Source organism: Leptodactylus fuscus, chromosome 2, assembly GCF_031893055.1.
Source record: "Leptodactylus fuscus isolate aLepFus1 chromosome 2, aLepFus1.hap2, whole genome shotgun sequence".
In the NCBI taxonomy this organism is placed as follows: domain Eukaryota; kingdom Metazoa; phylum Chordata; class Amphibia; order Anura; family Leptodactylidae; genus Leptodactylus; species Leptodactylus fuscus.
In genome coordinates, this window is record NC_134266.1 from 172,052,072 (window position 1) to 172,124,160 (window position 72,089).

Sequence of the window (72,089 nt, forward strand, 5' to 3'; positions counted from 1 at the left end):
AATCATAGGTCTTATCATCCAACTTACAGCTCCCAGTTTAGGTGATTGAAGAGCATGTGCGGCTGTAATAATACAGATACATTATGGCTCTGTGGTTTCAGCCTAAGTGTGATTTCACATGATCTGTGTTTGGAAATTGAAACCAGGAGTGGGGGAAAAACATGGTGGTGGTACCTATCTTTCCACTATATTTATTCTCTATATAGGATCCATACAGAATTCAATTGGACACCACTAAATTATTGATATCCACCGCTACTAAAAGTATGGTGAATGAACAGAATAGTGCTCGGCATGTAAACAATATCATAAGCTGGTTGTTCCTGGAAACACCTGCCAAAGTTCCAACAGTCAGTGGTCAATTATCTAAAACTGACGACGTACTGTATTTTAAAGGGGCTCTATCATTGGGAAAAGTCAGTTTTAACTAAGCACATCCTTGCACAGCCTTTAGAAAGGCTATTTCACACATACCTTTTGTATGTAAATTGTCTCAATAGTTTTTGAATAAGTCTGTTTTTATTCATATGCTAATTAGCCTTCTCCATGCACTGAAAGTGTCTGTGAGTACTGTCTGCTCTATGTGTATGAGAGCAGTGAGATGAGTTAGCAGCAGCAGCCTCTCTGCTCTCATACACAGAGAATATCAGAAGGTGCACACAGACACTTCTAGAGTACACAGAAAAGGCCAATTAGCATATGAATAAAAATGGCCTTATTGAAAAACTACTGAGGCAATTTACATACAAAAGGTATGTGTGAAATAGCCTTTCTAAAGGCTATGCAAGTATGTGCTTAGCTAAGAATGACTTTTCCCAATGATGGAGCCCTTTTAAGATAGGACATCAATTTTAAAAGTCAAATAACCCCTTTAACAAACACCATGGTATATGGACTTACAAAGGTTCCCTAAAATGTATACTTTAATGACCTATGTATACAATAGACCATCAATATTTGATCGGTGGGTTCTGATCTTCTGGAGTGGATGGAAGTTTATTAATTTATCATCTTATATTGTAAGCTACCACCATCCACAAAATGGTTATAGTTGAGTGATGTTCTTAGGTCTTTACCAAACATTAACTGTCTGTTTTATGGCACAGTTGAGTCAGCAGATTACTCAGTAAGAGAGCAAGGAACTTCGTCTGGCGAGCTAGCAGAGGAGGTAATGCAGTGTCCCTAAAGTTTGGGTGGTGAGGTTTACTGAGAGCTGTGGAAATTCAAGATAAGTCTGTACTGTCACCCAACCCAGAACACATGGGATACAATTAATGCAGCCCATACGAAAACTGGACAGAACAATAAGAGACTGGGCCACAGTGTGGAGTTTCTGCTTGGTGACATAAGGGCAGAAGTGCAGTGTGAAGACAAAGGAGCACAGTATGGTTTCCTCTATCTCCAGTATTGCTAGAGTACTAAGTGGTGGATGACAGAGGGGTTGGATGCGTCACCCTTGAGGGGACCTTCTGGCAGAAGAAAGCACAGCTGTTTGATCATTGACTTACTACAGAGAAAGCTTACCAGCCCATGGAAGTGACTGTGATTCTGCTTTGGCCATTAACAACTGTGCAGCCAGTGTTAGAGACAAGCTGGGAATGATGGTGCCATGTAGAGGGCAATGGCCAGGAGATCAGCTCTTCTATGCAGGAAGGGGATGAGGAGTTACAGCAGGACTTCTATGAAGACTAAAGACACTGCTCCTGAGAGGTTATTCACAGTTAAATGTTTGTTTCTCTTGCACGTGTTCTCTTTGCACCTGCTGGAGCTGAAGTAGTCTGATCAGATCCAACCAATGAACCAGAAGCCTGGATGTTAGATATCAGTAGTAAAGAGTCATACTAGTGTCACGTAAATGAGTTAGTGGCAAGTGCCACAATGGTATTACATTTTGGGCTGCCTGCGGCAGGTATGGTTACGGTACCCCTGTAGTGTGGTGGGAACTAACCTCCACCTGTGACTAGTGACTCTTAGGTCCAGATGACTGTACTGTTGGGAGTAAATGACCATGTGGCATGTTGAGTGGAGAGTGTCTGGGATGACAGTTGTTAATAGTAGGAATTTGTAAAGTGCTGGAATTCTCTACCTTCCACCAAAATGGCTTTCGGTGAGTGACATTCTTAGACAAGATCAGCCTGTAAAACTTCTTTGTATGTTTACTTGTGCCAGTACATCTTATTATGAATTTTATGATATGTATTGCACTGAATATAATGAGAATTTACTGCACAGTCACTGCAACACTATCACTTTAATTGCAAATAACTGGGTCTGGTACTTTTCTAGACTCCAGTCGGCCTTTAGTTGTTTTGTTTGGTGCTCTGATCGCAGCACACTACGCTTCTATACACTAATGCGCTGGCCTCCCTGACCGTCACTTGTACTATAGTTCAGTGGTCCTTTTGCGTTTATTTGGCAGGCGCTATTATGGCTCTGACAAATAATAAGTTTTCAAGGACAATGCAGCTAGAGGTACTGTTAACAATTTCAAGAGTTACACTGTTCACTTGCCATACAGAGTGCATCAGTGGGGTTAGGTAGTACAATGGTGCACATTGTATGGCGGGTGGGCAGCACGGCTCCAGACATGTTATTACCTGTAGCTGCAATGTCTCAGTACAGCTGATCTGTAGGGGTCCTGGCTGTAGATCCCTAGATTTCAATTCCACTGGAGGACCCTACACATCACAGTCCAATAATGAATGTGGTACTAGCATGATACAACATCTGTTTGTTTTTTATAGCAGAAACAGTGTATAATATGGTAGATGTGATTTTCTCTTAGCCTACTAACTGGATAATCATTGGAGGGATGTTTCCTCCTCCTTACCTTCAACTCAGACTCTTACCTCTACCACCACCTGTATCCATGTACAGTCAAATACAGAAGTCTATGGAGAGGGAATGTACGAGGAGAAGGTCCCTACCAGACAGTAATTGATACATTGTCTCATTTTGTAGTGGTATAGCATTATTTTACCAGGTATAGCAGTCAAAAGGAGCTATCAAGTTTTAGATACAGTTTTAGAAGTTAGAAAGTTTGTTTGCACAAGAAAAGCAAAAGTAGATTATTGTTCTTATTTTATTAAAATAGCATAATCAACCACCATAAACTGATAATACTTTATTTTCTTTATCCAAGAGTACACGTGACAACACAATAGTGATTCAAAATATTCTTATTTAGAATAGCTGCTTTTAAATCCAAATTTACAGCCTCGTGAACATTGAGGAGAACAAAGATCAAAGTAAAAACAAAAACAAAAAAATCCAACAAAACAAAAACAAAGAAAAAGAAAAAACAACAAAAACACAAAGCTTTCGCACATATTTCTCACTCTTCAACCCCTTTAACCTGTCAAGGGGAATATCTACATTGGCAGTATGTAAGAGTGAACTCTCTGACAAGACTGCCACCAAGTAATGCATAGAATACATACTATATTTAAAAGTACCCACCATATTTTTTGTTTAAACATATATAAATAAAATTGGCATTTCTTTCCAAGTTAGCTTCAAAAAGAAACCAGTAATTTAAACCCGTTGTACTCGGTAGAGTCTGAAAAAGAACTAAACTGTGTTTCTTAGCTGGCCCCACCACCAGCAATAGGGCTGACCTGTCCTGAGACAGTAGTCAAAAACAGTCACAGCAAGATATATAAAATGTGGAGTTTTCAATGTATTTCCTACACTACTGTACATAGAAAGACAAATTTAAAAAGTGCAAGGCAATGTTTGCAGTTCTCAATGTTATTAGGCACATCCATTCCTTTAAAGCAAGCTTCATAGGGAAATTCCAGTTTTATTCTTCATGATACCCCCTCAGAAGTCTCTCTTTTCTTGTAAAAGAAACAAAGGGGAGAGGGAGAACAAAAATTACATCCTGTAAACCATCAAGATAGCCTCTTCTTTATGGAGTGTTCAGTTATGTCGCGTTCTACCTTTTTTTATTCTCGCCGGTTTTGGCTTGGGTATATATTGGTTGTTTGCTTGGTATTCAAGTTCTTTGCTAAAGTAATGAATTGTTTTATTCAAGCCTTCCTCTAGTGGAACCTGAGACGGAGAAAAGCAAGACAGACAAAGTTACCGTAGCTTTCTGAACTCACAGCAAAGAGTCAACCAGAAGGACAACCAGCAGAAAGAAAGTTACAAGGCCTGGACTTGAAAAACTCATTCGCTATAACTTTGTGTTGAGAGATTGTCAGAAATTCCTTCACGTACAAATTTGCTGTTAGTATCAGCAGTGAAACTAACAGTGATATTTTACCAGGTATGATGTAGAAAGTATATATACAGTACATCGAAATGACAAGATGGATTTTTATCCCACTTTACATACCACAGGTTCCCATCCAAGCAAAAGCTTGGCTTTCCTGATATCTGGTTTTCGCCTTTGTGGATCATCTTGAGCTTCAGAAAGAAACTGTATTTCTCCACCACTCCCTATGAAGAAACACACACTTTAGTTGATATTTCCTGAATCCTACTATCATAAAGGGGTTGGCCGCTTTCAGACAAATATTGAGAGACAAATGTTATTGTTTGCATAATAAGTTGCACAATTTTCCAAAATACTTTCTGGATCAGTTCCTCTCAGTTTTCTAGATCTCTGCTTGTTGTCATTCATTCTGCTTACCTTTAGTGGATGAAATCCCGACCATGGTCATGTGATGTTATAGTCACAGCACAGTAATCAGACATATGCATGGTAAGGAGCTGTGCACTTGTGTGCTTATCACATGACCATGGTCAGAATTGTATCCACTAGAAGTAACAAAATGGAGGACAGCGGGCAGAGATCTAGAAAACCATGAGGAATTGATATACAAAGTATATGGTGGAAAATTGTATATCTTTTTATCATACAAACATAACATTTGTCTCTCAATATTGTTACGAAAGTGGCCAACCCCTTTAAGTATTTTTCAGATAATGAGCAAGAGCAATTTCTGTTCTGTGAACTGGGGTTTACTTATGAATACATTAATATGGAGTTCTGGTACATTTTTAAATTTTGTGCGTTTTTTGATCATTTTTTGATTTGCAAGATTTTTATTATAACGTAGTGTTCCTCTGCCGTCAAAAAACAAACAAACACTTTGCAAGTACTATTCAATTTAAATAGGAAGAAAGAAGAGTACAAGATCAACTCTTTAGTGGAATTCCGTTTCATTGTATTTGCTAACAAAAATATGTCAGCAGTAATACTTAAGGGGTTTTCCTGGGTTGAGCGAGAAGATTAAAAGGGGTTTTCCAGGCTAAGGGTGCATTCACACTGAGTAAACGCTAGCTTATTCTGAACGTAAAACACGTTCAGAATAAGCGGCGTCTAAAGCAGCTCCATTCATTTCTATGGGAGCCGGCATACGAGCGCTCCCCATAGAAATGAATGGCCTGCTTCTTTCACTCCGAGCAGTCCCATTGAAGTGAATGGGGAGTGCTGGCGTATACGGCAAGCTCTGCTCATGCCGGAGCGTACACGCCGGCACTCCCCATTCACTTCAATGGGACTGCTCGGAGTGAAAGAAGCAGGCCATTCATTTCTATGGGGAGCGCTCGTATGCCGGCTCCCATAGAGATGAATGGAGCTGCTTTAGACGCCGCTTATTCTGAACGTGTTTTACGTTCAGAATAAGCTAGCGTTTACTCAGTGTGAATGCACCCTAAGTTTAAAATACATCGGGGGCACTGAAAAAAACAAATAAAAAATACAAACTCACCTGTCCCAGTTGTCGTCTCACAAATCCCGGTTCGTTTACTCTCCTAGGTGTCTTTTGGTATTGTTCTGAAGGCGCTGATTGGCCTCAGTGGTCATGTGACCACTGAGGCCAATCAGTGCCTTCAGCACAACGCCAGTAGACACCACAGGATCAGATGACACTGGAGGTGCGGGAGGACCATGGAGCAATAAGGACAGATGAGTATATATTTTAATTATATTTTTTTTCACTGCCCACAGCTTAAACCTTAAAGGGGTTGTCCATTTTTGCCTGGACAACCCCATTAAAGGGAAATGTCTTACAAGCCAGCATGCCTGTGGGAATATGCACTGAAATGCAGGATGAAATTTCACTTTAATACACATCTTCAAATGATTATTTGATGCTAGGAAATTTGATCAAAAGAAACCTTCTATGAAATATACTTTTAAGGTGGTTAATGCACTGACTATAATTTGCTCAGTTTAGTTGTACCTTTTTGTAGAAATACCATCAAAAAACGGTATAAGCAATTCAAATAATAGTAAGGTCTGCCTTTTAGCATGCACTGAAGAGTACAGTAGCGAGCAGCAAGTCCCCGCGGTGTGCGCGTAATTATCCACCCCCTGATTACACATCTAATCAACAATTGGCAGGAGCTCTCTGGAGGCCCAAAACTCACCAACAAGGTGTTTAATTAACCTGGCAAATTCCAGGATGGTGTGCTCTTCTGGGTTCCCCTGTGGAGCAGATGAAAGTAGATTACTATTTTAATTGCAAACCGTAATTATTAACTTCACTGCTGAACTGAATTTATGATTAACCTCAAACTTTATTTTCCAGGTGAAATGGAGGCAAAATAACTAACTGAATGAATTGTATGCAAAATAATGACCCTGCAGATTATTCGTTTCACCCCTCAGTGAGTCTGATGCTATTCCATTCATTGCTCTGCTTGCCTACCTTACTAATGTGATCCACACTGCCCTAGATTTGCAAATGCCTTTAAAGAGGACCTTTCACCGATTTGGGCATAGGCAGTTCTATATACTGCTGGAAAGCTGAGTGCACTGAATTCAGCACACTGACGGCTTTCCTGATCTGTGTCCCGGGTAAAGAGCTATCGGTCACTGTACAGCGCGATAGACGCTGCTGTGGAGAAGGACGTACCTGACTGACTGTCAAATGCCCTTCTGACTGTAAAGAGCTACGGGAGCGGCACCGATAGCGCTTTACCCAGGGCACAGATGGGGAAAGTCGACAGTGCGCTGAATTCAGCACACTGTCAGCTTTCCAGCAGTATATAGAACTGCCTGTGCCCAAATCGGAGAAAGGTCCTCTAAGGGCCCACATTGTGGAAACATTGTGCGTTTCAATAAATAGATACATCCATACATTTCTTACATCCACTTAAAGGGAGTTTGTCAGCAGAACCTAGCATATCAACCAGATCTGGCAGATAGGGTCACCGACAAGCATCTAACACCCTAAATCTGTGCCTTTGCTACATAGATATCACTTTTTCTTCAGTATGCAAATTAGGTCTTTGGATGCTCAACTCTTTGGAGCAATGAGTGTTTTGCCTTTGCTCCCAACAGCTCATTTGCACCTCAGCATCAGGTGTACCAATTCACAAGGGGAAAACAATATTTGATTCAGGTAAACCCTAAGCTACCGTATATACTCGAGTATAAGCCGACCCGAATATAAGCCGACCCCCCTAATTTTACCATAACAAAATGGGAAAACTTATTGACTCGAGTATAAGCCTAGGGGGGGAAACGCAGCAGCTACTGGAAAATTTCAAAAATTAAAATGGTCGGAGTTTTTGGGTGCAGTAGTTGCTGGGTGCTGGGAAAGAGTAGGGGGTGTTTTGGTTGTCTGTCTGCCCCTTCCCTGAGATTGAGGACTGCTGTTTTTTTCCCCCACTTGGAATTCAGCCTGGCTGAGTATAGGGGCTCTGCAGTGCTCCTATTAACCCCTTTCCGATGGAAGAGGAGCACTGCAGATACCCTATATTCAGTAGACCGGGCATTGTCAGACACAGGGATACCTAATGTGTTTGTGTTTCACAGTCATTTTCTACTTTTTTGTCTATTCTAGGGAAAGGAGTGATTTAGAACTTTTAATTTTTGTTATTTTTTTTAAAGCTTCTTTTTTTCTCCCCACTATTTTATGGGAGATTCTATACAGTGATATTGCTGCTGGTCATAGATCTCTCCCCCTAAAAAAAATAAATAAATAAATAAGTAAAAAAAAATTTTTTTGCTGACTCGAGTATAAGCCGAGGGGGGCTTTTTCAGCACAAAAACTGTGCTGAAAAATTCGGCTTATACTCGAGTATATACGGTAACTATTTTCATGGCTGGGATGTGATAACAGACTTCCTTTAACCCCTTGAGACACTTTCCCATTTTTCAAGTAGACTCATATATAACTTTAGATGGTGACAACTGGATTTTTAACTGGAAAAAATTTTGAAATATTATACTTCTTGTCAGTGGTGACCAATAATGGTGATATTTTTTGCATTTACTTATGAACATCTGCATTATTTGTGATTCACAATTTTCAACGTGGGAAATGCTCCGCTTTTCAGACAGATAGTCATACAGCCCAAATCCCAAATATATTAATAAATATTAACTACTATATCTCTGCTTTACATTACCATCTTCTAAATCATACTTGAATTTATTTTAGAAATTTCACGGTTTACAAATCCAATATCAATTTCTCAAATTTACAAGAAAATATCCCAATCCCAGTGCTTAGGGATCATTTCAGTTCTGAAGGGGATTTTAAAGCTTTATAAGTTAGAAAGACCTAGAAATCGTCCCATTTTCAAAAGTCAACCCCTCAAATAATTCAAAACTGCATTTGGGAAGATTGTTAAGCTTCAGACATTTCATTGGAAATTAAAACATCTCAATTTTTCAATAATACGTTCATTTAAACCTAAAATTTACACATTTACAAGGGGAACAAATGCATCACCATCACACAATTTGTTATGCAATTTCCCCCCTGATTCCAGTAATACCACATAAATGGTTGTAAACTGCTGTTTGGGACATGAAAGTGCACTCACGGGCGGACACTGACTGACGGGTTTCCATTTCCTGTCCAGTTTCTTGGGCAGAAGACGGAAATCCTAAAAGCGGAGACCGGGCGCAGGTGTGAATCCGCTCTAAGAGGTTAAAGTAGCCCTCCCTCAAAATAGTTTATTCTGCAGTCTTTTAAAAGGGTCTATTATGTAAATTATAGTGAAGGTAATCTTCTTACTGGTGACTTTTTTTTTTTTTAAATGTAGATTGTGAGCCCCACATAGAGCTCACAATGTACATTTTTTCCCTATCAGTATGTCTTTGCAATATGGGATGGAAATCCATGCAAACACGGGGAGAACATACAAACTCCTTGCAGATGGTTTTTTGCCCTTGGCGGGATTTGAACACCAGGACTCCAGCACTGCAAGGCTGCAGTGCTAACCACTGAGCCACCGTGTGGCCCCTACTGGTGACTGTATTTGTAAGTTATCCACACCCTGCGGGATCTCAGGAGATTGACTCTCCAACTGACACAACATCTTGTAGACAGGAAGTCCAGTCCTCTATTTATTCCTATGTGAGCTTTGATGAGAGTCGGTTATGAACGCTTAGAGTAACTGTCAATCTGTCCACATAATGCTATGTCACGAGAGTGTCATTCACTTTCTTCTGGTCCTCAGCTGGGTCATGTGACTAATAGAAGCACAGCAGTGCAGTGGCTGGCATTGTAGTCTTGCAGTGGACCACATCTGCAAATAGTTTGTATATTCTCGCAGTGATTGCATGGTTTCGCCCCGTACAAACCACAGACATACTGATAGGGAATTTAGAATGCGAGCCCTGTACAGGATAATGACCAACAACGTCTGTAAAGTGCTGCGGAATATGTTGGCGCTATAAAGGCAAGTAAAATAAACAAATAACTCACAAATATGGCTATTGGCAAGAAGACTAGCTTCATGTACCTTTATAAAAGACACAGGATAAAACATTTGAGGGAGTACTATAATTTACTGTTCAGTCTGAGGCTACAGAGACACATTCTGAATATACACTAATAGGCGTTTGGGTCTTACATATATTTCCTTATGTAGGGCAGTATTTTCAGATATCTGCTTATGCTAGCTAAATAGGTGCCAAGTCTAAAAAGCAGCCATGTTTACCATCATAAACCAAGCATACCAGAGAAAACAATCCTTTATTCATTTTCCTGTTGTATGCTAAAGTACTAGTGAGGTGAAGGTTGCCGAGTTGTAATTCGGCAAACACACCGTAGGCAGGTGTGATGCAGTTTTAGGAAGAAAGTTATTATGGGTTCCTAAACTTGAAGAATCCTTTCAAGTGTCTGCAGCACATTCTATCATCTCTGAAGTGTTTTGTGTCGTCAGCAGCAATCCTTATTCTCAGATCTTGCCTGCTATCTTCAGCTTCATGAAACTTCCTTTCCAGACGTTGACAACACAGAAGACTTCAGAGAGGAAAGAGCGCCCAGGTTACACTTGAGATTTTAGTCACTTACCTGATGTGTGCTAATGAATCATTTTCTCTGGTATGCTTGGTTTATGACAGCAAGAACATGAATCCTTCAGCTTCTTTCCCTAGCACCTACTTAGCAGTGTATCAATTTATGTGGGTCACACTCCCTTTATGCGGAAAAATAAGAAAGAAGAAGGAGGAAATAAGAAAAAGGAGTTAAAATTAACTGGATTTTAGAAGTATTTTCCCTATTATTTATCTTCATTATAGGAACCAGTTGTGTGTTAAATTATTACAGTAAAATGTAATGTCAGAAAGGGAAACTTACCAGATTTACAGGACTGCTGACATTGCTATTCATTAAAGCCACAAGACCATTCACCAAGTCACTGGAAGCAGAAGAACCAATACATCATTAAGTGCAAGGTTTCATCGTATAGTCTTCTGTTTACAAAAAACAACCTGGTTACGTGATCTCATTACTTTATACCTGTGCTATGCAAGTACTGTCATATGCACCGTGCATATCGTAGGAATACCCTACAGGTATACTCAGCTCTATACACAACTTATATACAGACACACTGTACAACAGTGTGTCTGTGCAAAAGACGTAAGCAGCTTCTCGCTGTGTGTATATATCCCCAATGAAGCAATAAACCTGCTTCATTTTTTTACCACATATTTCTTGGTGTGCCACCTACTTTTTTGAGTTATATTGAACGGGACAGATCCTTTTCCCATTGGTGAGCACCTTATGCTTATACTGGTGCGGTCACATATATTTTTGGTCACATAGCGCTTCTATACTGTATATTACTGACTACATTAACCAGCAGCTTAGTGCTCTGCACTTCTGATCACAGTATGCAGAGCTGAAGTCTGTGCTCCTGTTCCCACTATATATATATATATATATATATATATATATTTTTTTTTTAAATGTAGATTGTGAGCCCCACATAGAGCTCACAATGTACATTTTTTTTCCCTATCAGTATGTCTTTTTGGAATATGGGATGGAAATCCATGCAAACACGTGTGTGAACATACAAACTCCTTGCAGATGGTTTCATGCCCTTGGCGGGATTTGAACACCAGGACTCCAGCGCTGCAAGGCTGCAGTGCTAACCACTGAGCCACCGTGTGGCCCCTCTGTTCCCACTATATTTCTGTATACAATTGATCACAAAAAAAAACAGCACAGTATGTCACATTACATGCCCACATCCGAGACATCAGAGAGTGCATGCTTCAGAATGATGTCACAACTGACCCCCCGAGTAAGGATTATCTAAATCAAAATGCCGACATCACTGAAGCACCACTTCTTATTACAGCATGCTTGGGGACAAGAGAGGAGAAGACAGCTCAAGCTCTAGTTGGCTGGGCTGGTGGTCTGTTATCTGGATTTGAAGGATATTCTGATGGAGAATGAATACTAGTTAATATCCTCCCAATAGTTCACAGTCGGTTGTTCTGGGCCCCCATTGATTGTTGGGTCCTGAATGACATAGATCATTGCCTGGTGACTGGTGAGGACTGAGTGTGTTATGATAACGGACCTGTTGTTATCGCTATCGAGTGACTACACTGGTTTATGGAGTATTGTATTGTATTGTTGGCTTTATTGGATGTGCGAGGAATACGATTTATAAAAGGTGTATTGGTTAGTAGAGTAGTAGGAGCCATCGCTTCCCTGCAGCACCTGCTACTGTTGGGGGTTGTGAGATCAGATATGCACTTATCTCTAAGGTTTCTTTAATAAATGTTATTGTTTGTACATGAGAAGAATATGCAAATCTGTTCTCCCTTTAACATCATGCCTGACCTTCCCAGAGGCCTTTGCTGCAATGATGTGGGATTTTACCAAGTACAGTCTCTCAGCCTAGGACAGCTGTTTCGATCTGATTGGATCTCTTCAGCCCGGCGCAGAGAAGACTGACTTGGCAGAGGTGAGAGGCTTCTAGACAGGGTTAAAGGGATATCGTCACTTCTTAAGGAAGAGACCACCATTTAGGTTTGTGGAGTCTTATTAATCTTATTAATAATTATTAAGCTTAATAAGACTCCACACACCTAAATGGTGGTTTCTCCCTAAGGAGTTACGATATCCCCTTAAAATTGTTTGTATAATCATACAGTTTGCCAATATACTTTCTATATCAATTCCTCATGGTTTTCTAGATTTTTGCTTGATGTCATTTTGTTTGCTTCCTGTGGGGCAAATAAACCCAAAAACAAAAAAAAACAAACAAAAAAAAACATATTTACCAGTCTTTTGTGTCCTGGAGATCATTTTCTTCGGTGCCAGTGGTATCTTCTTCTGTGGACTATTTGTGCCGCGTGGCATGCACTCTTTGCTTTTGCCGACGACTGTACAATAAAGCTCTATTGCGCAGGCGCTGGCAGAAGTGGAGGAGGTGTCGCTTGATGCCAGAAGAATGAAGATGGGTAAGAATGGGAGGGATGAGGAGATGGAAGGTGGGTGGGAGTATTGGTGATGCTTCGTTTTTGGAAATGCAGAAACGAACGTCACTGGATCATCAGAAACTGTGCCTGGGGCGGTCATGTGACCACCCCAGTTATATAGGTAAATATTTTTTTTTATTTTTTTTAACAAAATCAATTAGACGGAGGGAGGGGGTTATCCTTTAGGGACTGATTTTACATTTATGGCAGACAACACCTTTAAGTACCTACCAACTATTTCTTACTGCTATGGTTTACTAACAGGACACAATATACCTAGTGACTGAGACTTCAAGGCTGTTTTCTTAGTAATATCTATGAACAGTGTGCGGATTACAATACAGTGTAGGAAAATCCACTTTTATATACATACCCAATAACACGGATTGGTCACTAGAGGGCAACAACACCCAAATTTATGTCTGAGCTGCACACCATAAAAGTATGAATGGGCTCATAGTATCATTTATGAAATAGCAGAAACCTGTGGTAATTCAATATTAGGCTTAACCGCAAATCCCAAGGACATATTTTCATCTTGGAACAGTTTCAAGTAACTTCATATTCATGGATAACTTTGTACATATTAGTTTTTCTGCTGTTTTTAACTCAATTATTTTCTTCACTTTGCACGGACAGTTTATATTACTGTAAGCACTACCAACATTTGATTTACTTGAGCTTCTCCTAGCCTGAATATTTATCTATATGGTATGGAATTACTGTTATAGAAATTCATACCCATTTAGTAGAGTCTTCGTTAACAGGGCCTAAGTGAAAGAAGACTGAACATAACCATTCTGCAATTATAGGAGTGGAATTAATATGAGAAACACCAACCTGACATATTGAAATGCTCTGGTCTGTGATCCTGATCCATATACCTAGAAATAAAGAACCAGTAAAGACCACAGAAAGGTTTACAAGTTCACTGTCCAAGAGTAATCGTATACTAGTCAATCATAGTGAATACATACCAATAAAAACACTACTTATTTTACTGCAGAAAATGTAAAAAGTTTAAGACATTTTTATCATCAATTCCCAATATAAAACAAAACCAATTCCCAACGTGTGAACGTCTAATGATTTTGTAGATTTGTAGGTCGAATAGACATAAATGATAGTGCGGAGTCATTCTCACATTGCTTTTGCAAAATGTAAGGGTCCATTTACACGGAGGAAAATGGTGAGGAATTTGGTGTGAAATTTCAGCGCAGAAATTCCACGACATTTTCCTCCGTATGAATGGACCCTAACTAGGGTTGAGCGATCGGGATTGGGGAAAAAAAAAAAGATCGGGAACAGAATTCCGATCCCCGTCGTTCAGCTTACCTGCACAGATCCTGTACAGTTCTGTGCGCGCCATCGCCTCCTTAGGCTAGTGTTAGGCTTAGTTCACAAGGAAATTAGATATAGTTTATTTTGGCACCGGAAAAAACGCTTCCTAATTAAGAAGCTTTTTTTTGGACCTTGCTGCACTTTTTGGAGCGTGCAAGCTATGAATAAGGGACCCCATCTTTGTTCCCGAAACGCGTAAGCTTATCTGTTTATTGTACATGCCTGGATCCATGTCCGTACTATGGTTTTAAATTTTTGAAGTAAAAGTTAAATTTTATACATAATTGGGCATGCTGGAGTAATTTTTTTTTTACTATTGTCTACCCCGTGAGACAGTGCGGGGGTTTCTCTGTGCAGCCCATTTGCTCGTTCAACAAATCTAGTGAAAATATATACAGGTCATTCCACAGTGGTTAGAGCTGCATATAGTCTGCTATATACCATTGTATGGAGGCTGATTTTGAGGCAAAATCTGCTGTCAAAATCAGCCTCTTTGCCCCCGTGTGAACTAGCCCTTAGAGATGCTGGGAGAAGGGCAGGGCTTGTGGCTTAGGAGAGTGTGGGTGGGTAGTGGGAGGGGAGACGTGAGTGATGCACTCACGTCTCCCCACCCACACTCTCCTAAGCCACAACAAGCCCCGCCTACTCCCATCATCTCTAACACTAGCCTAGGGAGGTGGGGGCGCGCACGGCGCTCTGAAGGCATGTCAATGAGAGAGGACCGGACCGAGAAGAACGGGGAGCGTCAGCGGATCTGTGCAGGTAAGCAGACACCAGGGGGGCTAAGTAGCCGGGGGATTTTTTTTAATCACTACACAGCGTGGAGTCAAAAAATTTAAACAATTTTTGGACTCCATTCTGTGTAGTGAATAGGATCGTTTTTAAAATCCGATAATTAAAAAAAATCCCATTGACTTGCATTAGGATCGGAATTGGAATCAGATGGAAAATGATCGGAAATCAGATTTTAAAAACGATCCTGAAATTTCAAGATCAGCTCAGCCCTAACCCTTACAGTTCACAACCTCACATGTGACCTTAAAAAGATGGCAAATACATACTACATACATGATGTGAAAGTGGTTGTAAATTACGTGTGTGCAAGGAAAGATGTACATGTACATTGTACATGTAAAATGTATCCAAGCCTCATATGCCCTTGACGGAGGCTGAATGGAACAGAATGGCAGACTCAGCTATTCCATACAGAAGGGAGGGGGGAGAATAAAAAAATTATACCATGTGGGAGTAGGTGGAGAAAAAAAAAACTTTCCCCTTTTCAGCTCAGTACACAAGCCTGGTTGGCCAAGCAGTGCACATCACCTGTTCAATTGACAACTAACTAAAGTGTATGGTGAGCTTAAAGGCGCCCTGTCAGGGCTATTTGGGGACCGATGCTTTAATGTCTCAAATAGTTCCATGCTAATGCTGTCTATGGCTTGGGCCCCGCAAGTGAAGCATAGGCGAAAAGCAACACAGGCGCTGGTAGCACTACAGTAGCTACCTACCAATGACTGATAAGAACATCTCAATATATACAATTGTCTCCATAAGTGTAGGGGATGAGCGCTTATACAGCAACCACCAACTACTCCACAACTTTCCGCACTTTTGAGTTTTTGGATGAGATAAGTGCATTAGAAATGTACACCATATTGTCATAAAAAACAATCCTTTCACACCCATAATAAGTCAAATGGGATCAGTCCTTATAGTTAATAGTACGTAATTCTGTACTTACAGTTAAAGGTTCTCCCTGTAGAGCTTGAAGTACAAAGTTACTAACAACTCTTCCATCGTTCATGTGCATACGTGGCCCAAAAGTATTAAATATCCGAGCCACTCTGACCTCCACACCTTCCTGCCAACAAGATCATCAGTTTAGAGATAATATTTTTTATTTAAATTTCCATGCAAAATGACTATAATGTACAAGTTATTTATAAAAAAGAGAAATTAAACTTATAAATAAGCCTCCATTACATCCTGAAGTTCTGGCCGCAGCACTGCTACGACTTGCTCCTACAATTCCATCCCGCTCAGTTTCCCCAAACTTCGTCTCATCTTCTGGAGGACTCTAGTTAGTCCCCCTGTGAGCAGCGATGTGATTTTTTTTCTGCTCTAGTAATGACTGCCACAGTAGGCCCATGTAAATGAAAAATTGCAAGTCTGTATATAACAGACTCGGGATGCACAGTGCAGGAAGAGTAAAAACAGTGGTCACAGAAAACTTTTTTTAAATCTCGCTACTATTACAAAAGCTGTATTGTTCAAAGTTTCCAAACAAAGCTTTTTGGACAAACTTGTGTGGTAGGTGCAAGTCTGCTCTTTGTTCCATGCCCATTTTACCTTCTCTTTTTGCAGGGGTTTTATAGGTACTTTTAATGTACATTCTGGGTGTTTGCTGCTTGATTTTTCATTTAGTTTCTGATCTCAGTCCTGCCTCATCCTGCTCCTTGTATTATGCCTAATTTTGGGAAAGATTTCCTTTGGAAGAGTTACTATATGACACACCTGTTATTTTATTTTTAGATGTCCTGCACAATTTCTTTTTTATGGGTCTTCCCGGCGCTCATGGCCGGACACGGTCTGTCGGGTTTCCGTCTTCTGTCTGCAGAAGACGGAAACCCGACAGACGGAGATCGGACACAGATGTGAATGAGCCGTAAGGCCTTGACTGTCCCTATTTTCAGCTGCAGCCTCTGCCTACCTAGCCTAACTAGATGGAATGGCGAGGGGACCTGTGACCCTGCCTCTTATACTGAGGGGTCACATGTCTCGCCTGGCCAATCACAGCCATGCCCATACTGGGCACGTCTGTGAGGTCTTTGGGCCTGTGGACTTAAAGCTGGTTGATTGGCTTCTGAGGTTTAGGGATGAGCCGAACCCACAAAGTTCAGCACGGAACCGAACTTTGCTGTTGGGGTTCGCTCATCACTAGTCTTCAATCAAGTTTTTCGATATGTTTATATGTTATGATTTCGGCCTAGCACTTTTTCCTGTTGCGGGCTTGTTGTAAATCAGGTTTATCAAATTATTTGGAACTTCTTTGGTGTACTAAGATAAAAATGTGTCACTTTGCCAAGTTTTTTAAAAACAAAAGTCTACCATTTATGATATTAAATAAGACATATATATATATTGCATATGCAAAAAAAAAACCAAAATTATTTTGGAAGCAGCATTGGTATTGCTGACCTATTTACATGCTTTGCGTTGGGCCCCAAAGTCAGCAGCCCTCGCTATTCCGGCTATAGCCAAGATGGCCAATTATGTTGCAATTGTGACTGTCTGCACTGGAGCACTGGGGACAGGAGAGTTTTGGGCTTTTTTTCCCCCCACCTCCCCTGGCCTAATTTAACCCCTTCCCGCCGATGGCACTTTTTGACTTCCTGACCAAGCTCGATTTTTCAAAACTGACATGTGTCACTTTATGTGGCAATAACTTTGGAATGCTTTAACTTACCTTACTTAACTTACTTGGTTGATATGTTTTGTGTTTAATTATGAAAAAATAGGAAATTTGGTGGAAATTTTGAAAAATATGCATTTTATATAGTTTGAAATGATGTGCATTGCATACAGATAGTCAGACCGCCAAAATTATATCATAAATCTCTTGTCCCAGATCTCTGCTTTATGTCGGCATCAAACTTTAGTCACCCTTTTATTTTTTACGGACATTAGAAGGTTTACAAGGGAAACAACAATATTCAAAATTTACAAGAAATTTCCAAAACCCATTTTTTAAGGGACTAATCCAGTTATGAAGGGGTTTTGAAAGACCCTTGTATTAAAACCCCCATTTTCAAAACTGCACCCCTTAAATAAGCCAAAACAACATATACCTAGTAATTTAACCCTATAAGTGCTTAACAGGAATTAAGACAAAATGGAGGTGAAATTTTCAAATTTGATTTTATTTTACTAATATTTTTGTTTAGCCCTAGAATTTGCACATTCACAAGGGGTTAAAGGAGAAAACGCATCCCACAATTTGTTATGCAAGTTCTCCCGACTACCATAGTACCCCACTTGTGGGTATAAACTAATATATGGACGCACCACGAGACGCAGAAGGGAAGGCGCGCCAAGGAGCTTTTAGAGGGCAGATCTGGCTGTGATCAGTTTCAGGAACCATGTCGCATTTAGAAAGCCCTTGAGGTGTCAAAACAGTGGAAACCTCTAGAAAGTGACCCCATTTTGAAAACCGCACCCCTCAAAGAATTTATCAAGTGATGTAGAGTGCATTAGTAACCCCGAAGAAAATATGTAAGCTGTGCGGAGTAAATTGGGTACACCAAATCCTATTCTATTTTCCCACTAGCTCCTATGACACGGACGGGGAAGAGGGGCATTCTGGGGGATCAGCGCTGGTGTATTATCTCTCATAAGCTCTAAATAAGCTCGCACCGCTTACACATTTCCTTCTAATCGCAGCCACTTATGTCCTAATGATTTGGCGACTTTTGGGTTTTTTGTCTTCACATTGTACAAGCTAGATTTTTATTTTCTGGCAATGTGGCCATATGAGGGCTTGGTGTTTGCGGTATTAGATGTACTTTTCAATGCCACCATTTTTGGGTGCCTGTAACTTATTGATTACATTTTATTAACTCTTTCTGGGTGGGATGCAAAAGGAAACCGATTCTGGCATTGCTTTTTAGCATTTATTTTTTTTCCCGGGCAGCGTACAGCATAAGTAATGTGTTACCTTTATTCTGCGGGTCGGTACGGTTACGGCGATACCTCATTTATATTATTTTTTTAAATAAATCAATTATTTTTGCATTATTTCGCCATCTTCTGAAAGGCATAACGTTTTTATTTTTCACTAGACAGAGCTGGTTGAAGGCTTATTTTTTTTGCGGGAACATCTCTTCTTTTTATTGGTACCATTTTTGTTTTCATCTGACCATTTGATTACTTTTTATTGAACATTTTGTAAGGGAAAGGTGGTGAATAATCATTTTGTGCAGTTTTCTACGGGTTTTTTTTATGCCGTTCGGGTTAAATAATGTTTTAATTTTATTGTTCAGGTTATTATGGACACGGTGATACCAAATATGTAATTTTTTTCTCTTTTTCTTTATCTTACATAATAAAAACATTTTATATGGGGAAAAGGGATTTTTGGGGCTTTATTTATTTCTAATTTATTTTAAACTTATTTAAACTTTTTTATTTTTACTTTTTTCTAACTTTTTTTTTCTGTCCCCATGGGGGATTGAAGCAGTGATCGGCTGATGACTGCTTCACTATATATACGCTGCAATACACGTGTTACACGTGTATTACAGAGTATAGGAAGCTGTCAGCCTGTGTAGACGCACAGGCTGACAGCTTCCTTTGCGGCAGGATCAACCAGGTACGAGGACGGGTTAAGTGATGGGGCAGACCTGGGGTCACCGATCAGACCCCGGGCTGGCCCCTACGAACACCGGCACCCCCAGAAATCAGTGCGGGGGCTGCCGATCGGCACCATATTACACTGAAACCCCGGAGATGCCGGCGGTCTGTTGACCGCCGGCATCTCAGGGGTTAACATCCGCGATTGAACCCGGTTCCGACCGCGGGCGTTACGGGGCATTGTCAGCCGTAACATACGGCTGACACCTGTAGGGAATGGTGCGCACACAGGTTCTGCGGTTAAGCAGTAAATAGGTCTAGGTCACTTTAATGTTGTATCCCTAAGATCTCATTATTCAATAGCTGCTGAGAATCAATAAGTGTACAACACCCCTGCAGCCTATAATGACAATGGATAATGCAGTAATGCTTTCACTACACAGACAACTACTGTGCACAGTAAAAATATGAAACTGGTGATGATAAACAACTAAGGACAAGAAATGCTTGTGTGCCCACAATTTTTTTTCCCCATTTTATGTTGGGGAAAAACACCAGTACAGAATAAAGGATTGTTACAATGATAATAAATAACAGAATGGAGGTGAGATGTAGTAAGGATTACACCATGTTCTTTATAAGTCTACCGTGTTTCCCCGAAAATAAGACCGTGTCTTATATTAAATTGTCATCCTAAATATAGGACCAGTCTTATTTTCACATGTCCCCAGTCATGCCGGCACTTCCTTCCACTTCCACGCCGGTTGTAGGTTGTGCTGGGGGGAGGTATCCTACTTACCTTCCCCATCTTCATAGCAGCGCTAGTGCTGCTGTTCGTCCCGGTAGCGGAAGTGGTGGGCGGGGCTTAGCGAGGCTTCCGATGGTTGCGCTGGAGAGCCTCACTTCACTGGCATTGCAGCCGGCTCGATGCTGTGTACTGTGCTCCGTGTGCACAGTAAAGTCGGCTGCTGCCTCTACTGTATGCCGGCTGCTGCCTCTGGCATGAGTTGGGAGAGCTCAGCCTACAGCAGTAGGGACAGTGGATACCACAGCAGAGGCAGCAGCCGGATTTCCTGTGCACACCGAGCACATCGCACAGTGTTCAGCCAGCTGCAATGATTTTTGGGCATGCGTTATTTTTCGGTGCCTTATACTAGGTAATTCAACAGAACCCTGGACAGGTAATGGAGGGTGTACATCTCACCCACCTGAGTAGTCTGAGAAAACTCCAGGAATGTTTGTTCTTAGCAGACAACTTTCATCTGCTGAGCATTTTGATAAATCCTAAATATTGGGCTGGATTTTTAGGAATGACAGGTAGGTTGGTAGTGGGACCTGTCATTCCACCCCCCCTCCAGTCCACACTTTGGGGAAGTTCCAGCAGCGACTCAGCTGCAGAGAGTCTCCTCATCAAGGAGGCTTAAGACAGTGTTGGCAGTGTTTGGCTGGAGAGCAAACAGAGAGGTCATATTTTTGGAGCTGTGTCCTGAATGATTCTACTGGCTTTTGGATTTCTTTTATTCTAGGTGAGGTAACCTATTCTATGTTTAGTTAGAGCCTAGCCGGACAGGCATTTATTTTTGTATTGTTTCCTTTTGTTGCTGCACTACCTTTTTTGAGTGAAAATAAAACTGTACTATTGTTTTGGACTAAAAGAAACTGGACGTGTGTCGATGCCACCCCACCTAGCAACACCAGACCCTGACACACGGTACCAACCTGTTTCATATATGCATAGCACATGGTCTCTGCTACGCGTTTTCCCTCATCATAGCAAGCTCGGGGGCCGATGGGATTCACATGTCCCCAGTAGTCTTCATTTTGAGGGTGTACTTCTGGATCTGATGATACAAATAAAAGATAGGCTTATTTAATATTTCTTATAGTAACCATAGAATAGTAAAAAAAAAAAAAACAAAAAAAAAAAAACATGAAAATAAATTATCTGGAATGTGTGCTTTGAAAGGAATGATTAGATCAAAATATGACATGAAAGTTCAAACTAAAACCATGCCATATAGAATTTCATACAGTCTTGAGGTTTTTAATCTTTTACTTTGCAGCGGGAAACTGGTGGTAATAGATAATGAGACATAGGAACAATGTTGAAAGCCATTTCAAGCGTAAACCTCTTTAGCAATATGCTTCTTAATGCAATAACTTATGCACCAATTATACAGACTAATGTATGCTGACACTATTACGACTTTACCTCCATAGACCTCTGAAGTAGATGCCAGTAACAGTCGAGCTCCAACACGCTTTGCTAATCCTAGTAAAGACAAGAATATACATCAGAAGTAGGCAACCTTGATAAAGTAGAAATCTACTGTAGTACTACTGCAGTTACTAAAAAATCTACCATGTCAAAAACCTCCTGCATTTAAAAAAGGGAAGCAGCAGTGCTTATGTTACAAGCTGTATCTATGCACTCCATTTGAAAAGTTAATAGGAAAAAAAAAACCAAAAAAACCCCCCCAAACCCAGTAATCTACCTTTCCTGAGTTCCAATGCGGCTTGCCGTTTTCTTTAGTGCTTTCACTAACTTCGGAGACCATTGATTGGGCCTCAGCAGCTCACGTGGCATCACAATGCATAGATCCAAGAGTCATGATGCTGCGAGGACCATGTGACCTGCTGAAACCCAATCATTGGCCTCAACAGTCCCAGTCGTTAGTCAGAAGTGCCAAAGGAAACAGGGAGCCACGACTGAAGATCACAACACTTTTTTTTTTTTTGTAATGTTTGCTCATTTCCCTAGGCCTCAGAGTATAACAATAGCAGTTTCAGTCTCATCATATTAAGTCCAAACAAAACCACCAGGCAAATCTCGTAAGGTTTCCCCAACACATACTGTAAAAGAGACATAGTTTAAAAGGGGCATGATTAATTGCGATTTTAATTTAGCCCACACTAGCCCAGCTTTATTATTAAGTATGTTTCCCAGAAAATAAGCCAGGGTCTTATATTATTTTTAGTCCGAAAGACAGGTTAGGGCTTATTTCCAGGGGATGTCTTATTCCCCCCCCCCCCCATGAATAACAATGCACACACCAGACTAAGACCCAAAACTATTAGAGTTGGCAAGTGTCAATGGTGGATGAGCTCCCCCACACAGTGGATCTGCGTTGCTCCTGTTAAAGACATGTCACTGACAGGTCCCTAGCTGTTCCACTCCAGCCAAGTGTAGCAGGGGACGCCCTCTGGTGAGTCAAAGCAGCTACAACGCTAAAGCTCAGTAGTGGAGTGATGACAGCGGGACTTCCCAAATTGTGTAGGAGAGTCTGGCACCACTGGTAGTCAACCTTATTGTTGTGAAGAACTATCTCACTAGTGCTATCTTGTACAGAAGGCTCCCTTACAGTCAATGTACGATTCTATATATACATACACACTTTATAATAAATAGTTATATATATTTTATTTTTTTTATTTTTATGGTAGAGTTGGAAGGGACCTCAAGGGCCATCGGGTCCAACCCCCTGCGAGTGCAGGTTTTCCTAAATCATCCCAGCTATATGTTTATCCAGAAGATTCCAGAAGTTATATATAATATATATATATATATATATATATATATATATATATATATATATATATATATATATATATATATATTAGACTTAAGAGATTTGTCTAGTTTCACACCAGTATTGAGACAAGTATTTCTTGTATAATGCTTTCTGTATCAATTCGTCACAGAATTCTAGATCTCTGCATGCTGTCCAACACTCCGTTAACTTCTAGTGGAGAGAATTCTGTTGATGGTCATGTGATATGCGGTCCATGGTCATGTGATGAACACAAAAGTGCACAGTTCGTTAATGTCACAGCACAGTAATTAGACATCTGCATGATAACGAGGAGTACACCTGTGCTCATCACATTACTACGGACTGATTTTTATTATCCCCTAAAAGTAAGCAGAATGAATGACAGCAAGCAGAGATCTAGAAAACCGTGAGGCATTGCTAAAGAAAATATATTGGAAAATTGTATAACATTTCACTATACAAACAATATTTGTCTCCCAATATTGGTCTTAAACAGGACAACCCCTTTGGCCATACACTAGTGTTTTCTGATATCCATGATGCCTGAATCAGCTTTTTGTGTGGCACAAATGCTGTACTAGACACTGCAGACAAGCTAGTTTTGTGTAAAGTCTGATGCGATACATTGCATACTTTTCTTGATCACTGTCACATATAATTGGTAAGCCTTTTAAAGTGGTTTGAGCAGATCAGTACCCCATCAACAAAATCCCAGTTCTCAAATGAACACAGGAAATTAAATTGTGGTTCTAACTTATGACATTGGTGGATGCTGCTGGTCTATTGCTGCTGTTGACCAAGCTGAACAGGAAAGTCACATAACCATAAAAAAAACCCAACAAAACAAAAAAAAAAAAAAAAACTACTTTAAAAAAAAATACTTTCTGGAAACTTGGCTTTATAAAAAGAAATTAGCAGAGAAGTCCTAATTACTGGCCACTCTTTCAACTTCATTATTAATATATGGACAGACACATGAATACAAGGGACACTTTAAAAAGGTATTTGATTTTTCATGAAAAAGTTGATGTGCAGGGTCTTTCTGGGCAGCCTTTTCTTTGGGTGAATAAACCTTCATACATGATGTCCAATACGTTTTACACTGCAAATATCCCCATTATGGCTGCAGGACATTTTAAATTTCTCTCTCAGGTTGTGGGCAAATACAATAAGCAGCAGTGTGCCCTCTTCCCTATCCACTATAACTAGTGCTGGTTTATTTACATGTTATTCAGCTAACAGTAACTGTACAATAGCAAATAAATAACTAAAAGCTCATGTGAACATAAAATAGGATAACCACTGAACACATGCAGACATCATGCAGCTAAAATACCACTGACATAGGACAAAAGCAATCTATGAGAAAAACAGGAAAACTGCTTGCTGTTTGTGAATAAGATCCCATCTATAGTCACACAAGCAGCCAGAAGTACATAGAAGACTTCTCTTACACTGTAAGCTTGTAAGATGTACAGCAGTTACTTCAAGCGGCACAGCTATATAAAACTCACCCAGCATGTTCAGGGTTCCTATAGTGTTGGTTTTTAAGGTCTTGATAGGATTATACATGTAGTTTGGAGGAGATGCAGGAGAGGCTAAATGATAAATTTGGTCCACTGTAAGGAAAAACAGACACATGCAATGGTTACTGTTAAGTTGAGTCTGAAATTTTTACTTTATTCTCAAGCTCTTTACACTCAATTCCAACAGAGTTGGATCATTCAGATCATCTAGTGATCATGCCTTAAAATGTCATTTGATAATGCTTGGACAGATTTTTATTGAATGTTTGCCCTGGACCTGATATCTGTCACATGAAATGGTTCTGCATGAGAAAACATCAGATAACCGTCAGGCAATGCTTGTGTAGATGGCAGCACAACAACAAAGTACAGAGGTGCATCTTATATAATCCAAATATTAAAAGGAGACGAGCATAGTCTATTTACTTCTCATAGATTACACTATGCTATGCTTTCCTTAAAGGGATTTTCCAGTTTTCCAAAAAAAAAAAACAAAAACAAAAACGCAAAACCCCAAAAACGGGAACATATTTAAATTGCAAATTACCTAGTTATATGCAAATGCCCTCTTGGCAACTACTTTCCTGCATTCTTGCCATTTATTACAGTGTTGTCCTCTCTTCCATTTCTGTTCTTGCAAGGGCTAGACGTCCGTTGCTTCCCTTTGTGAAATGATGCCACCACCCCACTTGCTGAATAGTTTAGAGTTAGGCCGGTTGCAGACAACCTTGCTGCAAGCAAACTGCCGTGAATTAAAAGCACGGGCTGCTAGCAGGGGACATGGGAATGTCCCGTGTTCCGCCCATGCACAGGCCATGCTTCCGTGGCTCCTTACATTAAATGACTAGAAGCCATGGAAGCATGAGCCGCAAAATAGGACAGGAATAGGACCTGTCCTATATGATACGGCCCGGATTATGGGACCGCCAAAATAAATCATGGTCGTGTATACAGGCCCATAGGAGAAAAAAAAAAAAAAAAAAAGCATGGATAGCACACTGACCCACACGACAGTCATCTACAAGGGGCCATGATCTACATTCTCAAGTTTATTGAAAAACGTACAGAGCACAGAATGCAGTACACATATCTGCAAGACAGGCAGGACATCAGTCTAAGGGCTAGTTCACATGGGGGCAATGAGGCAGATTTTGAGGCGAAATTCGCTGTCACCATACATTGGTGGTCTATGGAGACCGCTAGCTTTCATTTTTCTGCTAGCAGTTTTCCGCCTGAAGAAAGCAATAGAAGTGAATGGGAGGCGAAAAACTAGCGTTTCTTTTTATTTTTTTTCACAGTCCATTCACTTTAGGGGAGGGGAAAACCAGCTGGCATTTTCTGAAGCAGTTTTTACCAAAAATTACTCCAGAAAACGCTCCAAAAAACGCCTCAAGGTCAAAATAACGCTTTCTAATTAGGAAGCGGTTTTTTTGGGGACCAAAATAAGCCAGGCAGTTTTTACGTGTGAACTAGCCCTAAGGTAACCACCCAGCTGCAATGTAAAGTTAATGCAATGTTAACTATGTAACAAATTTTTATGTGTATGTTATGGTGAATACAAGGGTTGTATAGCGAATGCTTGTCACTTTGGTAATAAAAGCAGGGAAAATCTTCTGTAAGTGATCAGATGAAATGGGCATCCACTTTGAAAAAGCCCTGGCTAAAAAAAATTGTTTTCCTTGACATTTAACAGGGTGTAAGAAAAGGGTTGTTTAAAGTGTAATACATTTCTTTCGTGCATAAGACTTATTTCAAAGCTGGATCTCTGATGTGGAGATGTCATGATTTTATCACTTCTTAGGGGGCATTCACACTACTGTCATTGTCCGACAGGTAGTGTCCGCTCCTAGTGTCCGTTCAAAATCTTGCACGGACATTAGCAGCGGACACTAGCTGTGTCCGTGACATTTTTCATTCATTTAAATGGCGATCGGGTGCGTTCTTTTGCACTCCGTGCCCTTCCTTCGCTGTCTGCTTGTAAAGATGTCCGACTTTTCAAGCGGACAAAAAAACCTGACATGTCGGGTTTTGCTATATGCTTGAAAAGTCGGACATCTTTACAAGCAGACAGTGAAGGAAGGGCACGGAGTGCAAAAGAACGCACCCGATCGCCATTTAAATGAATGAAAAATGTCACGGACACAGCTAGTGTCCGCTGCTAATGTCCGTGCAAGATTTTGAACGGACATTAGCAGCGGACACTACCTGTCGGACAATGACGGTAGTGTGAACGCTCCCTTAATATATTTATTGCACACTCCATCTTTTATGAATTTAATCTGTTACAGATTTTGTCATTAGTTGAAAAACAGTCATGTAGAAATCCTGTCTAAATAATCCTGCTGCTCCAGCCAGTTGTCTAAGGCCTAGACATAGGACAGTAAGGAGGAAGGGAATTGCATGGCTGAGTTCCCCGGGAATCACAAAAGTATAGGATTTTTACATGACTGTTCATTTCAACTAAAGCAAAAATCATAGGTAAAACTTGTGGAATTTGGAAAGCATAAAATAAAAAAGATAAATAAATCTATTAACGTGTGAAAATCGTGACATCCCCACAACAAAAATGACCATTTATATGCACCAAAATAAAACATTTACAGATGATTAGTCACCTCGTATAGCCCCTTTTCTTCCATCATATTAGGTTCAGGCTAGGATTTATTCTACCAGATTACTACCTATGCTGATCTATGGAGATTAAATAGCCAAATGTTGGATTTTAGGCACCGTTTAGGGGCCACATAATGTATATCTAGGGAAAACTTATTACAAGTACATGAAGATATATGCACTTACTGTCCGACTAAACTCTTCTGAAGGATAAGCTACAGGAATGTCTACATGAATACAATGAAGTATTTACCTTCAATGTAAAGTGGTTCCACAACATCATGGTTAATGAGTTCAAAGTTCTCATGGCCAATCCAGTGCTCCACATTTCTCTTCCTACCGGTAAAAAAGTTGTCCACTACAGTAACCTCATGACCATCCATCATAAGTTTGTCTGTGAGATGTGAACCCACAAAACCGGCACCTCCTGTTATCTGCAAAAACAAAAAAGTTATTTGACAAAGTTGCAGGAATCCAAGGAAAAATAAGACTTGTGAGCAACAATTTTACAATGACATAAATAATTCATTGAGTGGCTTTAATAACTGAGCCTTCCTGGGAAAACTTTATATACATATATTCCTTATTTATAGGTGCGACCACTGGAAGAGTACCACTGGCAAGACCCTCCATCGAAAAAGAGAATGGGGGCCCATGAGTACACTATGCAAATGGAGCTCCTGTGTGCATCTAGATCACTTCTTCTCCATTCACTTCTATGGGACTGCCAGAGATAGACCTCCCAGAAATCCCACAGAATGAAAATCCCTTATTCTGCTGATCACTTTAAGGTGTTTTTTCAGCTCAGAATTCATCTGCCCTCCTGTTTCTTCTCCAACACACTGCTTTTCAGCTCATTCTTGTACACATTTCCTGCTTGCTGTAAACCGCATTTACATATAGAGATAACAAAAGCATTGCTTCAGAAACTGATCTAGCCCTTAACAGGCCTGAAAAGCATAAAACAATATGCAGAAAGAGGGTGAGAGGAGAATGTGTATGGAAGGGAGCAGGGAAGAAGTCATCACCCGGACTTGCAAACAGGTCTGTAACCTAGGCAATAAATACTAAGAGATTTAGCTGTATCTGGGAAAACACAGCAAGGGAGATATAGCAATGTACTAGCTAAATAAGATCACTGAGATGGGAATATCCCTTTAAGATGCCATCAGTTGAACCTCTACCGATAAGTGACATCCTGTAGATAGGGGATAAAAGTCGGAGTGTGGAAAATACGGCCAAAAAAGGAGCAGATAAAGGACTTAAAATGCACCACATACAAAAGTGAACTTTATTTAGCGCATACGTTTGATATTTTCGGAAAAACTGTGAAAACACCTAAAGAGGCATTTCAGCCCTCCGCCTTTTTATCATAAAAGAATAAATGTGATACATAACACATACACAGCCTGCTACCGTGCCCTGCCGGATCCATAGATTAGTAACATCTAACTGAGGTTTCTTTTTCTCAAATATACGTTTAGGAATAGAGATGAGCGAGTACTGTTCGGATCAGCCGATCCGAACAGAACACACGAATTAAAATGAATGGACGTAGCCGGCACGCGGGGGGTTAAGCGGCCGGCGTCAAAGCGGAAGTACCAGGTGCATCTATTCATTTCAATGCGTGCGTGCTGTTCGGATCGGCTGATCCGAACAGTACTCGCTCATCTCTATTTAGGAACCGTTACTGTATTTTTCGGACTATAAGACGCACCCAGGTTTTAGAGGAGAAAAATAGGGAAAAAAAATTTTCAGGCAAAAAATGGTAAAATATTTAATATATGGGAGTTGTAGTTTTGGAACAGCTGCAAGACCACATTGACAGGTGACCCTGCAGCTGTATGGGGATGTATAGGGCATTTTTTTTGTGGGGCCAGGTGTACTTTTTAGTTATACCATTTTGGGAAATGTTTATTGCTTAGATCACCTTTTATTTAATTCAGAGGCAAAACAGTGAGAAAAACCCGGCGGTTTAGCACTTTTGATTTTGACGTTCACTGTACATAAAAATATTAGTAGACCGGGCATTTTCAGACACAGGGATACCTAATGTATATGTTTCACAGTAATGTTATACTTTTATATGTATTCTAGGGAAAGGAGGTGAACTTTTATTTATTTTATTTTTTATTATATTTTTTTTTTAAGTGTTTTTTTTTTTTTTTTTATTATTATTTTATTATCCCCCGTCTAGGGGACTTGAACCTGCAATCATTTGATTGCAAGTCCCATAGACGGCAATACAAGTGTATTGCCGTCTATGGGAGATTCTATACATTACTATCGCGGAGTGTCATAGACCAGCCGCGATAGTAATATATATCTATGACAGGCCTGGGAGCCTTCATTAGGCTCCCGGCTGTCATCGGAACAGGTCGGCTCCTGCGGCCTCGCCGTGCAGGAGCCGGCCTGCATCACTAAAGGTATGGGGCCGGTGGGGACCAGCTCCGGGGCTAACTGACTGCCGGGACCTGCGGAGGAGGAGCAGATTTGCAGCATGGCCGCGCTACTGCCACCGCTGGTTTTCTTCAGCGGCAGGAGCGTAACAATCTGCAGGCCCCGACAGCTAAGACACTCCCCGGCATCTGCTGTAATAGACCGGCGGATGCCGGGGAGTGTCTTAGCTGCCGGGGCCTGCAGATTGTCACGCTCCTGCCGCTGACGAAAACCAGCGGTGGCAGTAGCGCGGTCATGCTGCAAATCCCCCCGCTCCTCCCCCCACATTCAGACTATAAGACGCACCCTCATTTTCCTCCGAAATTTGGGGGAAAAAAGTGCGTCTTATAGTCCGAAAAATACGGTAAATGTTAACATTCCTTTTCATTTTTTGGGTCTCCATGTAGAAACAGGTGGTCTAGTGAGAAAACCTGACATCTTAAAAAAATATCATTGCTACATGTTGTTATTTTCCATTTTCAGCTTTCCTCACAAAACACAAACTCTCAATTTAAAGACCCCTGAGATCAGGGACAATAAAAACGGAGTTGGTTTTGTTATTGACTTGCTACAGTGCTAGGATATACTGTACATAGAAATACAAAAGGCACGGCAAGCATTTCCTTGCTTATGTAGGCCAGACAGACATTCCATATACTTACCAAAATTCTCTTCCTGTCTTTTTCTGACAGAAATTTCACAGGTGGGTATTTCTGCATAAAGCTGTAATAAAGAAACAAGCAAAAATAACAATGCGGGAAAATATCTTATACAGGAAACTACATATACATCTAGTTGTGTAGCTGCTGCATCCTAACCATCATAGGCAAATATATAGAGAAAATACTCGAACAATATTTGTAGTCAGTGTGTTTTGATATTTTCGTGTGTGATATATATATATATATATATATATATATATATATATATATATATATATATATATATATATATATATATATGTGAAGAGCTCAACGGAAAAATGGCCTAAGTCCAAAAATCAATATTGTGAGAAAAATGAAATTTAAAGTTTTAGCCTAAAGCAAACGGGCATTATTGTGGAATATATCTATCCAATGTAATCAGCTAATGAACACCGTTAATCCTAATCATAAATTGTATTATTTATTAAAAAAATTGCAGCTTCATGTATAAATATTATTTATTTAATATTATTAATTAATTACTACTATTATTAAACGATGAAGAATAATAATTACCTGCCTCCCTTTTCGGCGCTAAATATGTGCAAAAGTCGATTTAGAGCCTTTTAAACAATAAGACAAAGTTTTTACACTAATATAAACAACAGACCGGAAGTCACGATTTCAATGAAAAAATGACCAACGAGAGTGAAGTAAGTAAGTTTGTATTGGACTTAGGCCATTATTTCATTGAATGTAAATTCTTCTGCATTGAAATATATGGACTTAGGTCATTAATCCTAGGTACCTTGTAAACCCAATGCATAGAACGAGGTACAAAGAAGCTTTCTAGGTAATAATTTGAAATATGACAAAATGTGGACTTAGGCCATTTTTCCGTTGAGCTCTTCATATATATATATATATATATATATATATATATATATATATATATATATATATATATATATATATATATATATAAAATTCTAAACTATTATACACAAAAGAAAAGAGTTTGAGTTGGCATATTCCCCAATATATGAGGGAACGTTGACCAAATGTAAAGTTTGTGCTCAATATTTTTCCTATATCAAGTGTTAAAATACTCCCAATAGTTCTTAGCGGAAAACCTCAACTAGAAATCACAAAAGGGGTTTGATTCAGAGTTCAGTAAGTGACCCGATTCTCAAACCTTTCAGACTGTGAAGTATATATGGTCCATATGGAAGCATAAGCCAGAAAACTGCACTCCACCTACAACTAAATAACCCTCTCAAACTATTTCTTTCATAGGGAGCACTGTCAGCTCTTGTAGTACTAAATCTATAACATTTTACTGCTGTGATCGAACATCAGTATTACATTTATGGGAACGGACAGAAAAAGATTTGCAGTTACCATGGGCTAAAAATATACATGAACACAGGGACTACCTCAACATAAAAGACCCCCAAAGCTAGCGGGGTCACATTATACAAAATTACCTTTAAAGGGAGTCTGTCGCCAGAACAGTCCCCATTGAGCGATAGGAACCAACAGATAACCAGGGTGCACATGAATAAAACACTATTTTATGCTTTCCGATTTGTCTCCTTTGCTGAGATATTAGCCCCCTCCATATGCTAATGAGATGTTAGGAGTAAAGAGCACATCACCATTGTTCTCAATGAACTAAAGAGCTACATCCCTGCAATGACAGACAGTGCCAGCTCGTGTACATGTCACTCATAGCGGAGATGGAGGGAGAAACTGGGTACTGGAAAGCATAGCTCTTTGCAGCAATGAGAGCAGCTGTCATGTCATCATTGCACCAAATAGATTATTAGCACGTAAAGAAAATAAATAAGTAACTCAGAAATGGAGGAACTGATCAAAAAACAGGAAAAAACAAAAAACATTTTGTTCATATGAAGACATGACTGACTGCTTAAAGGGGTTGGCCACTTTCAGACCAATATTGACAAACAAATGTACAATAAAAAGATATATAATTTTCCAATATACTTTCTGTATCAATTCCTCGCGGTTTTCTAGATCTCTGCTTGCTGTCATTCATTCTGTTACTTCTAGTGGATAAAACTCTGACCATGGTCATGTGATTTACGGTCCCTGGTCATGTGATGTACACAGGTGCCGCTCATTATAGTCACAGCACAATAATCAGACATCTGCCTGGTAATCAGCTGTGCACCTGTGTGCTCATCACATGACCATGGACCGTAAATCACATGACCATGGTCAGACTTTTATCCACTAGAAGTAACAGAATGAATGACAGCAAGCAGAAATCTAGAAAAACGTGAGGAATTGATACAGAAAGTATATTGGAAAATTGTATAACTTTTTATTATACAAACTATAGCATTTGTCTCTTAATATTGGTCTGAAAGTGGACAACCCCTTTAAAGTTCAATAGGGACTGCTCTAGTGGAAGACTCCATGCATAGTGATCTGCAGGCTATGGCCAAGCATTTACACAAAAATAAGGATTAGCACAAGAATATGACTACATAAGTAATTATCATTTTATTACAAAGAAACTTAAATATTATGTAGATTACAACCATAAAAGATTTAAACTATAACCCTATTTTGGAGGTAATATCATGAAAGGTACAAGTTTCCTCTCGATCTGAGGAGTTGTTTCTCAGGGTCCTCAAATGTATATTGAGAGAACCCGAACTGTGAATGATCATGATGATGGTGGATGACAGGAACACTTTCTTGTGCATATTGTCACTCCTTAGGGAGAGACCACCATATAGGTGTGTGGAGACTTGTTAAGCCTTTAGCACTCCACTTTGCAAGGAACTATGGGAAGAATATGCAAATCTGCCTTCCATGATGTAATTAGGACGACAGTTGCTGCCTCATTGTTGCAAACCAATAGAGGGCGCTCACTGGAATGTGCAAGCCCGTCTTAAGACAGGATTCCAGTGAAACAACCCAATAATGGCTGCTCCCTTTAGCCTCATGCCCGACCTTCATAGGCCTATGAAGGTCGGGCATGAGGCTAAAGGGAGCAGCCATTATTGGGTTGTTTCACTGGAATCCTGTCTTAAGACGGGCTTGCACATTCCAGTGAGCGCCCTCTATTGGTTTGCAACAATGAGGCAGCAACTGTCGTCCTAATTACATCATGGAAGGCAGATTTGCATATTCTTCCCATAGTTCCTTGCAAAGTGGAGTGCTAAAGGCTTAACAAGTCTCCACACACCTATATGGTGGTCTCTCCCTAAGGAGTGACAATATCCCCCGAACCCTGTCTAAGCCTCTCACCTATACCAGGTTATAGTCCTCTCTACATCGGGCTGATGAGATCCAACCAGATCGAAACAGCTGTCCTCGATTGAGAGACTATACCCGGTATTAATCCCAGCGTCATTGCTAAACAAAGGCCTCTTGGAAGGTCGGGCATGAGGCTAAAGGGAGCAGCCATTATTGGGTTGTTTCACTGGAATCCTGTCTTAAGACGGGCTTGCACATTCCAGTGAGCGCCCTCTATTGGTTTGCAACAATGAGGCAGCAACTGTCGTCCTAATTACATCATGGAAGGCAGATTTGCATATTCTTCCCATAGTTTCTTGTGCATAGTAACTTTGCAACCCATTCCAGTTGTATGTGTATACAGTACTAGAGAAACCACAGTTTTCTATAGAAGAGATTGGGCTGCCGCTGGATTAAACATGGTACTTGTGTCCTGGGAGAGCAGCTCCTATACACAGCAGACCTGCACCCACTTGCAGATGCAATGCTTCTTAGGATTATTCACATAATGGTTCAATAAGTCCCATGTGATCAGTTTTAGCTGGTCAACAACCTTCTACTTCTAGAAATATTGTAGTTCCCCAGAACAAAGGTCTACATGAACTCAGAGACAGATTGGAAGGGAAAACATCTCCAGTACTATACTGGCAAGGGCACGTTCTGCCAGGAATTGCTAATAGCTTCCCAAATTAGTGCGACACAAACGTGGTAAATAATGAATATTAACTATCTAAGACCTCATGCACACGACTGTGAATATTGTCAGTGTGCTAGCCATGCTATTCATAGTTAGTACGCTGAACCATTATATTCTATGGACCCAGAAACCTGACGGTGTATTATCACAGGGCTGCGAGTCTGGTGCAAAACTCAGGACATGTCCTATTCCTGTCCATTTTGTGGCCTGGGATCAGCAAAGTAAATTAATGGGGTTGAGCTGCTCTTGAGATTTCAGGATCGTTTTTAAAATCCGATTTCCGATCATTTTCCATTCGAACCCGATCGCAATTCCGATCCTAATGCAATTCAATGGTATTTTTTTTAATGATCGAAGATCGGATTTTAAAAACGATCCTATTCACTACACAGCATGGAACGCTTAAATTTTTGGACTCCCCGCTGTGTAGTGATTGAAAAAAAAAAAAAAGTCCCCCGGCTACTTAGTACCCCCACTTACCTGCACAGAATCGCTGCCGCTCCCCGTTCTTCTCGCTCCTCTTCTTTCTCCTTCACATGCCTTCAGAACGCCGTGTGCGCCCCCCGCCTCACAGGCTAGCGTTAGAGATGCTGGTAGTAGGCGGGGCTTGTTGTGGTTTAGGAGAGTGTGCATCACTCACGTCTCCCCTCCCAGTACCCACTCATACTCTCCTAAGCGACAAGCCCCGCCTTCTCCCAGCATCTCTAACACTAGCCTGGGAGGCGGGGGTGCATACAGCGCTCTGAAGGCATGTGAAGGAGAAAGAAGAGAAGAGAGAAGAACGGGGAGCGGCAGCGGATCTGTGCAGGTAAGTTGAGCAATCGGTATCGGAATTCCGTTCCCGTTCTTTTTTTTTTTTTTAAGGCGGGATCGGAACCCAATCCTGAAATTTACTCGATCGCCGATCGGGATCTGATCCCGATCGCTCAACCCTGAATGGGGTGGCACAAAGATATCATCCATGTGCTGTCTGTGCCGTTCAGCCACAGACCCGACTCATGCATACGGTCCTGTGTGTAGGAGGGGGATTGCACTGCCATGCTACTTAACAGTATGTAGGAGAAATGAGCAATATCCAGTAATATCAATGAACATGTAGTGTCACAAAATGACTTACCTCTTTTCCAAATCTCTTATTTTCTCCCTCAATGGTGCAATCACCTGTACAAAAAAAAAATAAAAATAATAATAATAACACTGAAATAAAATGTTTGATGACGATATTTTGTGACACTTAGGGTATATTCACATAGTGGAATTCTCACAAAGATTTTTTTTTTTTTTTTGGGGGGGGGGGGGGGGGGGTGAAAAGCTGAATTACCAGACAGATGTCTGATTATTGTGCTGTGACTAGAATGAGCTGTGTACACACTGAGCTTATCACATGACTATGGACTGTAAGTCACATGACCATGGTCAGACTTTTATCCACTAGAAGTAACAGAATGAATGGCAGAGAGGGCTGAAGTGGGGGTGGTCGCTTAAAACAGTCAAATCCCACTATAAAATGTAGAACAGTTGTTCTCGGGGCTATGGAGTTGGATAAAAAAACAATTTCGGTTGGAGTTCAAAAAAGCTACCAACTCCAGCACCAAAAAAAAAATAATAAAAAAAATTAGTTATACAATTATTAATATTGTATAATTAATTAGATGTATACACTTTCATAGGAATTCAATAACTGGCTTTTAATAAACGAAAGAATCTTTATTGCTTCTGACTGACCATGGCTGTCATATGAAACATGAGACCACACAAGATCACAGTCTTACCCTCATTATTCCTGAAGCAAACCCCTGTTGAAAACGCAGGTAGAATTTGAAGCAGCTTCATTTAAACGTGCCAATCCCAGCTGTGTTTTCAACTGCGGATATCGCCAGATATAATAAAAGTTAAAACCTGTCAGAATCTTATCTTTCACATGACACCCGATACACTATTCTAAGTTTTAAAAGCATTTGAAGTGACTCACCAGACTAAGGCCGAGTTCACATCTGCACCCTGGCCTCCGTTATGTAGGTTTTTCGTTTCCTGCCCGAAAATGGGCAAGAGACGGAAACCTGCAGTCAAATTTCAAACGCATTCATTTGAATGGGTTTGGAAACTGTCCGGCCGGGAGCGCAGGTGAGCGTTTTGTGCTCTCTACGGCAAAACAGTTTTTTTTTTTTTTTTTAACCGGACACGAAGTCGGACATGCAGGACTGTGAATCCGGTTAAAAAAAAAACAAAAAAAAAAACAACAACACACGTTTCGCCATGGAGAGCACAAAACACTCCCCGGAGCTCATGGCCGGACACTGTCTGTCGGGGTTCTGTCTTCTGTCTGCAGGGGTTCTGTCTTCTGTCTGCAGAAGATGGAAACCCAACAGGCGGAGATCGAGCGCAGATGTGAACGAGCCCTTAGGAACAAAATACCAGTGAGAGAAACAATATACAAAGGAAAGAAAAATAGATTTCAGCACAGGGCGACATCCGACTGCCTGGGGTTATCGCTGAGACCTGCGTCTGGGCCTCAGTAGTCAGTTGGGGCACGCCGACATCACAACACTTTGACCCAGTGTCATGATGTCTGTGCATTTGTTGCATCAGCATCATGACATCAGCAAACCCCACTTGACCGCTGAGGCCCAATCACAGGCTTCAGCAGTGAGCCTGGGGCATGAGACGTCATTCAGGGATTGGAAAAGGCCAGCGGATGATGCCAGGGGGCTCCTACAAACCCAAAAGAGGTGAGTGTAATATGTGTATTCACTTCCCCTGGGCCTCTACCACTTATACTCTGGAGTTGGAGGAGATAGCACTCATGTCAAACCTCACAAATACTCATCCAGACAAATCTTGGGAGTTTCACCCTTCTCTATACAAAGTATTGATCAGAGCACCACAACAGATGGCCCTGTTCATCCAAACAGATCAGTTCTTTTAATGTAAAAATGGTTGATAGTTGGATCTGTTTTTCCTTTTTTTAAAAAAAAATAAATAAATAAATAAAAATACACACAGATTCTTTAAATTGATCTGTTGAATGGACAGCCAAAACCTGATATGAATGACGCTCACCACATACAGTGGGGCAAAAAAGTATTTAGTCAGTCACCAATAGTGCAAGTTCCACCACTTAAAAAGATGAGAGGCGTCTGTAATTTACATCATAGGTAGTCCTCAACTATGAGAGACAAAATGAGAAAACAAATCCAGAAAATCACATTGTCTGATTTTGTAAGAATTTATTTGCAAATTATGGTGGAAAATAAGTATTTGGTCACCTACAAACAATCAAGATTTCTGGCTCTCACAGACCTGTAACTTCTTCTTTAAGAGTCTCCTCTTTCCTCCACTCATTACCTGTAGTAATGGCACCTGTTTAAATTTGTTATCAGTATAAAAAGACACCTGTGCACACCCTCAAACAGTCAGACTCCAAACTCCACTATGGTGAAGACCAAAGAGCTGTCAAAGGACACCAGAAACAAAATTGTAGCCCTGAACCAGGCTGGGAAGACTGAATCTGCAATAGGCAACCAGCTTGGATTGAAGAAATCAATTGTGGGAGCAATAATTAGAAAATGGAAGACATACAAGACCACTGATAATCTCCCTCGATCTAGGGCTCCACGCAAAATCTCACCCCGTGGGGTCAAATTGATGACAAGAACGGTGAGCAAAAATCCCAGAACCACGCGGGGGGACCTAGTTAATGAACTGAAGAGAGCTGGGACCAATGTAACAAAGCCTACCATCAGTAACACACTACGCCACCAGGGACTCAGATCCTGCAGTGCCAGACGTGTCCCACTGCTTAAGCCAGTACATGTCCGGGCCCGTCTGAAGTTTGCTAGAGAGCATTTGGATGATCCAGAAGAGTATTGCGAGAATGTCCTATGGTCTGATGAAACCAAACTGGAACTGTTTGGTAGAAACACAACTTTTCGTGTTTGGAGGAAAAAGAATACTGATTTGCATCCATCAAACACCATACCTACTGTAAAGCATGGGGGTGGAAACATCATGCTTTGGGGCTGTTTCTCTGCAAAGGGGCCAGGACGACTGATCCGGGTACATGAAAGAATGAATGGGGCCATGTATTGTGAGATTTTGAATGCAAACCTCCTTCCATCAGCAAGGGCATTGAAGATGAAACATGGCTGGGTCTTTCAACATGACAATGATCCAAAGCACACCGCCAGGAGTGGCTTTGTAAGAAGCATTTCAAGGTCCTGGAGTGGCCTAGCCAGTCTCCAGATCTCAACCCTATAGAAAACCTTTGGAGGGAGCTGAAAGTCCGTGTTGCCAAGCGACAGCCCCAAAACATCACTGCTCTAGAGGAGATCTGCATGGAGGAATGGGCAAACATACCAACAACAGTGTGTGCCAACCTTGTGAAGACTTACAGAAAACGTTTGACCTCTGTCATTGCCAACAAAGGATATAGAACAAAGTATTGAGATGAAATTTTGTTACTGACCAAATACTTATTTTCCACCATAATTTGCAAATAAATTCTTACAAAATCAGACAATGTGATTTTCTGGATTTGTTTTCTCATTTTGTCTCTCATAGTTGAGGTCTACCTATGATGTAAATTACAGACGCCTCTCATCTTTTTAAGTGGTGGAACTTGCACTATTGGTGACTGACTAAATACTTTTTTGCCCCACTGTACATTAAACGTACACATACTATTGGATGCAATATGAAAACACCATAAGTAGTGTAGAAGAATCTATAAGGGATTTAAAGTTGTGTACAATGGAGAGAGAAAATAAAGTATAAATAAGCTAGACCGCTTTCATCCATAATATATATTTTTTATGATCTAATTTATATACACGCTCTCTGTGAGAGTGCTGGGTTCCATCACCACGTAGGGACAGCATTGCAAAAGAAATAACATAATGGAACTGGCACTCTAATATAAAGCAGAAGAGTTGTAAGATAAATGCTGTGTAATGCACAGGAAAATAATGTAACAGACCTCTTCAATTTCCTTTTCCATCTTCTGCTCCCCAGTCTCCTGGATTGACCTGCTGAGAGAAAATACGTAGGTAGGTCAAGACAATCATATGTGACGCGTGTGGCTGTCTGAGCCTGGTGACACGTTTCAGACTTTTCCAATATACTTTCTGTAACAATTCCTACGTTTTCTAGTTCTCTGGTTACTGTCACTCATTCTGCTTTCTCTCTGTAGATAAAAACCAGTCCATGGTGATGTGATGTTACCAGAAAGACGTCAGATTACTGCGCTGTGACTAGAACGAACTGTGCAATGGTGCATCCATCACATGGCCGTGGACGGTGCATCCATCACATGGCCGTGGACGGTGCATCCATCACATGGCCGTGGACGGTGCATCCATCACATGGCCGTGGACGGTGCATCCATCACATGGCCGTGGACGGTGCATCCATCACATGGCCGTGGATGGTGCATCACTGGGACTAAGCAGAATGAATGACAGTAAACAGAGGTCTAGAAAGCCTCTGTTTTCTAGAAAGGAATTGATATGGAACATTGTATACATTTTCTTTATACAAACAATAACATTTGTCACTCAATATTGATCTGAAACTGGAGAGCCCCTTTAAAATGCAATTAAACTTTTAGGCAACTTTTGATTTCCGGCAGTATTTAAGTCATTAATAAGTTTAATAATATACTTTATTAACAAATTTTGGAAGTTTCTCTGAAATCCTGCACTGATTGTTATTGTGTACGGAGTACAGAGCTGTGTAAGATATGGAGAAAATGAGGGCAACGCTTGGTTTCTGGAAATGCCGAAATGGAACGTCACCAGATCATTAGAAACGCCCCAGGTATATAGGTAAATATAGATTTTTTTTTTTTCAAATGAAGCCAATTAGAAATTAGGCGGAGGGAGGGGGTTTAGTTTAGGGATTAATTTTACATTTATGTCAGACAACCCTTTTAAGTGATAACTCCCCAGGATATCAGCACTAAATATTAAAGAAGGCTTAGCACATTTCTTACAAGATTCAGCAGAGGGTATATGTCTAAAGAATGACGACAACAGAACTTACAGTGCAACCTCTCCTACAGGACAAGAAAACAACCCTTTTTATATATTTTTTTTCTCCTTTGAATAATAGAAAAAAACAAAACAACTAAGGTGTCACTGTGTTGTCCCCGCAACTCCCCATGGTTGCAAACATTAACGCTACAATGTGGTTAATCCTAGGGCCCTCATCTATCACATAAGCAGAAAATATAATTTACTGTTTTCACATAGATTAACAATTTTAACGATGAATGAAATAATCCTACCTCATGTTGACAAAGTTTCCCCAAACAGCTGAAGAAGAAAAAGAAAAAAAAATATTAAAGGATGGATATAAAAATATAAGACACTCAGTAAGTACAAGGCTGAAAGTTGTCAGTTGCTTAAATTTACATGAAAAAAGGATGTTCATAACAACCCCGGAGCAACTATTTCACTTGCAGACATTTCCAGGAACAGACAAGTCAGACCGCCCTCTGCCAGCCTTTCAGCAGAAGTCATGTCCACTTATGTAAATTCTATGCAAAACACAGCAGTCGTGCTGAAAACCATTTTACTGAGACCTCAGGAGTTGTGTACCTATGGAGAATCCTCTCCAACTCAATTCTAACCATTGGTCGCCTGCAAGTCTCCCAATTACAGTGAATGTGGTTTTAGTACAATAGTGCCAAACACAAGAGAGACCTGGATTACATAACTATGGCTGGGGAGAAGCGTTGTATCTGTGACAATGCAGATCTATTAGTAACGTAGTGTAAGTGTAAACGCCCTAAAGCATAACCAACCAAGGCAACCACATTAATGCTGAACCCCAACGTTGTGAAAATGTTGCGCTTTTTCCACGGAGGAAACACTGCAGCAAAAAATGCTGTGTTTCACATTACCTGCAGAGTGAATGCAATTCTGGCTAATACCATCCACACATTGCAGAAAAAAAAAAAATCTGTTGCCATTTCAAAAACCCCTGAGTTTCTGAAAATCACTGCATGTTAATTTTACCTACAGAAATGCAGGCGATTTCTCTAGCCATTATATTGGCAGAAAGTTCTCAAAGAAAAACTATGTGAAAACACTGTAGAAAAGAAAAAAGTGAAGCAGTTCTGCAGCGTTACATGGGGTCTTAGCCTAAAAGCCATCTGGAACTAGAGATGACTCTTATAGACCACATTGTCATGGTTTTAAAAAATGAGGTGCAGCAAGTAATAGTGTATATTAAAGAGGTACTCTGGGACTTTGCTAGGTAACAGCATGATCAGCTGATTGAAAGGGGCTGCAGCTCTCCAGTGAGCTCCTCCTTCCCTTTATTGTTACCAGCCACAGCTCTATACATCTTCTAGTGGCTGTGCCTGGTACTGCAGCTATTTCCTAATCAAGTGTATAGCACCAGGCTCTTCTGTTATTAAAAATACAGACCCATGCCTGATAATAAGGAAAGGTATATGGCACTCACTAGAGAAATAAGACCTGTTCAATCGGATAAAGGTCTCAGATTAAAAAAAAAAAAGCTTTAAGGCTTAGGCCTGGTTCACATCTGCGTTCAGTATTTCATTTGGGGAGTCCGCTTGGAGACCCCCCACAAGGAATACCGAATGCATTAAAAAGTGGTTAGCTAAGAAACCACACGGACCCCATAGTCTATAATGGGGTCTGTGTGGTTTCCGCTCGGTGTTCGCATGGAAACCACATGAACCCGATTATAGTTTATGGGGTCTGTGTGGTTTCTTAGCTAACTGCTTTTTAATGGGTTCAGTATTCCGTTCGGGGGGGGGGGGGGGGGTCCCCAAGCGGACTCCCCGAAGGGAATGCCAAACATAGATGTGAACCGGGCCTAATTGTTATGGGAAAAAAACTTAAAGATTTGCCTTTAACTCATCCCTATCTCATCTCCCATCTCTATGGGAGCTTCAGGTACAATCTGCTTGAAGATAGGGCAGGATTCCCTATCTGACTGCCTCCCATTTAAGAATGAACAGGAGGTAGATTTCAGGGGGTTTTGAAGCTGATTTTGGAGCAGGACCTATCTCAAAATTAGCTAAAAAACAAAAACTTGTACGGGAACATAGCTTTCAACTATGAATGAAAATTGGTGATACATTGAGGATCTGTCACACAATGGACCCCAACAGTGCCACCGACAAGGAGTCCATTATTTAGCTTCAGTAAACAACACACACAACTCTGCACACTGTGCTATTTTTTCAGTTGAAAGTGACAGAATCTGTGAAGGAAGTTCCTGCCAGAGCCTCTGACACAGACGTAAACACAGCCTAAGGGATCTTCTAGACAAATATGAGATGAAGGAGTTATAAAGATGTCACGTCATATGAGATCATCTTGTATTTTGAGCTGCAGCTTTGGAACAGGTGTATGGTAGTTTAATATGTTCATCAGGTCAATTAACTGGCAGGCTCAAAAATAGAAGCTTGTGTTGATAGTACCCGTCGGACACACGCATAAGTCCCACGCTGCATAAATAGACCGAACACAGGAGCCTAGCCTTAATGTATTGCACCAAGGTGTGTTTTGTTTTTTAAAGAGTCAAAATGCAACAGCGCATCTCAAATTGCAGAAGAAACATTGTGAATGCTCTGCTGAAGGTCTGCATGGACGTTCAACAGGAACCTCATAATTACTGGGGGAAGGGGGTAAAGCTGTTGCTGAGTGAGGCATACTAATATTCATAACTGCTTCATGTGAGTGGGGTGTAAAAGACATCAGCCCTGCCACGTAAATGGGGAGTTGGCTCTGATTCCAAGTGTCCACCATTGTGGATTGGAAGATGTCCACCTTATGCATATGCTGAGAAAGTACAGAAGCTTGTGACCCTTTTAGTTTGATGTTCTGAAGATAATGAAAATATTGTTAGTGCCCGACCTAAGAGTTTCACTTCTCGACCGATAAAATGTAACACAACCCTGAATTCATGGGCATATCCTGTATAATGGACCAGGCAAGGAAACTTGTAGCAGTGCATTGGCTGCAGCCAAAGGTTCCCCCTAAAAGGGAACTCTGCTACACTGAACACTATCATTAGATTAGAGAAAATGGTTTACAACAAGCATAAGGCAACCTCTAACTTCAAAGGGGTATGGCTCCATGGCTGAGTGCCCTAGATGTGCCATGTAAGATACGGCCTGAGTCTACAGGTTTATAGTCTCAAATCGGTGCTATGAATATGTCGATTTACTTGTTCTTAGAAGCCGGTTTATGCTCTTTGTACAGCTATCTGATAAAAAAATGTTCTATGACACCCTAACCTGTCGGAATCCCATATCATGGCCACCGGACTCTGCACAGGTTTCCGCAGATAACCGCTTATTTTTAAGAAGATTAGGTTTCCATTCGGGGGTCCCCAAGCGGACCCCCCGAACGGAAATCCAAACTGCAGATGTCAACCCAGCAAGTTGTGGAAAAGTTGCATTTTTAATCAATATTTATTCATTTTTAAGGCAAAGTCTTAGGAATGCATTTAGCATAAGGGAGAAGCCCTTCTAAGTTTCCCATTCATTTTGAAGTCACTCTTGGCTGCGCTCACAAAAATGGCAGAAAAATATGCCTTGGCCTTAATCCTTTCCATCAACAGCCATTTTTTGTTTTCTAATTTTGGATTTTTATTCCCAGCATTTCAAAACATAACTTTTTTTATCCATTCAAAGTAAGGTTTCTTTTTTGCGAGGCCAGTTGTACTTTTTACACTAGGTTCACACTAGGGTTTCCATTCTTCGGGCCTGCTTGGGGACCCAAAAATGGAATCTCAGTCCGCTTAAAAAGCACCCGTGGACCCTAAAGACTATAATGGGGTTCGCTGGGTTTCTACCCTAAAAAAGGAAAAGAGAAAAGTTCTGCTTGCAGATGGAGCTTGCACATTGTATGAATAATTCCTGTTAAGAGAATAGCCAGCGGAACAGTTAGGAAGCACACAGGGCAAGGTGCACCGGGAAAATGTAGGGTACACTAGTATAGCTAGACAGTGACATGCTCACTAACAAGGCTAAAAATGTGACAGAGCTATGGTTGAACAACCCTTTAGGCTAAATCTGGCAATACACATTAGATTTTAGATGCCATTGCTCATTGAAAAGAACTGTGGTTGGTTGGGACAGATGCCATATTTACAAGTACAGGAACAGCTACAAACCTTCTAACAAGCATTCGACTATTTGGTAATGACCAACTTTAGATAATGGTTGGGTGTATGGGAGGAAGTGTTGTAGGCTTATGCATGACTGACCAATGTCAGACAGTCCAAAATCTGCCACATATGTACCAACAAAATCGTATGGGATGTACCAACAAAATCGTAGACAACCTCTTTAGCAAATTTCAGTTGCATTCTCTGATATCTGCCCTAGTCCAGGCCTGAGTAACAAAGAAAGCCATAGTAAGGAGCGCACATACCAAAACTGATACACCAATGGCATTTCAACACAATTTTCTGGAACATATACATGTACTGTACCAACATAGCCAATATATTTTTAAGAGGCATAGTAATGAGTTGCACAGGTATTAAAGAATATGCCACTTAAAGGAAAAGCAAACAAACAGGTCAAACCAGTCACTGATGCTTCAAAATCAAGAAAATAAGTCACCTCCTACAGATAATATAACCTAATCTATAAGTGACAGTATTCACTTACACCCGCAGAGATAATAACCAGAGCTTATGTAGGTCATATTAATTATATCTCTCTACTGCACAATACAGTAGTATACAGCAGCCAGTGCTCATATAGGTCATATTCACAATGTCTCTGCTTTGAACAAGGTACAATAGTATACAGCAACTGTAAGTCATATTAGCTATGTCCCTGTGCTGCACAGTATACAGTAGTATATAGCAGCCAGTATTTATGTTGGTTACGTTAGCTTTATCCCTGTGCTGCACAGTATATAGTAGTACAGAGGAACCAGCACTTATATTGGTGATATTAGCTATATTCCTGTACTACAAAGAATACAGTAGAATAGAGGAGCTAGTGCTTATGTTGGTCATATTCGCTATATCCCTGTACTACACAGTATACAGCAGCCAGTATTTATGTTGGTCATATTAGCTATACCCCTGTACTACACAGTATACAGCAGCCAGTATTTATGTTGGTCACATTAGCTATATCCCTGTACTACACAGTATACAGCAGCCAGTATTTATGTTGATCATATTAGCTATACTCCTGTAGTACACAGTATACAGCAGCCAGTATTTATGCTGGTCATATTCGCTATATCCCTGTACTACACAGTATACAGCAGCCAGTATTTATGTTGGTCATATTAGCTATATCCCTGTACTACACAGTATACAGCAGCCAGTATTTATGTTGGTCATATTGGCTATACCCCTGTACTACACAGTATACAGCAGCCAGTATTTATGTTGGTCATATTCGCTATATCCCTGTACTACACAGTATACAGCAGCCAGTATTTATGTTGGTCATATTCGCTATATCCCTGTACTACACAGTATACAACAGCCAGTATTTATGTTGGTCATATTCGCTATATCCCTGTACTACACAGTATACAGCAGCCAGTATTTATGTTGGTCATATTAGCTATATCCCTGTACTACACAGTATACAGCAGCCAGTATTTATGTTGGTCACATTAGCTATATCCCTGTACTACACAGTATACAGCAGCCAGTATTTATGTTGGTCACATTAGCTATATCCCTGTACTACACAGTATACAGCAGCCAGTATTTATGTTGGTCACATTCGCTATATCCCTGTACTACACAGTATACAGCAGCCAGTATTTATGTTGGTCACATTCGCTATATCCCTGTACTACACAGTATACAGCAGCCAGTATTTATGTTGGTCACATTAGCTATATCCCTGTACTACACAGTATACAGCAGCCAGTATTTATGTTGGTCACATTAGCTATATCCCTGTACTACACAGTATACAGCAGTCAGTGCTCACCACGATCACATTGCATTTCAGTGGGGAAAAACTTCCAGCATGGCAGCTCCAGCCTAGTGAGGGAAGAAAAGGGGGCATTGTCCTGTATAGTACAGGACCTCCTACACTCCTGAGTATAGATCCAGGACCTATATATACCCACACCAGTGACATATGGCATCTGCCCATGCTACACACAGCTGCACTAAGGCACCGGCACTGTCAGTGCACTGTGCCCACCTCATCCTGGCTCCTCCCCGCACTAATCACAAGGGGTCGGTCTCTACATCACACAGGGTACCAGGGCCGCCTGGCAGTGCCATGTAATAGAGGACGATGTGGCAGTGGCTACAGCAGCACTCTGCAGACCACCAGTCATATGTACATAGAGGCAGTGCCCGGCACTCTGACCACAATACACCTCATACTGCCCCCACCACACGGCCCGGGCTGCCTGGCAAAGAATGAATGGGCAAACGGGCACTCACAGGCTACATAGGCGATCAGGGCGAGTGCAATGAGCAGCTTCATCATCCTTCTATTGATTGCAGTCAGTAAACGACGCATTCGGCTTTTCACCATCACCGGCCGGACCTCGTTCCGTACCCGAACTCGCAGCCGGGGACATGGAACCCGGCGTCACAATTAAATCCCGGGAGGAGGGATTGAAGGCCAGGATAGGGGCACAAGCGTGAGTTCCTGCCCGGTCAGGACACCACGCATGCGCACAACTTCGCTGCACTTCATACACTCCGAATACAGGAAGAAAAACGCCGTGCAAATAAGACGTGTGAGCATGCGCGCCGCACACTGACGTTCGCTGATCACGTGATAGAACGTTAAGCCTCAGTATAATGCGTAGGCTTACCTAGCAACACCAGGTAGTGGTAGTGCGCCCAGAGCTGAGAGGCTGGATGGCACGTACCATCTGACTAGAGGAGGGGACCTCTTACTGATACTGTCTTGTTACTCTATTCATAGTGAGGCTTGAGTCAAACCAAGCAATTTTCATGAATCTTCATATTTTCTCTTAACCCTTTCACTGCCATGGGTCTCTGGAAATTTTGCACCTCAAATAGCCAGAGCAATTTTCACAGTTTTGAGCCGGACAAATCAAAGCTAAATTGCAACATTAAAAAAGCATCCAACCCCCCCATACCTATATATTTTCTTAAAGTAGACACCTGCAACATTGTCAGAATGCCACTTGGTACTGTATACGAACAGGCACCTTCATGCCATTTTGATTTAAAGTGAATGTTTTATGAAAAAATGCAAATAAATGTATATTAGTTGTTAAAAGCGGAAACCAAACAAAAATTTATATACACAAAACCTCCTAAAAATAAGAGTTCAACATGTGCAGAGTTCATACTTATCACTAGGGCCTACACCAGGATGCACGTGTCTTCAGAAAATCGCTAGAACTGGAAGGAACAAAAATCTGCTTTGAAGCTGGAAATGCTAAAAAAGTATCCTATAAAATGTAGGGATTACACACCATGAAAAGTAAGTGAACCCCTAAACCCTATATATCTTTTGAAGGTAGACAACCTGAAGATTACATATGTCTCAATGGGTCATCAATAGCCACATCCACCTTCATGCAACTTTGTGACAAACACAAATATTTTTTTTTTTTAAATGCACTAAAACACATATTTGCACCTAAAACTCATGTTCAATCTCACAATCATATACACAATATATTTAAAATAATAGCTTATGATGCATACAATGTGTATATATACTTTATGTACCGCAAATATCAACTACAACAAGAGCGCAGACTCCCAAAAACACTGATACAGAAGACAAGCAGGATTTTGCTGTTATTCACTAATAAGTTAAAAAGCTATCCTGCACCTAGCAAACTGTGACTGACACCAAAATCTAACTTTTTTTGAGATTACACAGCATACCGTATATAAAAACACAACTTAATGTTTCATATATACAACCACCTTTATGCAACGTTGCAGCAAACAGAAATTGCTAGCAAAAATTGCACAAAAATTCTAATTTGCCACTAAAGTGCAACTCAAGCAATCCCTTTCTGCAAACAAAATGTACTTTCTAAAAAACTGCAATATGTGAGGAGTTCATACATACCACACATGTATATATTTACAGGGGCAGGTGTTAAAGAAAAGCCAAAATCGCAGAAATGCGCCATCCCATTTTTTGCATGCAAATTAAATAGGGCTTTACATAAAAATATTATTTTCCATCCCCCTATAAATATTTTAGCAAACTATACGTTCATCTCTAGTGAAAATCGTTATTACTATTATTTTAGCGTGTAACGGATATCGCTATAGACGTATTTTACTCAGGTATAGACAGGACAGGGATTGGGTGAAATGTAAACTTTATTCATGATTTTGTGAATATGTTGTGTAAGTGTTTGGTGCGACTTTTTTTTTTTTTTTTTGGTGCTGCGACGTGGACAAAGGTATATGTCTGGGTCACAGCACCAATAAACTTCCTGGTTATGTTCAGGGGGTATAACAAAAGAATACCCCTCTAGTAAAGCTCAGGGGGGAATTACATTATACCTGTATGTGACAATCAAAGTGCAAAAGTACTGTATGCTCTCTGATTGACAGGAGGGGGGAAATAGGGACTGAATCCCTTCTCCCCCCCCCCCTCCTGGTGTCACATACAGGTTATGCACAGAGACAGAGAAAATGCTTCTGTGTCTCTGTGTACGCTGCAGGCTGCTCCTCCTTCCTGTTTCACTAATGCTTCCCAAGACAGGCGGGGGAGGACACTTTAAAGTCCTGTATATCAGGACTCATTTGGCCTATGAAGATTATTTTAGATTCATTTTAAAGATGAGAATCTCATCTTTAAAATTATACCAAGATCTTCATAATAGCCCTTACAGATTTTTAGCGAATTGCTGTTAAGCCTTTCCCAACATCCACCATACTAGTATGCCGCATGTCGGGTGTTTAACTATAGGGCCGCCTGGGAGTCGGGCAGCCGCCATAGCCGCCAGGTGTCTACTGTGTTACACAGTAGAAAGCCAACGCTAATGCCGCCGATCGGTCCTCGGATTTTCCCGATTTTCCCGGCGGCGCATGGGCGCCGCCATTTTGCCGGTGATCGCTGGCTCCTGGAACAAGCTCCAGGGCCGACATCACATTTCCATGACAGCTGGGAGCCTTGTAAAGGCTCCCCGGCCGGTCTGCAGTCTCTTTCTTTTGCAGGCTGGTCTATGCAGCCTGCAAAAGAAATGATGATTTTTTGCAATGCAATAGCATTGTAATGCATTGCATTAGTGATCAGACCCCCTGGGGTTCAAGACCCCTAGGGGGTCTAATAAATGCAAATAAAAAAAAAAAAGTCAAAAAATTATAAAAAAAATATAAAAAGTATTAAAAATTCAAATCACCCCCCTTTCCCTAGAACACATATAAAAGTAGTTAAATACTGTGAAACACATACATGTTAGGTATCCCTGTGTCTGAAATCGCCCGCTCTACAAATCTATAAAAATATTTTTCCTGTACAGTAAACACCATAGCGAGAAAAATAGTCAAAAGTGCCAAACTGCCGTTTTTTTCACTGTTTTGATTCTGATAAAAATTAGAATAAAAAGTGATCAAAGCAATAGCATTTCCCGAAAATGGTAGAAGTAAAAAGTTCACCCAGCCCCGCAAAAAAAGACACCCTATGCATCCCCGTACACTGACGTATAAAAAAGTTACAGCTGTCAGAATATAGCGACTTTTAGAAAAAATATTTTTTAACACAGTTTTGGATTTTTTTTAAAGGGGTTAAAATGTAAATAAAACCATATAAATTTGGTATCTCCGGAATCGTACCGAAACACAAAATACAGGGGACATGTCATTTTGGCTGCATAGTGAACGCCGTAAAACCGAAGCCCGTAAGAAAGTTGCAGAAATGCATTTTTTCTTCAAATCCACCCCATTCTGAATTTTATTCCAGCTTCTCAGTACATTATACAGAATACTTAATGGTGGCATCATGAAGAAAAATTTGTCCCACAAAGATTAAGACCTCATATGGGTCTGGGAGCAAAGAAATAAAAAAGTTATGGGGTTTAGAAGGAGGGGAGTCAAAAACAAAAATCAAAAAATGCCATCAGCGTGAAGGGGTTAAAAATGCTGTCGGGAATTGAGATCTTCAATGAGATCCCAATCCCCAATAGCGTTTTCAACAGTGAATCGCTTTGGCACAGTAAGGGATAACTTGGTATCATTTTAAAGATGAGATTCTCATCTTTAAAATGAATCTAAAATTATCTTCATAGCCCAAACGAGACCAGAGATATGGGCATTAGAAGTAAGGATGTAGCAGCTACGTCCCCGGCTAGGTAAGTGATACCCTGGGAGGACGTAGAGCTACGTCCTTGGCAGTGAAAGGGTTAAACCTTTGTACTAAATAAACAGTATGTTACCATGGAGTGACAAATTGGTTGGAGACATAGACACATCTCATAATGTCTCATTACATGTGCAGTGAAAAGAATAGCACTTGATGGCAGACATTGACCCAAATGTATTATTGTGGTTAGGAATAAATCATAGCTCCCAACTTTTGAAAAACAGAAAGAGGGACAAAAGCAGCAAATTTGGTGCTGGAGATCAGAGACTGTTAGAGCTGATGGTCCTAGAGGACCCAGATCAGCTCAGCAATAATGATGAGGAGGCTGTATTCTTCCTGTACCTGGGGCTATAGGTATCAGCCCGTTACAGGGAAAATCAGCCTCCTCGACAAAAAAAAAAAATAGAGTTCCGATGCCCCCAAAGGTCTATTATGACCTTATGGCGACACAATGTAAAAAAAAATAAAATAAATAGAGAAGTAAAAAATAAAAATTTAAGTAAAAGAGTTACAAAAATAAATAAATAATACACCATTTCTACGCCCACATTATAGGTTCTACCCCAAGCTGTTTTAAAAAGTTTTTTAGTAGCATTTTGTGCTAGTAAAAAAAGAAAAGAAGCGAAACGTGAAAAACAGACTTGTTCTTCCCTCCATTTTGTTTATATTTTCCCAGATATAAAAAAATAAAAAATACAAAAATTAAAAACAACATAATAATAAAGTTTTTTGTGTCACCGAAAAAAGACGCATAGCGCGCCGCTGCTAATTTAGCCCCACCCACTTTTGTGTTGGCTCCGCCCATTCTCATTCATTTTTCATGTGCCCGCACACAGTATAATCCTCCTACAGTCACCCATAAATTATGTTTCCCCTCTATCTCTCCTCCAGTTTCATATACACCCTTCATCTGCCCCCAGTTTCATGTCCCCCCTCCATCTCTGCCCCCAGTTTCATGTCCCCTCTATCTCTGCCCCAGATTCATGTCCTCTCCATCTCTGCCCCCAGATTCATGTCCTCTCCATCTCTGCCCCCAGATTCATGTCCCCTCCATCTCTGCCCCCAGATTCATGTCCTCTCCATCTCTGCCCCCAGATTCATGTCTCCACATCTCTGCCCCCAGATTCATGTCCTCTCCATCTCTACCCCCAGATTCATGTCCCCTCATCTCTGCCCCAGATTCATGTCTCCACATCTCTGTCCCCAGATTCATGTCCTCTCCATCTCTGCCCCCAGATTCATGTCTCCACATCTCTGCCCCCAGATTCATGTCTCCACATCTCTGTCCCCAGATTCATGTCCTCTCCATCTCTGCCCCAGATTCATGTCTCCACATCTCTGTCCCCAGATTCATGTCCTCTCCATCTCTGCCCCAGATTCATGTCTCCACATCTCTGCCCCCAGATTCATGTCTCCACATCTCTGCCCCCAGATTCATGTCTCCACATCTCTGCCCCCAGATTCATGTCCCCTCCATCTCTGCCCCCAGATTCATGTCCCCTCCATCTCTGCCCCCAGATTCATGTCCTCTCCATCTCTGCCCCCAGATTCATGTCCTCCCATCTCTGCCCCCAGATTCATGTCTCCACATCTCTGTCCCCAGATTCATGTCCTCTCCATCTCTGCCCCCAGATTCAAGTCCTCTCCATCTCTGCCCCCAGATTCATGTCTCCACATCTCTGCCCCCAGTGTCATGCCGTCCTCTCCTTCATCTGCCCCCAGTTTCACGTTCCACCTCAGTGTACACATTACGCTTACCTTCTCCTCATTCCCCCGCCGCTCTCTGCGCGCCTCTCTCTCTCACTCGCACACAGTTGTAGACGCGATGTGACGTCATCACATCGCCTCTACACAGCCAGTAGGCAGCGTGCAGCGGCGAAGCAAGGAGCTGAACTGTGACAGCTCCTTGCTTTAGCCGCGTATGTGTTCAACTCAGATCTGCATCCTCTGGACGCAGGCTCTAGATAGTTTTTTGATTGGGAGTATGGATTTGTGGAGGTTATGCATACATTTAAGGGAGGTGTAGAAGTGGTGCAGTTGTGTGTATTGCCAGTGAGAGGTAAGGCTTCTAGCATCCTGGGATACCAACTTGGAGTAAGGGAGGATAGTACCTGAAAGGATGTGAAGGGAAAGAGGCCAGAGAAGTGCAGAAGAAAGTGTTGCAGAGAAGTCTGGATTGCGCGAGACTTCAGCAAGTCATCGTTATTGAATAGCTGCTTGACTGACGTATACAGGAGGCAGGTCCCCAGGACTTGACATGTCACATATGGGAGGTCATGGTTCATTTTGTTCGACTAGAGACACTTATTAAGAGACAAGTGGGAGAGAGCACAGAGACCTCTCCAGGGCAACCCAGAGTCTAGTGCTGGAAGAGTGGTTCTCATCAATGATACATGTAGTGACTGCAGCCAAATAGTGCTTGATGTAGTGAGGGACCGCCACTACATGGCCTGTTTGCTTAGGTTTGGAGAGAGTGTGTCGGGGGTTTTGAGGCCCAAATAATTTTGGAGAATGTTTTTTTGAATTGTGGTGAGGAAGGCCTTATGGAATATTATGGGGATTGATTGGAAAAAGTAGCGTAATCTAAGGACAATGTTCATTTTAAGGATATTTATGTGACCTAGCCAAGAGAAACTTCTAGTGTCCCACCTAATTAGGTCGGATTGGAGGGTACATAATATGCTAAACAAAATACCTCAATTATACAACCATCTGTGTGACAGTCACTCCTAGAAAAGGGTTTAAGGAGCACTGCATAACCGCAGGTATGCCTGGTTGCCAAAGTAAGTAGCACTATCAGCACTGCAAGCCTCTCCATACAAATATTAACCCTATCTCCTCTAATAACATTTAAGGAGGACCAGTAATCTGGTTTACACTTTTCAATTGCCACTATCTTCTGTAGCTATCTCATCAGAGGCATAAATTATGCAGGAGTCTATTGGCAAGTACTGTGAGTGTGTGTGTGTGCATGTGTGTGTGTGTGTGTGTGTGTGGTTTCCTCACCCCTCAGCATCATCGCTGGGCGATAAGGAACGCCCCCTCTCACAGTACAGCACTATGGGCTCTACTGTCAGGAGCGGCGTTCCTAACAGACTAGAGGACTGTAACAAAAAGAGGTAGCAAATAGAAAATATATTGAATTGGTAAGGCATAACTAAAGCAGAACATGGCGGGGTTGATGTTTTGGAGACTAGGAGAGGGAGGATATGCTTCAGCATACTATACAGATACATGATGTTCTTAAAAGTGAGGCTGAAATTCCATACTTTAGCTTATAAACAGTGTGAACTGTTTACGAGATGCCATTTGGTAATGACCGTGTCCAACTCCCATACTGGGGATGCAAACATGGAATCGCTGAGCTTAAGAGCTCACTGTTCTGTTCAAATATTCTATTTGTACATAGATAGCATCATTTATTAAAACTACTTTTGAGCTATCTATACTCTCCATTGCTTGACAGTACTGTATATATTTTTTTGAATGTATCCTCTCCTAAGAACACCTAGAACCATCTTGCTACACCTCATCTGTATTTACAGCACACGGGGCACTATTACTTTTAGCTGAATTATCACCCAACTGGGGAGAGCTTAATCCTTATCATACTGAGGCAAAATGGATATCACATAATACCCATAGCAGCTTCATCATTCTTACCACAAATACTGTACAACTGAAAATCCAGTTTATGTTCACACTGGAGTATCCTATCTCTACATCAAAGATTCAGTCATCGTATTCTGTTGATCCAGTGATTTTTGACTCATGACAACTCATGTCCAAAAATAAGCTTGCAGTAAGAACCCCATGGACCTCTCACCCATGAACTCTATTTTGGTTGCAAGCAGGGGCGTAACTACCGTGGTAGCAGCAGTAGCAGCTGCCAAAGGGCCCGGGCCATTAGGGGGCCCGGTGACAGCCGCTACCGCTGCGTTTTTTTTTTTTTCTTTTTAAAAGTCCGTTACGGGCCCCATTCACTTGCCGATCCTGGCTGGGCCGGGATCGGCAAGTGACACTGCGGGGCCCACAGAGGCTATCATTATACTCGGGGGTCTTTGCAGACCCCCGAGTATAATGATCGGCGCACCGGGAGGGGTAAGGTAACATAAAAAACAGTGTTACTTACCTCTCCGCGATCCTGCCAGGCCTCCGTCATTTGTGTCTGACGTCTCTGACGTCACATGACCCAGGCCAGCTTCCCGGGTCATGTGACGTCTGACGTCATTAAAGCTGGACAAGAGCGGACAGGACAGCCGACAGGAACAGGTAAGCAACTGTCTCTGTCTTTTAATGGTTTTAATCCCCCGGGTCTCCGATTATTATACTCTGGGGTCTTTTCAGACCCCAGAGTATAATAAATGTTTATAGGTGTCCACAGTGGGACATATGGGGAATAATACTGTGTGTGCAGGGGCACTATAGGGGTTAATAATACTGTGTGTGCATTGGACACTATAGGGGTTAATACTGTGTGTGCATTGGACACTATAGGGGTTAATAATACTGTGTGTGCAGGGGACACTATGGGGGATAATACTGTGTGCATTGGACACTATAGGGGTTAATACTGTGTGTGCATTGGACACTATAGGGGTTAATACTGTGTGTAGGGGACACTATAGGGGTTAATACTGTGTGTGCATTGGAAACTATAGGGGTTAATAATACTGTGTGTGCAGGGGACACTATAGGGGTAAATACTGTGTGTGCAGGGGACACTATGGGGGATAATACTGTGTGCATTGGACACTATAGGGGTTAATACTGTGTGTGCAGGGGACACTATAGGGGTTAATACTGTGTGTGCAGGGGACACTATAGGGGTTAATACTGTGTGTGCAGGGGACACTATAGGGGTTAATACTGTGTGTGCAGGGGACACTATAGGGGTTAATACTGTGTGTGCAGGGGACACTATAGGGGTTAATACTGTGTGTGCAGGGGACACTATTGGGGATAATACTGTGTGCAGGGCTTACTAAGGGACATAATAGAGTGCGGAGGAGGGGGTCAGTCGAGGTCTTCGGCATTGGTTTGGGGAGGGGGGGCCCCATGTCAAAAGTTCGCCACGGGGCCCCGCCATTCCTAGTTACGCCACTGGTTGCAAGGTTGGTGATCAAGATAAAGCATGGGCTCCTCATGTCTGTTGTAATACCTGTGCAGTGCACCTGAGGGAATGGATGAATCGGAAACGAATGTCTATGCCATTCGCAGTGCCAATGGTATGACGAGAACCAAAAAAATCACACCACTGACTGTTACTTTTGTGCTACACCAAGTGCTCAAGACATAACAGTGTCAAAGAGGAAAAAGGTTGTTTATCCAAATCTGCCATCAGCCCTTCATCCAGTTCCCCATGGATCAGAGATGCCTGTACTACAGCCCCCAGACAATTGGACCATTGAGGAAGAAGAAGCAGATGTTGTAGGTCACCTAATGGAGTAGAATGAATACGTTTGTGTTCCCAGTATCTCAGAAGTTCATCTTGTTACACAACAGGAACTTGATGACCTTGTTCGAGACCTCAATCTTAGCAAAGCCAAAGCAGAACACTTCAGCTCACGTCTTCAAGGGTGGAACCTACATGCTACTGGAGTCAAGGTCACTTCATATTGTCAATGGCACCAACCTTTTGTAGATTTTTTTGCAATGAATAGAAGAATTTGCTTTTGCAAAATCATTAATGGCTTGCTGGCAGCACTTGGAATAGACCACAGTCTAGATGAGTGGAAACTATTCATAGATGCCTCAAAGGTGAACCTGAAAGGAGTACTTCTGTACAATGGGAATGAAAAGACTTCAATTCCAGTGGCTCATGCAGCACAGACAATAGAGACATGATACACTGAAGCATCTTTTGGAATGTATCCAGTATAGTTCCTACACGTGGAAAATATGTGATGACTTGAAGATAGTGGCACTCTTACTGGGTATGCAGCTGCGATACACCAAGTTTTCATGCTTTCTTTGTTAATGGGATAGCCGTGCAGACAGCAAGCATTATGCTGTGAAAGATTGGCCAATGAGAAGCAACCTACAACCAGGATCAAAGAATGTGCTGCATGAACCCCTTGTTGACAGGGAAAAGATCTTGCTGCCACCATGACATATAAGACTTGGACTCATTAAGATTTTCTTAAAGGACCTTCATCATGACAGTGAGTCGTTTAGTTGTCTTAGACAAATGTTTCCATACCTGAGTAAAGCAAAGTTATTATTTTTTATTATATTTTTTTATTTTTTTTTTTATTTTATTTTTTTTATTTATTATTTATTTATTTTTTATTTTTCTTTTTTATTTTATTCAATTAATTTTTTTGTTATTTTTATTTATATTTATACATTTTTTCATATTTTTATTTTACCTAGTCTTCAGTATATTTTCATTATTTGATTATATCCTTTTTTCTGTTCTTTTCTTATATTTCTATTCTTACTATTGATTCCATCTAATTCATTTATCCACAATTCATTTTATTTATATATTATTTATTTATATATTATTCCTACAATCCATTGAAATTTACTTATTTCAATTCAATTCACATAGCCTAATTCCAATAAACAGGTCCCCTTCTTTTCTGTCCAATCGTTCATATAACTAATTATCTATTTATTTAGTTATGTCCGTTTATTTATTTGATTATCCAATTATTTGTTTTTCTTTCTATTCAAAACTATACTCTCTCCCTTCATTCATTTGATTATCCCTTTCCCTTAATTAATAAAATGCCGTCTCCAATAATACCCGATACGCCGTTCATTCCCTCTGCATATGAGCGCTAGTAATTTCATGATTCAACAGACGCCGCTCAACTCTGCCGGTATGTCGGCCGGCAGTGATATATGGGACGCATGCGCAGTAGATCAGCTAGTACGCTGAGTTTCCACGGCCGCAGCTCCACGTGGAGCGCACTGCGCATGCGCGCCTCTCAAATAGAGCGCGCGGAAGCACGTATGCCACAGCCACTTTATAAACAAGCAGTTTAGATCAGGGAAGCAAGCATCCCTGCCCGACTTGTTCTTTGGGTGAGTACCAGGAAGGATTCTTCCCATTTCTAATGTTTGGTTCTTGTATTTCCTCTAATACTTTGAGCATCCACTGTGTGTAATGTATGTAAAATTTAGGATAGAGGCTGGGATACCTAACCTAGCTTACCTTAACATCTATCTCTGCATCCCATCAGCTCCTTCTATATGACAGCACCGGCTAGCCCCACCAATAAGCTGTGTGTGGGGCTGTTTTTCATATGGGTAGAAAAGCAATTTTGTTACTCCAAACTATACATTAATTGTGTTTTTAATATGGACTCCTCCAGGACACATTCCTTTTACTATTAAGTTGTGTTGTCTTTTTATAGATGTATATCAATTGATTGTCCTATGTTTTGTTTTAGCCGAATATTCTAATTGGCATACACTACTCATTTACATATTATAATATATTTGCATTGATAAGGATCACTTCCAAGTGTTCCTTAATACAATTTTTATGTTCGCTTTTCATTTCCTATACATGGGCTTGTATTTGTATTTTTATCTACATTGGGCTTGATGCAAAGTTTTTTCTGTTTTTAATTTTCACAATGTATTTGTCTATCACATCACTATCGCTTAGTGTATATTTTTATATTTTTATGTTTACAGTATTTTATGCACTTGAAAAAGGGTTGGAATTACCCGAAACGCGTTGTGCTCTTTCTGTACTTGATTTTAATAAATTTTGATCTAATTCCATCCGTGGATTAGTTTTCTCTATATGACCTTTTGAGCGCGGATCCTCGCTTTTTTTCTTCTCTACATTTGCCTTCCCGTTCCTCCGGTGTATAGTCTTGGAACCGCTGCCACTCTCACCAGAAGGGACTTTTTTTCTTTATGGATATTTAAGGTGTTGTGATCTCATCACAACCCCCCCAGGTGAGAGGCTTATTGGTCATTCTTTATCCTTATTTATTCATTGATTGTAATACTACTACACTTAGTGCGCTCGGTGTCTCTTTCTCTTTTTTCTTAAAGCAAAGTTCAGGGAAGGTACAGTCCTATGAAAAAGTTTGGGCACCCCTATTAATCTTAATCATTTTTAGTTCTAAATATTTTGGAGTTTGCAGCAGCCATTTCAGTTTGATATATCTAATAACTGATGGACACAGTAATATTTCAGGATTGAAATGAGGTTTATTGTACTAACAGAAAATGTGCAATATGCATTAAACCAAAATTTGACTGTTGTAAAAGTATGGGCACCTCAACAGAAAAGTGACATTAATATTTAGTAGATCCTCCTTTTGCACAGATAACAGCCTCTAGTCGCTTCCTGTAGCTTTTAATCAGTTCCTGGATCCTGGATGAAGGTATTTTGGACCATTCCTCTTTACAAAAAATTCAAGTCCAGTTAAGTTTGATGGTCGCCGAGCATGGACAGCCCGCTTCAAATCATCCCACAGATGTTCAATGATATTCAGGTCTGGGGACTGGGATGGCCATTCCAGAACATTGTAATTGTTCCTCTGCATGAATGCCTGAGTTGATTTGGAGCGGTGTTTTGGATCATTGTCTTGCTGAAATATCCATCCCTGGCATAATTTCAACTTCGTCACTGATTCTTGAACATTATTCTCAAGAATCTGCTGATACTGAGTGGAATCCATGTGACCCTCAATTTTAACAAGATTCCCGGTGCCGGCATTGGCCACACAGCCCCAAAGCATGATGGAACCTCCACCAAATTTTACAGTGGGTAGCAAGTGTTTTTCTTGGAATGCTGTTTTTTTTTGGATGCCATGCATAACGCCTTTTTGTATGACCAAACAACTCAATCTTTGTTTCATCAGTCCACAGGACCTTCTTCCAAAATGAAGCTGGCTTGTCCAAATGTGCTTTTGCATACCGCAGGCGACTCTGTTTGTTTGTTTGTTTGTTTGGCGTGCTTGCAGAAATGGCTTCTTTCTCATCTCCCATACAGCTTCTGCTTGTGCAAAGTGCGCTGTATTGTTGAGTGATGCACAATGACACCATCTGGAGCAAGATGATGCTGCAGCTCTTTGGAGGTGGTCTGTGGATTGTCCATGACTGTTCTCACCATTCTTCTTCTCTGCCTTTCTGATATTTTTCTTGGCCTGCCACTTCTGGGCTTAACAAGAACTGTCCCTGTGGTCTTCCATTTCCTTACTATGTTCCTCACAGTGGAAACTGACAGGTTAAATCTCTGAGACAACTTTTTGTATCCTTCCCCTGAACAACTATGTTGAACAATCTTTGTTTTCAGATCATTTGAGAGTTGTTTTGAGTAGCCCATGATGCCACTCTTCAGAGGAGATTCAAATAGGAGAACAACTTGCAATTGGCCACCTTAAATACCTTTTCTTATGATTGGATACACCTGGCTATGAAGTTCAAAGCTCAGTGAGGTTACAAAACCAATTTTGTGCTTCAGTAAGTCAGTAAAAAGTAGTTAGGAGTATTCAAATCAATAAAATGATAAGGGTACCAAAATTTTTGCAATGCAATATGCATTGATTTAATGCATATTGCACATTTTCTGTTAGTACACTAAACCTCATTTCAATCCTGAAATATTACTGTGTCCATCAGTTATTAGATATATCAAACTGAAATGGCTGTTGCAAACACCAAAATATTTAGAACTAAAAATGATTAATTAATAGGGGTGCCCAAACTTTTTCATAGGACTGTATATTTATTGGTCCACAGATTTGGAAGGTTATGGAAAGAGAACATTTCACTGAACTTCTAGCAGGAGTAGTAAAAGAGGCATGGTGTTCTATCAAAACGTTAACTATTTTCTTGGAAATAGGAAAGCATCCAACTATGTGGAAATTGTTGAAACCATGGCAGCACATTTTAGAGACATAGGATGTCACATGTCTTTAAAACTATATTTCCTACATTCTGACTTGAACTTCTTCCCAGACAACCTAGGATCTGTAAGCGACAAACATGGAGAACAACTTCACCAACAAATACAGTCCTATGAAAAAGTTTGGGCACCCCTATTAATCTTAATCATTTTTTGTTCTAAATATTTTGGTGTTTATAACAGCCATTTCAGTTTGATATATCTAATAACTGATGGACACAGTAATATTTCAGGATTGAAATGAGGTTTATTGTACTAACAGAAAATGTGCAATATGCATTAAACCAAAATTTGACCGGTGCAAAAGTATGGGCACCTCAACAGAAAAGTGACATTAATATTTAGTAGATCCTCCTTTTGCAAAGATAACAGCCTCTAGTCGCTTCCTGTAGCTTTTAATCAGTTCCTGGATCCTGGATAAAGGTATTTTGGACAAACAATTCAAGTTCAGTTAAGTTAGATGGTCGCCGAGCATGGACAGCCCGCTTCAAATCATCCCACAGATGTTCAATGATATTCAGGTCTGGGGACTGGGATGGCCATTCCAGAACATTGTAATTGTTCCTCTGCATGAATGCCTGAGTCGATTTGGAGCGGTGTTTTGGATCATTGTCTTGCTGAAATATCCATCCCCGGCGTAACTTCAACTTCATCACTGATTGTTGAACATTATTCTCAAGAATCTGCTGATACTGAGTGGAATCCATGCGACTCTCAACTTTAACAAGATTCCCGATGCCGGCATTGGCCACACAGCCCCAAAGCATGATGGAACCTCCACCAAATTTTACAGTGGGTAGCATGTGTTTTTCTTGGAATGCTGTTTCTTTTTGGACGCCATGCATAACGCCTTTTTTTTATAACCAAACAACTCAATTTTTGTTTCCAAAATGAAGCTGCCTTGTCCAAATGTGCTTTTTCATACCTCAGGCAACTCTATTTGTGGTGTACGTGCAGAAACGGCTTCTTTCTCATCACTCTCCCATACAGCTTCTATTTGTGCAAAGTGCGCTGTATAGTTGACCGATGCACAGTGACACCATCTGCAGCAAGATGATGCTGCAGCTCTTTGGAGGTGGTCTGTGGATTGTCCTTGACTGTTCTCACCATTCTTCTTCTCTGCCTTTCTGATATTTTTCTTGGCCTGCCACTTCTGGGCTTAACAAGAACTGTCTCTGTGGTCTTCCATTTCCTTACTATGTTCCTCACAGTGGAAACTGACAGGTTAAATCTCTGAGACAACTTTTTGTATCCTTCCCCTGAACAACTATGTTGAACAATCTTTGTTTTCAGATCATTTGAGAGTTGTTTTGAGTAGCCCATGATGCCACTCTTCAGAGGAGATTCAAATAGGAGATCAACTTGCAATTGGCCACCTTAAATACCTTTTCTTATGATTGGATACATCTGGCTATGAAGTTCAAAGCTCACTGAGGTTACAAAACCAATTTTGTGCTTCAGTAAGTCAGTAAAAAGTAGTTAGGGGAATTCAAATCAATAAAATGATAAGGGTGCCCATACTTTTGCACCGGTCAAATTTTGGTTTAATGCATATTGCACATTTTCTGTTAGTACAATAAACCTCATTTCAATCCTGAAATATTACTGTGTCCATCAGTTATTAGATATATCAAACTGAAATGGCTGTTGCAAACACCAAAATATTTAGAACAAAAAATGATTAAGATTAATAGGGGTGCCCAAACTTTTTCATAGGACTGTAGCTACAATGGAAAATCGTTACCAGGGTCACTGGAATTTTCATCATCATATGTATTTTGAAATGTATCAGAAACAGTTGCTTTCATTAAAGAACCAGAAAAGAAGTTGAAATTTGGTGCTGAGTGTAACTGGTTGTCCATGTCCATATCTAAAACAACAGTTACTGTACAGTTTGAAGGTTATACAGATTTTTTCTTTGTGACCAGATGGTGGCAGCATAAGATTAAAAACATTAACTAGATTATTTCATTAAACCACAGTACATTTTACCTTTATTTCTGGTCTGTTACAGCAAAGTCGTATATTCTGATTAATACTAACTTAATGTTACTCATGTTAATTACATGCATATTCATGAAGTAAAAACAGCTTTAGCTTACTTGAGATGTCCTTGTATTTTAAGGATAACCATACCAATGATCATCTGGCTGGGAGTGTGATACTTAATAAAGGTTGTTCACTTGGGCTGTCTGGTGTGAGAGGCACAAACTGAAAGGGGAAATTTGATCATTTTTGTGTAGTTTTTTTTTAATAGCCAGAGTCATTTAGAGTCATAAATTGACCCACCACAGGGGAAACATTTGAGTTCTTCCAAGAAGGAATCTCAGTAAACTTTCTCTATTTGAATGTAATCATGATATATGTAATTGATGACAATATTGGGATTTTTGAGGAAAACTGTATAGGAGGTTCTAGTACCCTGTTCATCCACCTCTAGTGGTATGGTATCCTGCAACAGATTTGCCTACAGGTTTTGCAGCTGGGCCTGTAGATCCTGTACACTCATGGGTTGCTGGCAACTGTGCAAGCCAAGGAAGTGTTGCAACCTGGCAGAGAGGCTTTCCTGGGTTATCTGAGTGTGGGTGAGCATTACCCTCCTGAAAAATCCCAGTTTGAAGGTCTGCTATGAGAGGCAACACATTTGGCCGCAAGATGCTCTTCACATGTGAACGAATCACAGCGTGTATCCAGCACCACAGCAATGTTTCATTAAAACTTAGCCTTTATTTTCTCCAAAAATTAAAATCCATACATCAGGAATGTTCTTGGAATATATCCATTTTACAATCCATTCATATCAGGAACGTCCAGTTGATGCGTTTCGAGGATAGCTGATCCTCTTAGTCGTAGCCTCAGCTATTGATCAGCTGTCCTTGAAACGCGTCAGCTGGACGTTCCTAACATGAATGGATTGTAAAATGGATATATTCCAAGAACATTCCTGATGTATGGATTTTAATTTTTGGAGAAAATAAAGGCTAAGTTTTAATGAAACATTGCTGTGGTGCTGGATACACGCTGTGATTCATTCATACCTTTCCAAACTGATGGAGTTTTGTTCCGAGCATCCGTGATTTTCATCTATGGCACATGTTGAAGAATTTTCCTATTCTACCAGTTACGTGAGTGGGCTGTGATTTCCCTTTCCCCCTTTTTTCCTATTCATTGCATATTATATGTTCTTCACATATGGCTGAGCTGTTATTGTCACTTGTATCACTACTAGGAGTGACTGACGATTATTTGTGATAGTGGTGCATTGCTCCACAGCAAAGGAAGGATTGAAATGCACACCACAAGGTCTCCATACAGAACTATAACAGCCTAGATGTAATGGAATTGTGTCTAAAGCAATTCCCCAGTAATGAAAATGTTATTTAAAGAGGACCTTTCACCATTTGGGGCACATGCGGTTTAATACACCGCTAGAAAGCCAACGGTGCGCTGAATTCAGCACGCTATCTGCTTTCCCATTCGGTGCCCCGGTGAAGAGCTGTTGGTGCTGGTACCGTAGCTCTTCACTGTCACTTTAATACACCTCAGGTACTGGCAGATCAGATAACAAACAAAATAAGCTACCTAAAATCCTACACTGTTCTGACTGGTGGAGTCTAAGGCTACCCCTTTGGACTTCACTAGAGCCCCACCACAAGGCAAGTTGGACCATTCAGGAAACCTAGGTTACCACACTGAAGCTAGTGTAAGAAAATAGATATGCTTGCAGACAAAGGCCAAACCTGCAAACCAACAACAAAGAGTAAACATACAAAAAGGATCAAAACTAAGGAGAGTACAAGAGTAACCAAATCAGTAGCAGTAGAACAATATCCAGGCCAGGGCTGAGTCCAGCATTTCACAGACACAGCCAAGTCAGTAAGAAAATGTATAACCAATTAAGCATGCCAATCCAGTAACCAGGGCATCAGTAAATTAACAGGTAACGTCAGAGATCATAAAGCTAGGCACAATCAATAGCATGAGCCTCCATCAGAGTTTAAATACCTTGCCTCAGCTCAAGATTGGACAATGAAGCAGCACTCTGGTTGGCTCAGCATCTCAGAGCCCTGATTGGCTGCAGACCCAGACAAAGTTTCACTTGTAGGCATAGACCTAAAAGTTAAGGCTGTCAGTACTGTTGTAGTGAAATGCATGATTGCTACACGTAGGATCTTGCATATTGAGATTCCTAACACTAGGTTTCTCACCCACTGCACATATCTGCCTCAGACATAGCTGCATTCTGAATTTTGTGTTAATCTCTTATTTATATTTAGGTTTTATACTATTAAAAATGTATGTATGATGCCAGTGTGGACATAGTTTTAAAAGAAGGAAAAACTATATAAAAACATTCTAATTATATTGTATAAAGAAAATGATTGTGTTGCATCTTGGATTAGCATGTAATGCAAGCATTTTGATGCTTGGGCTTCCAACAGCGAACTCATTCTATGCTCCCCGCAGTGCTCTTGTTTACACACTAAAGCTGAACAAGAAGTGGAATTGAAATATTACAATACACACAAATGAGAATAAATAATGAAATGTACAAAACCACTCCTGGCAGTAATGTGTATACAGTATAATGTAATTGACTGCCGGTAATATTTTCTAAGCAGCACATAATTATTATTATGCATGTTAGCATATTTCAATAGTTAGAATTGTATAATAGCGTAAGTTAGAATTAATATTTCTACTGTTGGTGCAAAAGATATAATATATATTTGTCCTGACCCCTGGATACATTGAATGAAAGAATAATTTTCTTTTGTTTAAAAAAAAATAAAATAAAATTAGATGTTGATGCAATATCAACGTAACATTGTAATAATTTTTGCAATGTTTTTATCACAAAGTTACCGAATAGTAAAAAAAAATCAGCAAGGACTTAAAGGATTGAGTATGAATGTACTATTTATTAAACAGCATCCAACATCCTTATTCCTGATATTTTGGTTTTAACCCCTTCATGTACGTCATTGGTCGCATGAGAATGTATGGAGAGGGCTCAGGGGATCAGTGGATGCTGGCTGTATAATACAGGTAGTACCTGTCGCTAACAGCTGTGATTGGTTAAAGCTCGTCGCGACATCTAAAGTGTGCAGGCGCAATGAGCACCGCTATCTTTTAATGATCACCGCCAGGGCCAGTTTTAGACAAAGTGCTGATATACAAATAACGCCATCATCTTCCAGTGGCAACTCCTTTAAAGGGGTTGTCCCATCACAAGGATCCTATCTATACTGCTAGTTTATGTGGATTTAAGACTTTCCCTAAATGCATTGCTTTATCAAAACTGCTTTGTTTGGCCGCTATCTTAATTTATTCACTTCATTGTTTACACTCTGTTTCTATGGCCCTTGGGATTATCTGCTCATTTGTCAAGTGATGTAGCTGCCTGCTCTCAGGGGGTGGGGGAGGGGCTGGGAGCAGCTCTTAGCTGTTTGTGTCTGATAAGTAGCGGAGCTTCTCAGAGCTCTTATTAGTCAGTTTAATTGAATTTGGCTGATAAAGGCTGAGATAGGGAGTCCGTTACCTCTGTATGTAATGCAAACTGGCTCAAATCCAGCTCTGCTACATAAGCTTCACACTGTGGTAATTCATTTACAACCAATTCCGTGCAAGTGAAACCCCGCCCACCTATGTGCCGAGAAAAGCAAGAAGTTAAGAGAGCACAACAGCCTGCAGGTTAGTGAACAAGCGTCATGGGAATGCCCCTTTAATAATATCTCCTTTCTGCCCCCAAAACAGTAATAACAACCCCTATTTTACCACACACAATTCACCTTTGTAACGCCTGATAGATTTTTGCACCCACTAATTAGTTATTATAGCATCTCCTTATAAATAATATTAGACTCTGATCAGTAACATTGTCCTCATAAATGATAGTACAGGATACCCTCAGGGTACAAGACCAATAGGGTGAGTAGGAAGACGGGTAGAGTGCGCTGAATTACGGGCTAGAGTCATTGATAAGACTCCTTCACAACCTTCCTATGGTACAGCTCTATGCATTTTGGGCGAATCTTTTATCAAGTGCAAACAATCACTAGCTTGCAGCTTAGAGAGCGCACTCTACTCATCTTCCTCCTCACCCTACTGGTCCTGTACCCTGAGGGTATCCTGTACTTGATTGATTGTGCAACTGTGATAGTTAGCGTAAGAGGGAAGGTGTTACCACCCAAACCAGGGAATATATGAACGCTATATTGGTGTTGTGACAGATCACAACACCCTGAGGTAAGAGTCCATCTTTGTGGCAATCTTACTTTAATTGCCAAAGAAAGACTACACTATATCACCGCTCAGTGTTCTCCACTTTTTATTTTTGCGTACTAATAAATTATATAGTACTGCTTATAACTAGTGCCCTGTATCAGTATTATCCCCCTTCATCTGTAATAATTGCCTCTTATCAGTAACAGTCACTCCTTAAAAATAATATGGCTCCCTTATAAATAGTTCCATCTTCTAAATAATAGCCCTCTTATAAATTATGGTTACCCTCATAAATAATAGCTGCTTTTATAAATAATAGTCCACTTAACAATTATACCCCCTTACAAATAGTTCCCCACCTGTAAATAATAGCTGCCCATGTAATAGATGCCATATATATAATAATTTTCCCCTTTTTAGGCCTCTTATAAATAATCGCCTCCATATATCATTTCCCTTTGTAATAGCCCCTTACAATTGTTTCCCTTTATACAGTGATGGACTGAAGGGCATAGGGCAAACCAGAGAAACTTGTTATGGGGGCCCACCCAATAGCTTCCTGCTAATAACCCACACCATGGCTCCTTCATCTTACATATATTCTGACTATCTGGTGTTACTGAGTCTGTTCCTTGAATCATCATGCATGGTTGGTTCATGCACATGACAGCATGGGGAATATCTCGGCCATGGAGCACTACATGTACGTGCAAGATTATATTATTGTGATGCTGATAAACTTTAGTCAACACTTTGCCTCCTAAAAAAAAAATTAATAAAAAGTGATCAGACCTTTCCCTAAATGGTATCAATAAAAATTACACCTTGTCCCCCATAAAAAATAGCTCCATACTTTTTTTAAAAAATATTTTGAATGGCGCCATTACAAAGTACAATTTGCCCCACAAACAATAAGCCATCATGTGACTCTCTGAACTGAAAAATAAAAAAAAAAATATGGCTCTTGAAAGGTGGGGAAGAAAAAACAGATACGCAAAAATGGAAATTTATAAGGGTTTAAATTCATTTTCATTTATAAATAATTATAATTTATAGTAACACTCCATTCTATGATCTTTCAAGGCATGAGCATTTGAGCTTGGGCCATACAAAAGGAGAGAGTTATATGAAGTGTCAGCTGGAATTGATCGTCGAAAATACTGTTTGAGACGTGTTATACAAATCCTTGAATGCAAGTGCTAAACTGCTTATTCTTGAAGATGCCAGTCACATTATCTCGTTTATGTAATACTAGCTGGTACCCGCGACTTCGTCTGCGGTGATTGTAGAAGTGGGAATATACAGGCGTGGGTAAGGTTTTCGTACTGTGTATAAGGGATGAGATATGAAATGTAAGTTTGTATCTTGTTTTTTCTGTAATTCAGAGAATACGTGAGACTTTTGTGTTGAAGTTAATTTGTATTTGAGCTGCTATACGGTGTTGTGAGAAACTTTACATAGTGACTTTGGGACAGAGGTATTTGAAGTTAACCCTTTCCCGCCGATGGCATTTTTTGATTTTCGTTTTTGACTCCCCTCCTTCTAAACCCCATAACTTTTTTATTTCTCCGCTCCCAGACCCATATGAGGTCTTAATTTTTCCTGGGACAAATTTTTCTTCATGATGCCACCATTATTTATTCTATATAATGTACTGGGAAGCAGGGAAAAAATTCTGAATGGAGTGGATTTGAAGAAAAAATGCAGTTCTGCGACTTTCTTACGTGCTTTGGTTTTACGGCGTTCACTGTGCAACCAAAATAACATGTCCCCTGTATTCTGTGTTTCGTTACGATGCTGGGGATACCAAATTTATATGGTTTTATTTACATTTTGACCCCTTAAAAAAAGGCAAAACTGTGTTAAAACATTTTTTTGGGAAAAGTCGCCATATTCCGACAGCCGTGACTTTTTTATACGTGTGTACGGGGATGTATAGGGCGTCTTTTTTTGCTGGACCGGGTGTACTTTGTAGTTCTACCATTTTCGGGAAATGTTATTGCTTTGATCACTTTTTATTAGAGATGAGCGAACACTAAAATGTTCGAGGTTCGAAATTCGATTTGAACAGCCGCTCAATGTTCGTGTGTTCGAACGGGTTTCGAACCCCATTATAGTCTATGGGGAACAGATACTCGTTAAGGGGGAAACCCAAATCCGTGTCTGGAGGGTCACCAAGTCCACTATGACACCCCAGGAAATGATGCCAACACCTCTGGAATGACACTGGGACAGCAGGGGAAGCATGTCTGGGGGCATCTAACACACCAAAGACCCTCTATTACCCCAACATCACAGCCTAACAACTACACACTTTACACACTCAATACCACCTCTCTGACAGTAGGAAAACACCTTGAAACATGTGTATTTGGCACTTGCAGTGAGGAGAGCTTGTCACCAGCAGTGAATTTGGCCCTTGTAGTAAGTTGAGGTTGGCACCAACATTTGTTTTGAAAATCAGGGTGGATTGAGCCTCTAACCAGCAGAGTTTGGGCAAATTCATGGTGGAGGGAGCCTCTAAAACCCCCAGTTTGGACCAATTCATGGTGGAAGGAGCCTCTAAAAACCCCAGTTTGGGCAAATTCATGGTGGAGGGAGCCTCTAAACAGCCCAGTTTGGGCAAATTCATGGTGGAGGGAGCCTCTAAAACCCCCAGTTTGGACCAATTCATGGTGGAGGGAGCCTCTAAAAACCCCAGTTTGGACCAATTCATGGTGGAGGGAGCCTCTAAAAACCCCAGTTTGGACCAATTCATGGTGGAGGGAGCCTCTAAACAGCCCAGTTTGGGCAAATTCATGGTGGAGGGAGCCTCTAAAAACCCCCAGTTTGGACCAATTCATGGTGGAGGGAGCATCTAAAAACCCCAGTTTGGACCAATTCATGGTGGAGGGAGCCTCTAAAAACCCCAGTTTGGACCAATTCATGGTGGAGGGAGCCTCTAAAAACCCCAGTTTGGACCAATTCATGGTGGAGGGAGCCTCTAAACAGCCCAGTTTGGGCAAATTCATGGTGGAGGGAGCCTCTAAACAGCCCAGTTTGGACCAATTCATGGTGGAGGGAGCCTCTAAAAACCCCAGTTTGGACCAATTCATGGTGGAGGGAGCCTCTAAAAACCCCAGTTTGGGCAAATTCATGGTGGAGGGAGCCTCTAAAAACCCCAGTTTGGACCAATTCATGGTGGAGGGAGCCTCTAAAAACCCCAGTTTGGACCAATTCATGGTGGAGGGAGCCTCCAAACAGCCCAGTTTGGGCAAATTCATGGTGGAGGGAGCCTCTAACCAGCAGAGTTGTGGGAAAGCAGGGTGGAGGGAGCCTCTAAGCAGCAGAGTTGGTGGAAATCAGGGTGGAGGGAGCCTCTAACCAGCAGAGTTGTGGGAAAGCAGGGTGGAGGGAGCCTCTAACCAGCAGAGTTGTGGGAAAGCAGGGTGGAGGGAGCCTCTAACCAGCAGAGTTGTGGGAAAGCAGGGTGGAGGGAGCCTCTAACCAGCAGAGTTGGTGGAAATCAGGGTGGAGGGAGCCTCTAACCAGCAGAGTTGGGGGAAATCAGGGTGGAGGGAGCCTAGTATTAGCAGAATTGTGCAACGCTTATGGTGGATGAGTATGAGGATGCGGAGGAATTGGAGAGGTTGAGTACAGACATGGAGTTTCATGTTGGGGTGCTTTACACAGGTGGGCACAAAAATGAAGGCTCTATCCAGTGGTGGTTCATTTTTATCAAAGTGAGCCGGTCGGCACTCTCAGCTGACAGACGGGTGCGCTTGTCAGTGATGATGCCACCGGCTGCACTGAACACCCTCTCAGATAGGACGCTGGCGGCAGGACAGGACAGCACCTCCAAGGCATATAGGGCAAGTTCAAGCCACAGGTCCAACTTCGACACCCAATACGTGTAGGGCGCAGAGGGGTCGGAGAGGACAGGGCTGTGGTCGGAAAGGTATTCCCGCAACATGCACCTATACTTCTCACGCCTGGTGACACTAGGACCCTCCGTGGCAGCACTTTGGCGAGGGGGTGCCATCAAGGTGTCCCAGACCTTAGACAGTGTGCCCCTCGTTTGTGTGGACCGGTGAGAACTTGGTTGCCTACTGGAGGAACTGCCCTCCCTGCCGCCAACGTCACATGCTGGAAACATCTCCATCATATTCTGCACCAATTGCCTGTGGCAAGCATTGATGCGATTGGCCCTCCCCTCTACCGGAATAAAAGACGAGATGTTGTTTTTATACCGGGGGTCAAGGATAGCAAAGATCCAGTACTGGTTGTCCTCCATGATTTTGACAATACGCTTGTCGGTTGTAAAGCACCCCAACATGAACTCAGCCATGTCTGCCACAGTGTTAGTTGGCATGACTCCTCTGGCCCCACCGGAAAGTTCAATCTCCATTTCCTCCTCATCCTCCATGTCTACCCATCCGTGCTGCAACAATGGGATGATTCGAAGTTGCCCGGAAGCCTCCTGTATCACCATCACATCATCGGACAACTCTTCTTCCTCCTCCTCCTCCTCCTCCATTAAACGCAGTGAAGCGGACAGATGTGTGGACCTACTCTCCAGCTGTGACGGATCGGATGCTATCCCTAACTCCTCTGTGTGATCTGAGTTATCCCTGATGTCAATCAGGGATTCTCTCAGAACACACAAGAGCGGGATTGTAAGGCTCACCATCGCATCCTCAGAGCTCACCCTCCTTGTGGACTCCTCAAAGACCCGTAGGATGTCACAAAGGTCTCTCATCCATGGCCACTCATGGATGTGAAACTGAGGCAGCTGACTTTGTGGCACCCTAGGGTTTTGTAGCTGGTATTCCATCAAAGGTCTCTGCTGCTCAACCACTCTATTCAACATCTGAAACGTTGAGTTCCAGCGTGTGGGGACGTCGCACAAAAGCCAGTGTTGTGGCACATGCAGGCGTTGCTGGAGAGATTTTAAGCTAGCAGCGGCTACTGTCGACTTGCGAAAGTGGGCGCACATGCGCCGCACTTTCACCAGTAGCTCTGGAACATTGGGGTAGCTCTTTAGGAAACGTTGCACCACTAGGTTGAAGACGTGGGCCAGGCATGGAACATGTTGGAGTCCGGCAAGCTCCAGAGCTGCTACCAGGTTCCGGCCGTTATCACAAACGACCATGCCTGGGCCCAGGTGCAGCGGCTCAAACCATATTGCCGTCTCATCGAGGAGGGCATCCCTCACCTCGGAGGCAGTGTGCTGTCTGTCCCCCAAGCTGATTAGCTTCAGCACGGCCTGCTGACGTCTACCAACGCCAGTGCTGCAACGTTTCCAACTCGTAGCTGGGGTCAATCTAACAGCGGAGGAGGAGGCGGTGGCAGAGGAGGAGGCGGTGGAGGAGGAGGAGGAGGAGGAGGAGGAGGGGGGTGTTCTTCTAGTGTCCCTGCCAGGAATGTTAGGCGGGGAGACGAGGTACACCGGGCCAGTTTAGGAAGCAGTCCCAGCCTCAACTACATTCACCCAGTGTGTCGTCAGTGAAATGTAGCGTCCCTGTCCGCATGCACTTGTCCACGCGTCGGTGGTCAAGTGGACCTTTGTGCAAAG

General features: G+C 41.2%; 1 protein-coding gene across 5 annotated transcripts; it reads right to left on the bottom strand.

Moving 5' to 3' along the window:
- Positions 1 to 3,111: 3,111 nt before the first annotated feature.
- On the bottom strand, positions 3,112 to 46,806 carry UXS1 (UDP-glucuronate decarboxylase 1). Of its 5 annotated transcripts, XM_075265137.1 has the most exons (16): positions 46,087 to 46,261; positions 40,414 to 40,441; positions 39,106 to 39,157; positions 35,248 to 35,291; positions 30,182 to 30,242; positions 27,334 to 27,514; positions 24,456 to 24,560; positions 21,600 to 21,659; positions 21,107 to 21,228; positions 15,780 to 15,899; positions 13,538 to 13,581; positions 10,554 to 10,614; positions 6,382 to 6,439; positions 4,340 to 4,443; positions 3,942 to 4,053; positions 3,112 to 3,839 (listed from the first exon to the last, which is right to left on the bottom strand). In XM_075265137.1, exons 1-16 carry the CDS (start codon positions 46,244 to 46,246, stop codon positions 3,823 to 3,825), a joined length of 1,329 nt encoding a protein of 442 aa, XP_075121238.1. In that variant the 5' UTR covers positions 46,247 to 46,261; the 3' UTR covers positions 3,112 to 3,822. The 5 variants fall into 5 exon arrangements, with proteins under 5 accessions (XP_075121238.1, XP_075121240.1, XP_075121239.1 ...); XM_075265139.1 differs by lacking the exon at positions 46,087 to 46,261 and adding an exon at positions 46,554 to 46,806 and having other exon boundaries at positions 3,112 to 4,053; positions 39,106 to 39,154; XM_075265138.1 differs by lacking the exon at positions 46,087 to 46,261 and adding an exon at positions 46,554 to 46,806 and having other exon boundaries at positions 3,112 to 4,053.
- Positions 46,807 to 72,089: the final 25,283 nt, after the last annotated feature.

Coding starts and splice junctions, on each gene's coding strand:
- UXS1 (XM_075265134.1), bottom strand. CDS start 46,246: ATGCCATATGTCACTGGTGTGGGTATATATAGGTCCTGGATCTATACT. Junction 35,292..39,105: donor TGGAAAAGGAAATTGAAGAG/GTCTGTTACATT, acceptor TTTTTTGTACAG/GTGATTGCACCATTGAGGGA. Junction 4,444..6,381: donor GTTAATTAAACACCTTGTTG/GTGAGTTTTGGG, acceptor GTTTCTTCATAG/GGAGTGGTGGAGAAATACAG.